Source organism: Lates calcarifer, linkage group LG11 (assembly GCF_001640805.2).
Source record: "Lates calcarifer isolate ASB-BC8 linkage group LG11, TLL_Latcal_v3, whole genome shotgun sequence".
Lineage (NCBI taxonomy): Eukaryota > Metazoa > Chordata > Actinopteri > Centropomidae > Lates > Lates calcarifer.
The window spans coordinates 22,064,904-22,136,992 of record NC_066843.1 but is presented as its reverse complement, the minus strand read 5'-3'; the positions used below and the strand labels follow the sequence as shown (position 1 = coordinate 22,136,992).

At 39.4% G+C, this 72,089-nt stretch overlaps 1 protein-coding gene across 1 annotated transcript; it reads left to right on the top strand.

Moving 5' to 3' along the window:
- Positions 1-12,959: 12,959 nt before the first annotated feature.
- igf2bp1 (insulin-like growth factor 2 mRNA binding protein 1) lies at positions 12,960-70,467 on the top strand. The gene is made up of 15 exons (XM_018698446.2): positions 12,960-13,810; positions 15,024-15,084; positions 48,191-48,239; positions 52,203-52,254; positions 54,936-54,999; positions 55,919-56,212; positions 56,530-56,664; positions 56,794-56,916; positions 57,075-57,210; positions 58,845-58,967; positions 59,458-59,574; positions 60,731-60,805; positions 60,927-61,058; positions 61,273-61,386; positions 63,204-70,467. The coding sequence occupies exons 1-15, from the start codon at positions 13,636-13,638 to the stop codon at positions 63,357-63,359; spliced, it is 1,806 nt and encodes a 601-aa protein (XP_018553962.1). The 5' UTR covers positions 12,960-13,635; the 3' UTR covers positions 63,360-70,467.
- The last annotated feature ends 1,622 nt before the right edge of the window (positions 70,468-72,089 follow it).

Sequence of the window (72,089 nt, the reverse complement as noted above, 5' to 3'; positions counted from 1 at the left end):
AACCAGGTTAAACAGACTTTACCCTGCCAGATACCGAGTATAAAGTCTGTGTATGTAACACACTGGACCATGACTGGCAACATGCTGATGGTCCCTCCAGATGTGACAGATTTAAGGTGAGCACAAAGAAACTTTCCCTCAGAAGATGAATGTCAACGTGCACACACATCGTTCTGTACTGTGAGGCTCAAACATCACAGAGACATTTTGAACGGCTCTACAGGAAGCGTCCCTCAGACTTTTCACCTTATTCACAGCAGTCTCTGCCGGGGACTCTGTTTCTTTGCATATATGAATGAGCTGCAATCACCTCTTCCATACACTTAAATACTTCTTATAGAAAAGGTAAATCTTCCAGGTACTTCCTGAGAAAAGCAACAATTAAAGAGAACTTAGAAAAAAGACTTTGTTTTGTGATGTTCTCTGTCATGCTCATCGTCTGGTAACTCTGAAGGTTATTTTTCTGACCTCTTCCAGGGATACTGTCCAAACTGGCAGATAGTTCCCTACATGAAGATCAACTGTTGTGCAGCTCCACAGACTAAAGCATGACGTGTCAGACAAGGCTGGATTACCAACTTAGTGAAACAGACAGCTGTCCTGGGGGACCAGACCTTCAGGGGGTCCCAAAAGCCCCAGGTTATAGCGCCTCAGTTGGTTAGAGATAACTGAATTTATTGTTGTAACTGAATTTATTCATGCTTATTCAGTGCATATTCCTAAACAAAGGTGTTCTTGATCAAATTACCATGATCTTCCAGCATGGGGTGCTAGCTGTGTGGGTCTCTGGGTATATAGTGCTGATAATGTGCAGTCTGCTCGGTGCACTGGACTTAATGGGAGCTGGAAGATGACAGGTGAGGGGGTAAAGGTAAAGGGCCCGGCAACACTTTAGCCCCTCTGAACAAGTTAAGCCATGTTGTCAGAGGGAGCAGTCCTCCTCAGTCTGGGCACCAGGACTGGCTGAGGACAGTCCTGTTAGGAACTGCTGACAGTTCTCATACAAATACATACAAATAATACAAAGTGCTCAGTGTGGGGCTGTATCTGTACAGAGAAGTGAATTCTAAAACTCTCCTTTAAAACCCAGACAGATGCAAAATCTCACCGCGATTTATTTTCATTCTTATTCTGATGAAATGATTTTTTTGTTGCTTCCTGTGTGCCGCCCGACGGTCAACAGGTGTTTTCTGTTTAATGCAACTCCTATCACTATATTCCCTCAAACCGCGTGCATCCGGCGGGAACGCGCATTATAATTGAACAAACAAATGAATTGACCGAATCGCGCGCTTTTGTCGGACAAATTAATGGCTTTGAAATTTCCCACCGCGCGAGACTCCGGTGCGGACTACAGTGAATTAAAATCCACTTATCGGTGCTCGGAGTGTTTGTTCTGTACCGACTCTGGTTACTGAAAAAAAATCATTTGCCTTTTCGATGGCCAGGCTCAATTTTGGTTTTTGTGGGCCTCGGCGAATCCTGCTCCGGTATCAGAGCGGCTCAGAGACGGCTGCACTCACAGCCCGACCACAGTGTTCTAAATGATTTCTGACGGCTAATAATCCACACACAGGACAGCCTACGTTAATTAGTAACAGCTGTGTCACCGAATATGTCAACCGGAAATGTCATTTCTATCAAACCGAGAAAACGCTTCGCTTCTCAATAGACCCCATGAATTAAATCGATGGATAATTATCGACGTAAATCGTGTTTTGTTTCTGTCTCATTCATTTTAATAAAATAATAACGAGGGAAAATGAAAGCGGGAGATAAAGGTTTAAAAACTGAAATATTCTGCCATGAGAAGGTTTCATACGTTAACACATAAATATTAATTATTTTTCTAATAATTTATTTGAAACTCTAAGTTGGTGTTTTGTTACGGCAGGATAATAATGATTCTCCTGCCCGCTCGTTTCAGACTGTTGCGCCTCAGCAGGCCGCCCGGTTGAAGGCCTCGCGTCGCAGCGCAGGCCCGAGTGTAGTGCTCCGTGTCAGCCGCATGGTGGCGGTACTGAACCAGAGAGGAGGAGGGAAGGAGCGCCTCGTTTTATTTACTGTAGCCTACTTCACTAACTTCACCCTCAGCCAGGACACACAGCCTCAGTCATTTTAACCACTAACATGAGCTGAGAGCAGTTTAGATAGAAGCCCCCTGCGATCAAACATTCAACTAACACAGGTTAACACAAGCTACTGATGGAAACTACGCATTAAACGTTCAGAAGTATCAAACTCATTTGTCAAAAGTAACTGCAAGGATAGGTGGTGGATGGGCTGACTGTTTATCGTGGCTTTCAGGGCAACATTTCTTCCTCTTCCATCCATACTCTCTCCTCCTCAGTGAAGCGCTCATCTTCTCCTCTCTTCTTTCTTTTTTGAGATTGGATGCCAAATGCAGTCGATCGTCCATCCCATGAAAAAATTTCAACAATTTCTGGAAGCTCGAGAGAGAAGGAAACATTTAGGCTTTGTAACCAAGGAGGCCTACATTTATTTACTGATGAAATCTGTTGTTGTCAGGATTTAAAAAAAAAAACAATCACTTCTGGTGTCGAGCTCCCTTCTGCCTGTTCCTGCACATGTGCACATCGTCTCAGTAAAAGAAATAATTCTACAGTTTGTTTTTGTGTTTCTCCAAATCAGCGGGTCCTCTGAGAGGAAACCTCCTACCCCGCCCCGCTCTCCATTTTGTGAGCTTTGTGAAAGCAGCACAAGTCCTCTCATTGTCCGCCACATGAGGGATATTGGACGACTATTCTGATGGAGTTCGTGGTCGGTGAGTCCGATTCACAAATGGTTAAACTCCCTGAAATGCTGTTTTTTTTTTTTATTCGTTCATCCAATCCCAACCCGCCGTAAGAAAAACCTGCTGTTTTTAATTCAGGCTGCACGAGGGACTCGGAATCTTTGCTGGATTCCAAACGTGAAACGAACATTAGAAATGGATCCTGACACAGAAACAAACACAGTATCATGCGAGCAGGTGTCCTCACTTCTTGTAGAAGATATTTTATATTTTACTGAACCGAACCAATCCATTTCATTTTGCTCCTCACTTCGTAAATCGACAATTTATTCGTTCTAAAATGTCAGATGATTCTTTTTTCTCTTTCAGTTTGCTTGTTTTGTCAAAGTTTTTCATTTAAAAAAAAGATTTACCTGTAGCTCCAGGTCTAACACACTGCTGGTTTGTCCTGTAGCTCTGTGGAAAACATTTCGATAAAATGTCCTCACTGGAAAAGTCATATTTACTCATGAATTAATTTGGCTTTTCAGTTCATTTTCATTTTGTCCATGTGGGCTAATTGTGGTTACACAATGGTAACAAAATTCTCCTTCTTCTTTTCTCGATCACAGTTACTCTGGCTCACTGTTGTTTCAGGACTTCACTGAAAAAGGCCTGACTGAACTCAAGATGAAAACTCCACTCTGGAAACTTTCTCACCGATCAAACCTCTGCTCTGCAGTCATCCACGAAAACATGAATGACATGTTGTTCACATTCTCCTTCACATACACTCCTTTATCCGTTAAGTGAGGCTGCTGCACTCTCAGTTACGGAGAGCACATCCTGTTTCTGTGATGTCAGCACAGGAAGTGAAATGTACTTACAGTGAGGTATTCATTTTGTTTTAGAATTCAAAGTGTAATTGCAAGTCAACATTTTAACTCAAGGACTCAGGTTGGAATGATTTGAAACCTTCACTGCAAGCAGGTGATAACATGTGCACTGAAATGTTTCCTGAATTCACCCTGCAGTTCTCTGTAGCACTTTCTACATTTTATTACGTGCTGTTTGATCAGATGGAAATATTGCTGTGGTTCAGCTGACATGTTTGGTAAGTATGGAGTTTAATCCAAACTGAACTGCAACTAAATACTGTATTTGTGATGATGCAGCCAGTGTTCTGAATCTTCTGAATGGGGAGTAGTTGGAATAGTTGCTTTTGAGTCCACAGTAATGATTTCAAATCCCAGAGGAAAAAGTGGCTGTCAAATTTGTATATGTGCTTATTCAGGGGGACTAAAGGCGACAAAAGAGGCCTGTTAAGTCAAATTGTGAGGAATAAAATAAATGTTCAGAGTTTGTCATTTTCTCTGAGTCAATTTCAATTCATGTTCATCACAGTTCAGAAGAGTGAGTCCAGTAAATCCAGATGAAATGTGAACGCCTCCTTTTCTTAACATGAATATGAATTTCTGTGTGGATCAGGATGAGGGTTAGCCTTTACTGTCTCCTTTAGGAGAAATTTGTCTCAGTGTGTGTGTGAAAGAGAGAGAGAGAGAGAGAGAGAGTGTGTTATGTCACTAGTTTGACAGAATTTATCCCAACTGAATGCTCACTTAGTAGCTTTTTATGGAGCTTTTAACCACATCAAGTGGAAGCTCTAGGTGGACCTTGAGCTAGGGTTGTTCTGTAGAATTTTTTTGTCTGTTTTTTGGATTTAGTTTCATGATTTTACTCTTCTATCTGTACAACACCCAAGTTGAGCTCACACTATCTACATTTTTTGTGCATATGTAAACGTATATGTACAGTTTCTGATTAGATCAGGCTGTACAACATTTAAAACTGTCCATATTTACAAAGTGTGTTTTCACATTCATCTGAAGGGGGTACAGCTCATCTTTAATCTCTGGTGTATGTTTCTGAACAAAATCATTTTGTGACATCACAACAAGTCACTGGAAGCCAATCATGGTCGAGTATCCAACTGACAAAGTCTGCTGAGGAAACCTGAACCTTACAGATCACTTATCAGAACTGACTTATAGCTCTAATAATTTAGAGAATAAATTAGAGAAATAACGTAATGATAAACAAAAATATAAAATAAGCAATGTGAAAAAGGTTTGTTAACCTGACTCCAGAATTCTCAAGTAGTATCATGTGTATTTAGCCAACAGTTCAATAACATAGGAAAAACTATATAAAAATATAATATATATATATAAAAATATAATATATATATATAAATATATATATAAAAAAAACATTTTCATTTGTATCCAAAAGGTTAGATGGTGTGATAAAATGAACACAGCTATAGACCATGTAACTTAACCTTCAAGGTTTCATAGGTTTGTTATGTTTGCTGTCATCCTGTTTGAATGTTGTTTTGGTATCATATACTGAAACTGAATGAATCGAATGAATTTAACAGATGACTTTCCAATTTTATCCCAGTATAAGAGAATGAGGAAGAGACTCAGAGGTGGGCATTATTATTTGGTGTTTTTACCTTCTTGAAAAGAATCGAATTTGAGCATGAGGCAATGAGTTAAAGCTTCTTTTTAATATAACTATTTCACACATTTCTCCTTCAACAGAACTTACAGTGAAGAGAAGGTCAACTATTAATGAATTGCACTGAGAAATAATTTCCTTAGAAATCATGGCATTGTTTCAGTTGTTATCCTTTACATTCTTTCTGATTTTAAATACTGAAAATAATGAATCTGGATATATTACTATGAATATATTTTTTGGTGGTTAAGATGGAAAAAGTGACTGAATAGTTTTTGACTTAAGAAAATGTGAAACCTAAATACCAACATTTTACCAGTCTGCTCCATTACAGTTGATTTCAGGGTTAACTTGGCAGTGTAGATTGATGCTGACCTACACATTTGGGAATAACAAAGATGAATTTGGCTTGACATTACCATCTATGAATATCAGCTCCACTGCTCAGGTTTGACAAGACAAACAAACAAACAACAACAACAACAAAAAAAAAGAGATCAACTCAACTCAAATTCCACTCATGAACTTTTGAGCACATTGCATTGTGGTGTGTTTTAACAAACAGCTGAGATGTGTTTAAAAGCAGTGGGAAAAGCAAGTAAAAATTGAGGTAATTATTTCAGTTGAGTCAGACAAAACAATCTCACCTCAAAGTCTGTGTAGTAGCCATTCTGGAGCTTTTGATCACATCAGGTGAGTTGTGATTACAATGTTTCAGAGCACTTTATTATTTCTCACTTTCTCACATTTGTTGATGAAGATCACATCATGTGATCCAAAGCTCCAGAACAGGAGCTTAATGGAGCCTGAGGAAGGATTAGCATATATAGACGGTAAAAAATGACCTTAATTTATAGATAATGAAGTAAAATGTATTGTCAAACTTTATTTTTAATGAAACAGATTTCAACATAAGTGTTTATTAAAGATACAGATTCTGGTGGATGCAGCAGGTGACAAGTGCACACGTGTGAATCTGTCCTCACAGATTCCTGTTGGCTTATACCTTTCACTTCAAGAAAGAAATCCATCATAACTGTGTTTTGTTTTTTCAACAAGCATGTGCACCAGACATTTGCACCTCCGCTATGTACACACACTAACTACTGCATGTACACTTTCTACATTTACATTTTCTAACTTCTTCTGACTCTTGGTTGACCAACAGGTCAAACAACTTCATTTTCTAGATGAAACATTAAGAAAACAAAAACAGAAGCCAGAGGTCAAAGCAGCTGGAAAGCATGACTGAGGTCATATTAAAGAGGAATGCCAGGTGGGAGAAATAATAGTGAGAAAAAGTAAAATGGACTGGAATAACATTCAGGCACTACCAGTCTGTCTTTGCACACTGATGGCGGATCTCATTAGTCCAGCAGCAGACATCCTGTTCCTGCTCTTGTTGCAGCAAATAAGCATGGAAAGCATTTGAATGCACACTATCAACACAATTGAACTGCAGAGGCAGGCAGAGGATTCACATATGACTGGCATGCACATTGCTCTCGTAGCATTTGACACAGCATTAAAAGAAAATCTCAGGGTTATAAACAGTTCAGAAAAGGTAAGAAATGGTTGGTTTGGGGAGAAAATAAATAAATGTGTTTTGAGCCTGGATGTATAAATGAAACTTGTTATCAGCTTCATTCACATTACACTTCATTACCATATAGAGTTCACAAATGTCTGAAATCTATATTTCAGACATTTGTTCTGCATGCTAAATATCACAGATGCCAAGGTAAAAGCAGATCTTTGCAATTTGTTGAGCTGTGAACCCCAACATAAATGATGTATAGGTAGTGTATAAATATTTTCTTGTTGAGTTATGAACCGATGATGCCAGGATCTCATTATTTGGTTTTGAACAAGGGCTTTTCTTTCTGACTAAGTGACTTTTTCAGCCTGAGCAGCCTCATCATTACAGTACAGGCCGCCTAATGAGGACTTGCTCTAGGTCTGTTTGTTTCTGTAGAAAGGAATTGACATTACACAAGATGTTGTTGTAGATTCTGGAAGAGGAACACTGTGCCCAGAAATTAGGGAAAAACTGGGATAAAGCTCTAAAAAGTCATTGTGTACTTTCTAGATGACAGAGCCTCTTATCCCTCCTCCAGTCAGGCGTCTTAAAATTAAAGGATAAGGCACATGTTATTCTATGATTTTCTTATTGTCAACAAATCCCATATGAAGACCAAAAACAACAATGTGTCTAGTCTAGTCTTCTTGATTTCACTAAAATGTCTGTGGCTCTAAGCTCCAAATCCACTGATATCGAAGACTGAAGAAAAATCTTAAAACAGCTCAAGAATTTATAGCTTCACATTTTTTAAAAGGTTCAGTAATTTTCTAAAAACAACCAGTCCCTTGTTGAGTAAAAGCCTAAAACAGTTTGTCAGTGTAGTTTTCTACAAACAAACAACAGCAAATGGTGCATTTGTTGGGGACTATTTGCAGCAGTGGATTAATCTGATATGTGTGTTCACGTTAATGAAGGAACATATCGCCTGGTGTAACAATGTGACTCATTGATGTTTTTACCAGTTTCTGGACAACACTGAAGCTCTTTAGCACAAGGCAATAAGCGGTATCCATATTTGACACAGTTGTTGTTAGTAGGATACATTCATTCCTGGTTTGGGTCTTCTCATGGGATTTGATAACAAGAAAAATACTGAATATTACCAGACTTTTACTTTGAAGCTTACATGTAAAAGTAAATGGTCAGATTACTGCCATGCTCACCACTGAGCTCAGAGACAGGTACAACTCTTCTTTAGGTTTTCATGATAAAATTGGAATGCTCTAATGTTTCAGTTGTGAGCTGCACATAACTGGAATGCTTTGAATGTCTTTTGAGCTTACACTACATTTCCCTGAGGGCACAGCACTGTGAGAAATGAACATGTGATTTGATTATGCTGTTAAACATGCAGTGAAGAGAATACAGTAAGGATGGGGAATGACCATCAGCAATCTGTGACAGGTAAACAGTGATTAGCTGGAGTAGCAGTCACTATCCCCTCACTCATTGTTTTTTTCAGCTCGTCTCTTTTGCAAAGAGGTTGTTCACCGACAGACACTAGCCACTGTCTGTGCATGACCTCTCCTCTGCACTATAACATTAGAAGTGGTAGTATAATATATTTTGTTGAGGCAATTCTGTTACTTTGCAGCTTCACATGAAGTTAGAGTAAATACTTTACGTTTGAGACTGTCCTCCCCTAAAACAACCCTATAGGTTATTAGATTGTTTGCATTTGTGCAAGCAATTTACCCACAGTTAACCCAGGGTAACCCATAATCCACTGTTACTTTTTATTATTAAGCAACATCTGGAGTTGAGAGTGACCTCATCAGTGTTTTCAGCAAACGCCCCAAAACAACATCTTTACTTTGAAGTGACCATTTTAATTATGATGAGAGCAAAGGAGGAACCCAGGTGACATTATTATATAACAACAAAGTTTATGTAGAGAAGAGGTCGGGTGGATGGATGTGTTTATTTTTATATGAGTTTAGTCTTTTTCCTAAACCTAACAAAGTTATTTGTGTGTGTAAACCAAACTGTTGCCATAGTATTGTCACGTCATAGAGGGGTTAGTTATTTTATTTTTCAACAGTGATTTTTATCTGTGACATATCTCCTGCTGCTGTGGGCTGCTCTACAGGTGATGCCCCTGAAGGCTGTATAAGAGGATAAACAACCTATATTGTTGTTTAGTTTGGAGGACTTGTGTGTACATTTTTACTTCATTACATTTATCTGAAAAATGTAGTTACTAGATTCAGATTATTGATACCAAATATGAGCAAACAAAGAAAATGATGATGTCTTACTAGAGGTTAGCTGAAATAAGACTTCGCTGATCTGGGGGAACACTCAATCAACCCCGCAGTATATAAAGTAATTCAATTTACACCCACCTTTAAAACTATTAATACATCAATAAGAATCCAGTATTTATTTATTTATTTTATTCAGAAATTGGCAATTCAGCATTGCCAGCACTTTAACTTTTGGTTCTGAATATATATTTAAATGTATGTGGAGATATATTTTGATGCAAATACTTGTGTAGTTTTACTTTAAAACGCAGAATGCAGGACTCTCACCTGTAACAGAGTATATTCACACTGTGGTATTGTTACTGAAAAGCATCATTTTTTTCAACCAGTCTTACAAAGGTATTGTGTCTTATTCACACATTTCAAGGAGACAACAGAATGATATCAAGAAATATGATACAGCATGAAATGCAGTGATCTGCCATAACAAGTGAGGAAGAGGAAGGACAAAAGAAAAAAAAGACAAAGCAGGAAAAAAGTTGAACATTACCCCTTTTGCATTTCCGGAGGCAGTTTGTCTCCTCCTTCTGCATTCCCGCCCAATTCACCCTGTTTCTCCACAGCCTTTGACCTCTGTCTATCCACCCCTCCCCCCAACACACACACACACACACACACACACACACACACACACGGGAAGGCTGTTGACAGGGTCTCGTGATGCCATTGATGGCAGTGTTTAGGAAGTGCACGAGAAGAAAAAGTAGAGGAGGACTTTATGAGCGGTGGTGGAATGTAACTAAGTACATCTATTCAAGTACTGTGCTCAAGTCGAACTTTGAGATACTTTTTTTTTTAAACTTGAGTATTTCTATTTCATGCTACTTTACACTTACATTTATTCTACATTTATTTGGCAACTTAAGACTGTTAGTTAGACAAAACATGAGACATCAGATGACATCACCTTGGGCTCTAGGGGATAGTGATATTTTTCATATGGTTTAGAGAATAAATGATTGGTAGATTAAGCAATTATGACAATAATGTTTAATTGCAACCCTAAAAATCAGCTCCACCTCAACCTGGTACAATGTTCACACTAAGTTACACTCCAGCATACATTCATGAAGCCAAAAATGGAAAACTTAACATTAGTTGATTACTTAACACTGAGCCATGAAATTCTGCCTGGTGCACCTGTTACAGTTTGGATTTGCTGACTTTTATGTCAAACCACACCAGCTGAGAGAGACAGATTATAAATGATTGGTATTTTGGAGACGCCAGGTTTTCCCTGGATCCAGATGGAAGATCATATTAAACAGACAAATAAGAGGAAACATAGGAAAAAATGATAGCAGGATGAAAAAAAAACAGGAGTGCCATAAGCTTGACTTATGACCTAGAAGATAAGACTTATTCAAATCTTACTGACCCTGAAAAATGATGTTCATTGGTGTCATAGGACAGAAGCAGTCTCTGAATTCACATTCAAACTGATTAGATGTTTGGTACAGTGTATTGGCAACTGTATTTATTTGAAGTAAATGGTGCAGGTGTGATATGGATACTGACAGTATTTGCAGAAGTTGTGAAAGTCATTCTCAGTATCATAGTGTATATAAACTTTTTTTTGGATCTAAACAAATATATGCATACAGACAATTTCAACATTATGCATGTATCATAGGCTGTAAAAACACTGTGAATATATTAGCCTTAGACAAACAGCTAGCTATAGAATTCTTCTTTTTAGTTTGTAGTTATAATCTCAGTCAAAGTTTTAATAGAACTGATGTCATCTTTTTTCTTTGCTACCACACTGGAGAAAGCTCACTCACACGCCTTTCAATCAAAACCCTCAGAGTGTGTTGCATCCTATGTAGTTATTTGACCCCTGGGAACCCTAGCCCGTGACCTCATCAGCTCCCTGATGACCAGTCTGTGTGTGTTTCAAAAATAAAAAATAAAAAAAGGGGGGGGTGAAAAAAAGTAAAAGCTTCACTTGTATGTTCTCAAAGAGCCGAGGTAGAAGAGACAGGAAAAAAGGTGGAAAAGGTAAACTGAGTGTAGAGTGGCTTCAGAGCAGTGAACAGAAAATCATGCTGGTCTAAAAGGGAGTTTTTAGTTGATGTATGACAGAAATGCATTAAGCCACCATACTATATTAATATTAACTGCTCTTATTGTTCTTATTCTTCTACTTCAAACAGTATTTCAGGCTGTTTAATCTATGATGTATTATGTTTCATGATTTTTACGTTGGATAGGATAATCTGAGTAATTTAAGAATAATATGTGGCACGGTTAATTGTTTACGCTCTCCCTTTAATTTATTCTACTAATATAATAAAACCAATACATGGGATAAAACAGATAAATTTAATCATACCTCAAAATGATCATGAAAAAACATAGGTACTTAAACAAAAGGTCACTTTGCTGAGATACTGGCTAAATAAACAGAGAATATGAATAATATAATGCACTCATGGACTTAACAGTGGCGTTTTTCCCCAGTATGCTACTGATAATTGTAATATTTAATGTAATAAAATGTCCTCGTTTCTAACTGTCAGCCACGTTGAGGCAACAGTTACTGTACAACCATATCAAGAGTTTGGATCCATTTTGTGTGCAGGAGCCATTTTCTAACAAAGCGAGCGCACACGTTGCCTTCACGCTTGTACAATAAGCCTGCAAAGTCCAACTTCCCTCTTACGTAGAGGAAAGAGCGTTCAAAAACCCAGGCCAGCGAAATATATACCAAAGCAGGCGAGTGTGAGATATGCACACACCAGGCGCATAGGGCGCCAGTGTGAACCACAGCCAAAGTCCGTGAATGTGTGGGGGGAGAGGCAGGCCTGCGTACCACTCACTGCCTCCATTTTGAAAATCCTTCATCTACGCACAGGGGCGCGCTGTGTGTGTGGTGCTGTAACCCGGCGACTGCGCCTGACTGTAACTTCCTATGCGCCACACACAGATAAATATGATAGAATGTAATAGACAGAATATAACGCGCCTGCTTGGACACAGTGCTTGAGTTGTATTTCAGCTGTGTGTATCACTTGTTGGGAGCCATGACCAGTAGAAAGCGAGAACTACCACAGTAATATTACTAAGTGTCTCAAAAGCAGAGGGGTGGTGCAGTTTTACGCCAAGTAGGAGCTACAAAGACTCCCGTCCGCTTTGCCCAGACTGTGTACCGTAGTTACATTGTATCGCCGCAATATCTGATAAATTATTTCACTTAACGGTGCTCTGGGCATTGACAACAATATATCAAAGTTGGTGGAGGGTTTTGTCTCATTAGCGACACTCTTGCTGTTGATGAGGCAAAATGGGGCTCTGTTTCTTTTGTTCTGCTGTCTCAAACAGCCTGAGGTTCACCATAGGTCACATATGTAACAACAGGACGACTAACTTCTCCACCACTTATCATATTCATCCAGAGGGCGGGAACAACAGAGAGCTTTGGGTGCTAGGAAACAGAATTACCAGGCGGTGCCTTGTTATTTAAATGTGAAGCGTTTCTGGTCACCTAGGCCTTCAGCAATACAGGGTGGTGTAAGGCGAAGTGAGTTGAGGCAATCAAAACATTTCGACGCCCAGAGGCTGTCCGGTCTCAGCTTTTAGCTTAGCCTACATTGCTGTGTAGTAAAGGAAGTCTTGTCTCTCCATATAGCCTAATCTCGGCCAGCACGAGCAGAAGCGTATTAAGCGCATGTGTGGTACGTCATGTTGCATAAAAGCCCCAGTACAGCACATAAACTGCACCGTGCACAAGTATAGTACGGAGTGGGGCGAGCACAGCACTGAATTGGGGGTTTCGGCTTGTGTGCCCACGCACGCGCACATGTACACACGCGCTCATATGGTGAATACCCTAGGATAAGATGGGGAGGCCCCCTCCCCTTCCTCCTCTCTCCAACCTACTCTAAATAGACCACGTGGTTTCCTCTTTGAAAAAAAAAACACAAAAAAGAAAAGAAAAAAACATGAATTGGAGTCGGTGGAGGGGCGGCGTCACCCCTCCGCTGGCAGCAGGCGGATCGCTGAAAGAGGGAAGGGTAGAGAGCTAGAGAGAGAGGCGGAGAGAGAGGAAAACATTTCTCCCGACTTGATCCCGCCATAGTTTTCCCACTCTTCCACCATAGACCCATCGTCAAACCCAGCCAGTACAACCCACCTCCTCCACAGTGCGGTAGTGAGGCTATAGGCTGCTGTTTATTCGTCTGTTGGGGCCGGCTTCAAGTCAGGGGATTTCATTTCTTCTCCTGCTCCACTTATTCAACTGGATTTACAGCTAAATTCAATGCCATCTGTTTTTACACTTTTGAAATCTCATTTTTAGTTAACTGTCGACAATTAATATTTGTCCCGTTTTGTATTCCCTTTTAAGTCTTTTTTTCTTTTTAGACAGTGTTTCGATTTAACGTGATTTCCACTTTCAGTGGGGCAAGTGTGACAAAATCTTGTTGCGCTATTAGCGAATTCGGCAGAGAAACTTTTTTGCTGGCTTCAATTATAGTTATTCCGGGGTTGTCTTTTTCGGTCTTGGACTTGGAAAAACAATTTCCACCATGCACAAGCTATACATTGGGAATCTAGGCGACAGCGTGACTGCCGAAGACTTAGGAAAAACCTTTGACGACCACAAGATCCCATACTCCGGACAGTTTCTAATGAAAACCGGCTATGCGTTTGTGGATTGTCCGGACGATCACTGGGCCATGAAGGCAATCGAGACGTTTTCTGGTGAGTTATGGTGGACTTCTGACCACCAAAGACCCCCCTCCACCTTTATTTTCATTCATTCTACAGTGTAGCGATAGACGCCGGTGTACAGCCCCGGCTGCAAGCCCACCTTCAGCGGTGTGCCCCAGTTCCACTCTCCCTCCTCCTCCGAGGCTGCTACATGAACGTGCCGGATAAAAATAAATTCACACAATTATTTTATTGATGCTTGATTAATGAATCATAGTGTGTCGAGAGCTACATACCCAGAGGGGCCATTCAACTTTCGCAAGGGGGAGGGACACACGTAGTGTAAACGTAAAGCTATATAGTAAAACCAAGCCCGCTTCGAACGTTAAGCTTTACTTCACATGACTGCAATTTAACGAATGAGATATTATTTACCTTATATATTTATCAATTACACTGCGATAATGCAGAGTCGTGTGTTTTTTGTTGTTGTGCTAAATGTGCATGTGAGTGGCATTTTGATGTGTTGCACGCCTTGCACAGGGTTGAGTACTCTCCTGTGATATAGAATGAAGCCTTGCTGGCTCTCCTCCCCCTTTAAGCCGACAGTTCACTATGACAAAGATAGAGAAATATCTTACCCTGTGCACTTATCGAAACAGGCCGCACACCATCACGAATCAGAACGATCGACGAGTAGCACCATTATTGTTAAATTTTGATTTAGCCCGTGGCGTCAGTGCTTTTAGCTTATTTCTCACGATTTCCTACATATGAGCCGTGAGGAAGCAAGGTCGCCATGCTTCCTCTGCTTCTTCTACATGAAACCTCACCAACATGGACACCCAAACTCCCAGAGTAGCCCTTTTGAACAGCTTGAGGAGTTTAATTCTTGTAAATGACACGCCGCCAGTCATGGGGCAAAATGAAGATTTCAGATGTTGTTAAACAGTATCTCCGAGGGTTCATATAGCACAGTTTGGGGCACAAAGTGACGTGCTTAGACCACTCACTTGTACTATGATTCTTAAGTGATGTCTGGGGCCCTTTGAACCTGTCCGCCTTTACTCTTATTCTCAGCTATGGTTTGCGTTCTTCATTGTGCTTTAATGGAGCGCAGGCTTTTAAAAAGTTAGCTGTAAGTAGCCCTTCACTTTAGCTGTATACCCTGAATGCATCACATTCCCACCACAGGCCTGAAATAGCTAGTAGTTAGCATGTAGCCACAATGTATTCTGAACCCGTTGTTTTTTTTTTTTTTCAGGTAAAGTGGAACTTCAGGGGAAACGCATTGAGGTCGAGCACTCCGTCCCCAAGAAGCAAAGGTACTAAACAGTACTCAGCACTATATCACCCCTCCCCCCTTCTCTTCAAACCCCTTTCATGTGTTGCATCACTTTATCCGGGCCTTTATTTCATGGAGTATCATTGAGAGATTTCACTGATTAAATTGCAAGTGTTCCGGCGAAACGTGCTCTTGTGTCTTCCTATTGTTACAAACCAGTTGAGGGCTGTGTTCGGCGCTGTAGTATCTAGTTTGGTTGTGTTTGTTACTGTGACTGTGTGGAGCCTCAACTTTGTCGGCCATTGCTGAGACTCAACTGTGACAGCTTTTGCTAGCAGCCTGCCGTGTTGTGTTGTATAGATGGGGGTTTCTCTTCATTTGAAAATGCTGGTTGTGGTTGAGTGGCGTAAACTGAAGTCAGAAAGAATTTAGAGATAATATTCTTTGTAAACTCATCAGATTCGTCTATAATCACGTACTATAGCCTTGCAGGCTGCAGGTCCGCCCCTTTCATTTAGCTACACTATTGACAAGATCTTAAACTGGGAAATATACATTTACTAAATGTATGTGTTCCGTAGCTGTTTGGAATTCATAGACCATCAATTTAGTAGGCCCATACGAATTTATTTAGTGTATGCCCATGTACCTGTTAAGATTACATTAATCTGTAGCTGCATCTTTATTTAAAAATCCATACAATTCATTATGACGGATTCACGTTAAATTCAGGTTGATAACCATTTTTTAAAATTTTGTTTAGGAATATAATTCCAGCTAGAGGTTTTGGAATTTACTGGAGCCTTAAGTATTTCAAAATGTTGGATAATTTTAGCATAAATCTCCATTTTAATCTGATTAATTTCTTCTAAAAACAATAATTGTAATATTTCTTTTTATTATTTTAACATCTTTTGTAGCCTGCTGTGGAATTTAAGTAGAATAGTGGTGTAAATATTTTGCCACTATATCATTGTGATTGATGTTGTAATGGTTTTAATGGAAATAATATACCTGTAGCTTAGACTTGTTTTTTAAATGATCCATCCATCTAAAATGGTCCATTTTAGATCAGTCCTGTATTAAGAGCCTGACTTGACCTGTTTTAAACAGTGCCATGGAATTTGCCTATAGACCATCTTTCATGCCTGTAACCTTTGGCACAGATACGAGGTGAGCAGTGTGCACAGTTCTCCATGTTCCACTATATGGACACGTGAGCTTATGTGTGTTTCCCATTACCAAAATGGCTAGTGGATGTAGATTTCATCCTACTGGTTCATTGTTTACTTGAAATATTTTTTAACATTATGTGTGATCAGCAGTCATGTGAGTTTGTGTGAATATTGCTAAATATCTAATTTGAGCATGTTTTAGGTCCCTGCTCTGCACCAGAAATGTTGCAACATGGCTGTGGTGCAAAAATACCAGCAGTGTAGTCTTTCTGTAGGCAGTGAGGCTGAATCTTACAATTTTTGTTTAGCTGCAGAAACAGGTCACTCGTCATGCTAAGGGAACCAACATGGCAGCAGACTGTAATTTCTTATAATCTCTCAGCGGGTCAGTAAATTATTCTAATGGTGCTGTGTGTTATGCACACTGTGTGTTGTGAGTCCCAGACCTTTCATGTGATAACCTTGAAGAGCCATAATGATAAAGGTGATTTGTGAGATGGGGGCCACCATGGGCAAGCCAAGGCCTTTCAGTGGTTCTACAACACGTGGTGCCTCCACGCAAAGAGGAGTCACTCCACGTCAGGCAGTGAGGGTAAAATGGCGAAGCTCTCAGTGAAGCAGGAACACTGCACAGGCTGCTGTTTTTTTTTCACTGTGTCGTTCTGGGTCCTCTTCGTGTCTAGCTCACCCTGTAGTAGCACTGCTAGGATAGTTCAATTGTTAATGTTAAAAGAGTTTCAGTTTTCTTCAGAGAGCATTGATACTATGCAAAATAATTTTTGGAAGCTCCATTTTGAAATGTAATTCATGTACACAGCTCATGAGAGCCAAAGTATCCAAATTAATGTCCCATAATTATTGTTTATATATTTATGTCAAACATCTACACAACTATTGTACCCATACACATCTGTTTGATGTTTGAGTGAACACAAATATACAGAGGGTTTTTTTGTTTTTCAAAAGGTGTGTTTTTTGACAAAGTAAATCAGCAAAAAATGATCAGTAATGATTTTTTAGAACTAACCAGTGGCACCTGTTTCATATAATTTTGATGTTTTCCTTTTAATCTGACATAATTCTTGTCAAATTATGAAAGTTTGTTCAAGTTAGAAGGTCTGTGTGTAGTGGGTGGTGTATGCAGTTTATTCTGTCATAGAATCCCACTGGAGGTGTGTGTTTGTATGGGAGGGGCGGGCATTCACATGAAACTTAACCCTTTATTTGAGGGACTGGATTGGGGGAGGGGGTAGTCTTGTAACTAGAAGTTCTAGGCTTCCACTCCTTCTCTCTTGTCTATAAGCGTCAGTGTTGAACCCCTTATAGGCTGCAGGGGGTGCTGTCTGTGGCTACTCCCTGACCCCTGACCACGCTATGGGTGTGCTTCTGTATGTACCAAAACTGAGTGCTGTAAGATGGAGATGGAGGGGTTTTAAATTTCAGAGACAGTCATAATATTCATCATCACGCTGACAGAAATGTGTGTCAGGCTGCAGAGGTTTGTGGGAGGTCAGCAAGAGTGGTAGAGGAACAGAAGGAACGGTGGGGAGGGGTGCAAGAGTGGGGGGCTAAATTTTGTGTGTCTCTGTGTGTGTGTGTGTGTGTATGTATATATATACATGTGCTCAGAGGGAACAAGCTATCGTGTCTGGAGAAGAAAAATGTACAGAATGCTAATAGCGAGACATGGTGAATGTGAAGCTAATCTACAACAGCAGCAACACAAACCAAAAACCATTTTAGCATTATAAGAAAATATTTTCACAAAAATATTTGTGTTAAAATCTTGCAGATCCAGTTCGCAAAAGTGCAGTTTATTGGTGCAACCAAACACCTCAAAGTGTGTGTGTGTGTGTGTGTGTGTGTGTGTGTGTATGTGTGTATATATGTATGTATGTATATATATATATTAGCAGTGTTGGTATCCCAATAATTGCATTTAAAAAATTCAATGAATCAACACACAACAACACACAAGACACATTTACAGAAAGTTATATACTTATTAACATTCCAATTTTCTAAAAACATAAATGTTTTACACCAATTTAACATCAGATTGAATGTCATTGAAATGAAATTTGGCTTTAGTTCATTAAGAAAGTCTACTTGTTATTTTTAGAATTTTTATGTGACTTAGAAAGAAATCTATCGTAAATCCACGGTTTGGTTAATAGAACATTATCTCTGTACTCATGTTCTCTATTTTTTGGCTGTACATATCAACATACCAGCTTCAGTGGCAAATTCTCCTTTCACCCTTATGTATTTGCAGTAAGTTTTTGTGTGGCTAGTTCATTTAGATTATTTTCTTAATCACAACTCTGCCTTTTTGGTGCAGAAAGATAGATGTCTTGTCGCCGTGAGATGCTCTAGCAGTAGGAGCCAACTACAGCTCTATGACTTAATTTATTCAAAAAAGTATCTGGTTTTCAGCAAAGTGTCTACAATCTAAATATGTAGAGTTTTTGTTGTAGAGCCTGACAAGAAATACTCATTTAAAAAAAACAAAAACAAATATGCTGTTGGCTTTTTCTAATCACAGAACTAGAAAAAAAAATGCATTGGTGTCTAATATTTTTAGTTGCCCTATGCAACTATTTCTCCTGTGTTAATCCTCATGTGTGCTAGGTATCACTTCCACTACCTTCAGACAAAACCCTTTTCATTTAAGAAAATAAAAAGTAAATCCAAGGTGCCTGAGCATGCATTGCTGAGCAATCCTAAAGCTACATGAATACCACTACAGAATCCCATCACTGTGTATGTGTGTGTGTGTGTGAGAGAGAGAGAGAGAATTAAAAAGACAGAATCAGATCCCGTCCTTCTCATCCCATTTTTGCTCTGTGTATTCCCTTGTGATGTATGGATAAAAGGACAGTTATTTTCTTGTGAAGTCCCATCTCACCTACCAGCTTCCATCAATCAATCAAAGATCATCATGAGCCAAAGCAACACCACTTGGTTTTGTGAGTCATTCCTGCTGTTCCTCCACCATCTCCATATTAGTCTGATATATTCTGTCACATTTGTGCTGACAAAATTTTCAAATAATCTTAGTTTGGTCACTGTTATTTAAAGTGGATAATTTTAGTTGTGAAATGAAGTTGAAAGATATTTTTGTAATTTTGTGAATAGAATGATCTCTGCAGCTTCTAGTAATTGGTAAAATATTTTGGTATGGCATGGTGCATTGACTCTAAAACCAGTGTGTTTGTTGCTCCTTTGGAGCTTTGTATTGTACACCAGTGGAGCTTTGAATGAGGGACATGTCAACACGTGGACTGTCATCACTTCACTGTCTGATATTTATTCTCGTGTCTTTTATAATGAGCGGGATTTGATAACACAGCCTATGTTTGGTCTGAATAGTAGAGGAAACATGGATGACAGATGAAGATCCCAGTTTTTCTGCCATGCGGTGACAGACTTTGATATCACGTTGAAATCTTACAATGTATAATGTTATTACATATCTTGTATCTACTTACTCTAGTAATAGAGTGAAACTACTGTGTATCTACACAGAATGAAACATTCATACTCCAGATGTCATTAAAAAACATTTTGTGTTTATCTCGGCTTTTCCATCACAACATGTTGGGCATTATTTTAAACTAATTATCCACCACCACAGTTTGATATTCCTGCAATTAGTAGAAACTGCAAAACCTCCTCTACAATTTCAAAAAGTTGATAAAAATAGAATAGAGCTCAACTGTGTTTCATATATTTGTAATGATGAAAATGCTTCTCTGGTTTGACAAAAACTGTTAACACAGGGTTCACCAAATTTTTTTCCAGAGCTTTCAATTGCATCTCACAGTCTACTCCAGTGGATTGAGTTTACTCAGATGTGGACCTTGAGTTTCTGTCAAACCACTGTCTCAAGGCCAAGAATGAACTTTCTCACTCTGCTTTTCTGCAGTTATGTGCATGAGAAGTTTGTTCTTTTCAAAGCTAGCTTATATGATCTATAGCAAGAGCAGTTAAGTTAATGATAAAGACAAGCCAACACACGATGGTTCCCTGTCCTTCTGCTTTACAGTCTCTCTAAAATAGAGTAATTGGAGCCCTCCCCATAGGACTTAGTGTAAACCTGAATTGTGAGAACTTCAACAAAAGAAGAGGTAAGAGGGGAAAAATCAGAAACTAGAGAAAAGTCAGAGAAATCTATTTAAAACAGTATAAGAATATGTCTTGTTCCTTGGGGAGACATTAAAAGGTGACCCTCCACAACCATTACACTACACTGTGCACATCTATTTTAAAATACCATTTATAACATTATATGTCCAGAAAAAATGTCTCTGTAGCTAAGGTCAGCTGTAATCTGATTGGACCATGCTTTGATAGCTTAGGACAGATCTGCTAGGACTGGGATAGCTACAGGCGATAAGTAGTTGCTCAAAATGGTGCAGAGTGATTCTGTTGGTGATCATATCAACCTCCATATGCTTACTTTAGAGTGGAGGAATACTTTGGGTTTGTTGTGACACATCCCCTGCAGTTAGTCCTTTTGTGGTGGAGAAATATATTTGCCCAAGAAACCTCATTTGTCATGAATGCACACAAAAGATTGTTAAGAGTAGTTGTGCACTGCATGTTAAGCCTTGTGTGTTGTTCACAGGTGTTATGTTTACTTCATGGTATCAGGTATTGAAGCCTTGTGACACAGCTTGGCAGTTGACAGGAAATGATGAGCTGAAGTTAAGACCCGCCTTTATTTTTTTAATGACGCAGTATGCATATAGTATTTTACACACCTACTTTTTACAGCCCACATATTCTAGGCATTCAACTGCACAGTGAGTCAAATCGATATCAAGAAATGCCCTAAAATATTTTTTTATGATCCCATTTAAAAATTGTAGGAAATGTTTCTGTGTATCTAACACAGCAGTGGCTAACCTGCAACCTTAATTTAACCTTAACAAGCTCATTTTGTCCATTCTGTTCACCGTCACTGACTCTCATTCAGTCCTTAGGTGTGAAGCAGACTGCTGCTCCTGTGTTGTTTCAAGCAGGATGGCCACCACTGAACCTGGTTGGGATGCAATGTGTTGCTCAAGGGCATTTCAGCAAGGTGGATACTTATAATGCCATACAGTCCTATAGAATCTGTTGAAATGCTACTGAAGCATGTGAGTCAAACCTCAATAGCTCTGAAGGGTTTAATAGTTGTTATTAGAGACAGCGTTGAAATTGAAAATATGAATATAACACCCAGATGATATCCAGAATTGTTCATAGCTGCCATCTGCATGGTTTTGTAACATCATTATATGTGTTCAAACATTTGATTTTGACTGCACATTCTGGAACATTGTGAAGATTCCGCTCTGTATTTGGGTCCAACTCTCTCGCGTCACCATTGTTGCAGGAAGCACTTGTTGAAGCGTCAGTCTTTAGCAATAGAAAAATTCATTTTTTATGCATAAATCAGCAGTTCAGAAAAATAAAGGTCTTTTAACGGAACTGGTCAGCAGGGATGTTGTAAGAATCACTTTTAAAAATTCTAGAATTCCTCTTTCCAGTTTCTGTCCTCTTATTTTGCAGGTCTTATATTTTTGTGTTATCTATTTTCTTCCTCATAGTTCAGTCTGTATTGTATGTAGGTTTTGGAACAAGGGCTTGAAACACTCTGGTATTTAATGCTATCTGCTTATCACAACCTTCTATTCTATTCTATTCTATTCTATTCTATTCTATTCTATTCTATTCTATTCTGTAACTTCAAGAGCTCCAGTGGTGTCACTTACTTCCTTTTCAGCACGTTATGTAACTTGTTGCAACTTTAAATGCACTCAGAAAAAATCATGCATGTGAGGAAGTGTGTGTGTGTGTGTGTGTGTTGTTGGTGTTTTCACACAGCACACAGAGAGAGAGGCTTTAAAGAAGTAGAAGCACACCCTGGTTTGTCTTCCTCTCCTCTCGTGGCTAGGAGGAGAAGGAAGAGGGGGAGGGGACGGTGGGCGGAGAGAGAAAGGGGGGTGCGACCAATCATCTGGCAGCAGCACCTGCAAGCAGCAAAAAAGTCAATAGGTCCTCCCTCCCTCCCTCCCTGCTTCCCCTCAAGCGCATGCCCAGACTATCCTTCTCTCTCTTTCTCTCTGTTCATGCCTTCACTGTTTCTCTTGCTTTCTTCTCTCCCTCTCTTTGGTACAGTATGTTCATTTCTCTCTCTCCCCCTCTTGTTTTTTTCTTTCATTCTCTCTCTCCCTTGGCGCATTGCCATTTTCTCTGCACCATTCCAGCCTTTTCACGAGAGACAAGAACGAGCAGTAGAATTAAAGGCAGACAGACACATGAAGGGATCCAGTGAGAGTGACTGGAAGATAGATGCATGTGTTTTAAATTTGACTTAAGCTGAACTGAATTTCTAGAGCGTCTTGGACAAAACATCTTGGACATAGCTGAGGTGTAATTTGATTAGGCAGTCTACTGCTTTCTAGAGCATCTTGGACAGAAAAATTTGGTTTGGTTTTGGTTTTTAACTGTAAGCTGGGACTTTTATCACATCTCAGGAAAACTAGGATGGAATTCCATACCTGAAAAGATAATAACTTTGGGAGACAAAGCCAAATATTCCCCAGGTTCGAACTTCTCAAAGTGAGGATTTGATGGTTTTCTTTGACTTTAATAACAGTTATCTGAGTATGTATAGGTTTTAGACTGCTGGTCGAATAAAATTGACTTTGCCTGTGAGAAATCATGACAGGCATTTTTCACTGTTTTCTAAAGATTAGTCAGTTGATTGAGAAAATTGATAAATCAGTTATGAAAATAATAGTTGGCAGCAGCCCTGTTGGCATCGACCAGTGATAGAAAGTTGTTATTTACTTAAAACTTTTAAGTAAAAAGTACTTGTACTTTCCTTGAGTATTACTGTTCTGTGCTATTTTACCCTTGTACTCATTTCAGAATATTTTCACTCCAATACATGTATCTGACAGCCATAGTTACTAGCTACTTTACAGATTAAATATTTGATACAAACATATGTTCACCTTGTAAATTTCCAGCATTGTACACCCCAGCTACAGCATTAACATGCAACTTGTGTTAATACATCATCAATATTAATATTAGAATTTAGTATTTCTAATAATATAAACCTCTGAAAGAGGTTATTAAATATAGCATTTATGGACTTATGTCTGGCTTTTATGTCTTACAGTGTAGCCATGTAAAGATGGGACTGCCTCATAGCCAATAATCCTCTAAAAGTACATATTAGCATGTGAGTAGTATGTGAGTAAAATTGACTTCTGAACCTATTCCTTCAATGGCTTGTTGCATATCTATTGTTTTAAATTTTTACCATTTCAGTTCACGTGTGTTTTATTGGTCTTGTTTTTAGACAAGACCTCACTGGAGTAGATCAACCAGTGAAGAATAGATATTGGGTGATGAATGGTAGTGAACATGCAGATATGTATAAGCTGATAAAACCGATCCATTTATATTTCTTTTTTTTAGATTAACCTGTAAATGAAGAACCAGTGGTTGGCATGAACAGTGATGGCCAAAAAGAAAAAGAGCACAAAATCATTTTAAACAGAAAATCTTGAAGGAAGAATGTGATGACAAAGGTCTTATCTTATAGAGCTACATAGCAGCCTTATGTAGGTGAAGGGGTAAATGAGTCCTGTCTCTTTAAGAACCCCCCACCCCCCCACCCCCCTCCTCCGCCCCATCTTTCTGATTGTTTCTTCTCTCTGGTTCAAACCATCTGTCCCCTCTCTCTCTCTCCATCTCTGACTCTGTGTCTCTTGCTCTTTTTTCCTCCTTCATTCTGACCGTCTCTTGTGCTTTCACTCACTAAAAATACATTGGGCACATACACAAACATGTACACATTTGGGTACATGCATACCACACCGGCACATACATGAGGAGCGATGACTGGGAGGAGGGGAGCTCAAGAAATAAAAATAGAAAGAAAGGAGTGGGGGGAAGGGAGGGATGTTTGGGGGGTGGGGAGGTGTTTGGGGCCCACGGCCCACCGGTTGGGTCTACTGGGGCCTCTTGTGCATATATGTGTGTGTTGTAGAGAGATTGTATGCGTGTGCATGAGAAAGAACCTCCCCACAGCCCTGCCCTGGTCATCCTCCACAGTCATGTCATCGAATGTGAGCCACTCTGACGTGTATGTGTGGGTTTTTTTTTCATGCCTTGAAGCTTCTTATTTAGTTGACCCTGAATTTCAACGATCTCCTACTCTTCAAAATGTGTTTGTACCACACTTTGGTTGTATAAGAGCAGGAGTTATATGATTGAGATACAAACTCTTTAGGAGTTCATCTGCTTGCAAATCATGGAAGATTAGCTCTCTTAAATCATTTGTATTTTTGCACAGGATTTTGGTGATTTGAAGTGAAACAATTTCAGCATTACATGAACATTACATGACCATACCACATCTACAGTATTAACAGAACTCTCTGTAAAGTTGTATCATTTTGTCCACCAAATCCTAAAATAACAAAAAACATTTTTGTCCATGTGAGTCAAATTCAACTTTGTCTTTCTTCCATTATTACTTTATGTGTGAAATCTTTTAACTCTTGCACTTTTTTTTCTTGGATCAGTGACACAGTTGTGAGATTTTTCTCTGCTGTACTAATTATGTCACAAGGACTTATGCCATTATTTATTGTTCTAACTGTTACTGCACCCACATACCTGGCCTCTTCTACTTAATTGTACAGAACATGTTTTAATTTGGTAGGAGTATATATATGGTAGACTGAGTGGGATTCAACTCGACTGTTTTATATTAGATTAAACAAAGATATAATCTATTTAAATGATAATGATAAAATCTAAATGTAATCTCAAACAAGTCAGAGCTGAAACTGATATCAGGAAACAATTAAACAATGTCATTAAATAGACTTTTGTGCAGGTTTTCTAAAAAAACATCAGTCACTTTTGCATATGATCTTGTGAAAGAAGAGACAAAATTATGTATTATGGTTCCCAGGCTGGTTGCACAAAAACTGTGACGACATCCTGTAGGGAAAGGACCTCCAGTATCTTGGAGGAGGATTCTAACTGACTGACACTTAATGTTTAATAACACCACTCACTCTGCTTCAGTCCAAAATTAACATCACAATAACATGTATTTATCGTGGTCATGCACAAGCACTGAAGTGAAAAAAGCAAAAAGCAATTTTTTCTTTCTATTATTTAAAAAAAACTCTTAGAGCTGAACCTGATTTAAAAAAAAAAGGGACGAGCAACGTTTTCTCTTCATGATCTCGTTAAATCACTGTGCATCACCAACATTCAGTAACAGCTTTATAAGGTACCTCTGCACAGTCTAGTGCAAACCAAAACAAATATTCTGCCATCAAGTCTACTTTTATTATTTCTGCAATGCTCATGTTTGACATTGTCATAGAGGTGTTAATTCAATGTGTATGTTCAGCGTTCAGGTCAGAGTTAGTAGTGTGTTGTACTGAGATGTTCTAATATTCTGCCCCCTTTGTACATGTAAAAGGGAAGGACAAATACATAGTATTACATAGTCCAATGCAGATAGATTAGATGTTGTAATGGTAGAATTTATGGCAGAGCTGCTGTATTGCATTTTATCAGATTGTACAGATATACCAGATAAAGTAGCCAGTATCTATCTGAAAAATTCTATATGTTAAAGTATTTTTTCTTCAGTTTGTTCTGGGACTGTGGTTAGATTTAGGCAAATAACTAAATAACAGCAGTCACTAGTGCTGCAACAAGGACATCCTTTGACGTGATCCCATTGGATTGTGTATAAATAGCACACCATTTTCACGACATTTTGCTGTCATGTCTATGCATTTTAAGCTTTTTTGTGTGTCATTGTACCTACGTGTCGTTTAAAAGTGTTTTGGTTATGGATGGGGGCAGGGTTAGAGGTTAGTAAGTTGAGACGTTTTCTAAGTGTGAAATGACCTGGCAAAGGAAAAAATGCTGGTGTTATGTCACATGTGACAACATATAACTTAACAGTTGTTGATAACAAGCTGGATCCCTCACCAGCTTCCCACTCATGAGCAAAAATTTATGCAGAAAAAAAAACAGTAATAAAGGTTAGTGAAATTTTTCTCCAAAGGTTTTCAGAAAATGCGATGCTAATTGCTATGTGATAGAAGTAGAGGAGTAGGAACATGAGAAGAACATGACCCCCACCTGTGGACATGTTGAAGTTTTTAAATATCTAGAAACTGTAATGAAAATCTTGCGGTTTGCAGTGAATTTCAGCCACAAAAATATCTGCATCTACAAATACTTCTCTGTACTCTAAGAACGGCATAATATATATATATATATATATTTTTTTTTTTAACTAAATGAATGTAAATTGTCACTTTGCATAATTATAATCAGGACAAAGGGTTGGGGTAAGAAATGAGCCAGTATACAGAGTATATCAGGGAGAAGAAGCTGTTTAACTGAATGGGTGGAGGGAAGGGAAGGGTGGTATGGTCTCAAGATGTGGGTACAGCATGGTGAAAGAAGTAATCTTTTTAATTGTTATTTTTTTAGGTTTAACTGTCTAAATAAGCATGGGAAATGTCCCAACAAAATAAATAGATGTAGATGTTGATTTCATGGCAGCTGTCAGACTCAGATTCCAGTCAGGGAGAAGTGGAACCGCTCATTTCGCTTGATGCTTTTCTTGTCTTTGTTGGAACATGTTTCAGCTAAAGATGAAGATCTCAAGTCTTTTTTTCATTTTGTTTAAACCAGTGCTGTTTAGAAAAAGGCTAATTTTAGTTCAGCAGCTACACATACATGATTCAAATCAATTAGCAGCACAACAGACACAATTAATTCAAGTTTAAAAAAAAAAACAAAACAAAAATAGCAACGTGTAGAAACATGGGGAGAAGGAGATAGTTTTGTTTTTTATTCTGATGGCAGGAAGAAGCTCGTGACTCGAAGCTGTTAACTGGTTAACACATAATTCCATGTTGAATTTAATCTGAAGAAGTAAACTTTAATAACTTGTAACTGCTAAAACCAACACAGTTGGTTATGGGGCAGTTTCATCAATGGATGAATTTTAAGGTAGAATTAGAATTTATGCATGTAAACTGAAACAAATGCCTTGATTCCATTAGATTATCTCTTAATTTGAAAGGACAGGAAATATGAAACACACTCCTGTGAAACACACAGGAGTGTGTTTCATATTTCTCTGCCGTGTAAAAACATAATTTTAGAGCATTCAGGCATTTAAATAAACAATTTCAGCATGAATATTTCCTCCTTCAAAGTAGGTATACAGAGTTTATTCTTTACTCTTTATTTACAACTCACAGACAAACATCTCAGAAATTGAAGTGATTCTTTCTCTTGATCAAAGTAAAACTAAACTCCTTCAGCTCCTCCACGTCTGCTTCTTTTTTCGAGGAACAACAGGCTTTTTGTATGAAGTGTTAGACCTTCTATTTGGTTTTGTCTTCCTAACAGTTTTCCCTCCTTTGTTTTTTGTTGTTCGGTCTTTCCTTTGTATACTTACTTTTTTAAAAGACCTCTCACCCTTTACCTCTCCCTCAAGCAAACCACCACTACACCTCCCATGGGCCTACGAGGGATAGACGTGTGTGTGTGTGTGTGTGTGTGTGTGTGTGTGTGTGTGTGAGAGTGAGAGAGGGTGGGGGGGACCTAAATTCTTAACATTTTTTCATCAGTAATGAGAAAGAAACTGGAGATTAAGGAGCCTATAGGGCATCCACCTTGTGATTGACTACAAGGCATTACACGGTGGACTCTGATTGGCTGAGAGGAAGAGTTTCTATAGTTGCTCTTTCGCATATAGAATTTCCTGTGCTGTGCTCTTCCTGGTTCCTCTGCTTGTGTGTGTGTGTATGTGTGTGCTTGCATGTGTTTAAACTGTCAACCAGTTTGTCTGTTTGACCCAGATTATCTTTGTTTATTTTTCCACTTGTGATCTCGATCTCTCTCGTTTCCTCAAGACATTACTTTGCTCCTTCATAACTGATGACATCAGCCAAATAAAACCTTAAAAATAACAAAACATGCTGTCCTTTAGTTTACAAAAAAATATATGTTTAAAATATACCAAAACAAACAAAAAAATCCATCCATTTGAACAAGGAGAGAAGTGAATTTTTTTTTTTTAGTCAGGTTAGCCTCTGCTTAGCCTGAGAGGCAAAAGTAAGGGCAAACAAGTCTAATAATCACTCACCATTTAGTAGGTTTAATATTGGCACAGAGTACAGTAATTGGTTAAGGCACCTAGATGAACAGCAGCAGGACAGTAAAGGACTTAGTTTAGGGAGACTGTCTCGATTTAAAGGATGCAAATTTAAAAGATACTGTTGTCAAAAATAGAATTTTCAAAAATGAGGGAGCACACTTGGTTATTATGAGCTGAACAAAGTCATCTTATCTTACAAATAAACAAAGAAAGGGAATGAAAAAAGTCACATGTCAAAAGAAGTCAACATAAAGAGAAACATATATTCTCTAGTCAACAGGCATTTCCATCCTGCCCTGTCTGCAGGAGCTGTCAGCCTGTGAAATGCAGTCTATTTTGTAGCTTTGAAGCCTGAAAAATCCATTTTGAATGATTACTGTGATTACAGAGCTCCTGCAGGACATAAAGACATCTATTCATATTTATTAAAGATATGCAGTTTCTCATGTTCCCCTCCATTTTTTCTGTGTCACATGTTGTAGTGAACTCCTGCCTGATGGCTAAAATACTCCAAATGATGACTTTGTTCAGATCACACTGCAGAATGATATGTGTTAAAAATACATTTACTAATAATATTTTTGCCATATTTTTATAATGTGGTACCCTGCTGAGAGTATTACAGCAAACAGCCTCCAAAATGCACCAAAATTATTTGTTTTTATTATAATTTTTTATGTCAAAACCCTGTCTTAACAACTGAGAGTGTCATCTTCTAAAACGTTCCAGCTGTTCCCTTGTTGCATTATATCCACCTCAGCTCCAAAAAGTGATGTGTCAGAAACAACATACTTCATCATGACTTTAAGTACTGTTTTTATGAAGATTAGCAAGCGATTTCAGTCTGTTGAGTCAGTGCAGGAGAATAGATCAGTAAGCTCTATTTCATTTGAGAAGGTGAGATCTGGAATACCTTAACAGGAACTCACAGGAGACAAATTGAAAAATGTAAAAAAATCATGTATCCTGACTTTTAGTCCCTTGTATGTTTCAAGCTTCAAAACACAATATCCTATATTTCCCATAATGCTACTCGGTTACATCTGATGACATTATTGGGGTTATTTTTGAAAACTTTGGGAAGATCTCTTCAGAGCTGGAGAAGACAGTATACATAAGTAAACAGACCTTAATGTGAAAAATCAATGGAGTGCCATTTAAATCTAGCTGTGTCACTAACAGACATTATTATTATATTCTGCTTACCAGTGATTCTTAACTTAAATGTTGTTTGTCTTTTAGATTTAGCATTTATATGGAGGTTAGTTCCTCTCTGTGAAAGGGTCGTGGCCTTTAGTTTATTAACTTAGTTTGACCAGTTTTCTTGGTTTACTTCATTTGTATATGTTGTCTGATGTAAATGTTCCAAACTGAAAAGCAAAAGTATTTATATATGTTCTGATTCACATTTTTGACAGGCGTTAGTCTCAGTGTAGCATTCAGTTGTACACCACACACACATACACACACATATATATATAAGTTACAGAAATATTTGGGCATGGCACCCTAACTCTGCTGGTGGAAAGCTTTCAGACATTCAGACAATCACTTCCTCCCAAACATATGTCTTGTTTTTAGGTGGATTTATTATTTCTTTTTCGGGTTTCGTATGTAACGACACAAAGAAAAACGCAATCAGCTGCCCCACATTTAAACAACATGTAGCTGGTTATTTTTTCAGGCTGGTGCGTGAGGTTGTCCATTAGTTGGAGGGTTTATGGTTGGATCCCAGTCCACATGTTAAATTGATCTTATGTAAGACACCCCAAGTTGCTCTCAATGTGTGTACATGGGAAAAGAAAATGTAAGTCTCTTTTGACACATGCATCTGCCAAATGAATGCTTTGACAGACTGGGTGTTCTATATTTAAACACAGAATAAGGTGTCTTAATTTAAAATGGAGTAGTGGTGTAGCATTTTGGGTTCCAGCATGGAGGGCAGTGCTTTCAGATGACTCAGTGAGTTTGTCTGCTCCAACATGTCTGTCTGTCTGTCTGTCTGCTCATCTCAAGCATGTTTCCACTGCTGAGAGTCTGCATGAGCACAAGGTTTATCAGCTTTAGATTTACAAGAAGGAAGAGGAGAGCAAAATCTGCTATCTGCTAATTATCTGCTAACTAATTTTATTTTGTTGTTTTTTGCTGCAAATTAAATCAGTAAAGCCTGAGAAAAACATAGTTTACATGTATATTAACTGAGTTTATACCTGACTATCTTCCTACTGTACACAAGGACACATAATGTTTGCATAGAATTAAGATGTGTAAAAAAAATCCATTTTAAAACACTTTGAATATGTGGAGTTAGTCATTTGTGGAGTTACGGTGTCAAACTCTGTAATCAAAGAGACACCATTTCGAAACATGATTCAACAGACAAAGGAAGAACAGAGCAGGAGGGATTGGACCAAATGGTCACAAAATCAACTTAAATAAAAGTTAAATGTTTCCTTTAGTGATTTAGTGCAGGAAAATCTGTGAAGTGTAGGATACATTAGGAGTCTAAGTCAAAGCCACAGAGACTGAGATAGTCTGAGTTTATGTTTGTAGTACGGGTCATCATTTCATTGCCCCACCTTATTAGGTTTTCTGTTTAAATTATTGAATTCTCAAGCCCAAGGTGAGATAGCATTGATGACATCATCAGATATCAACCCTGAAAATATCACAGACACAGTCTTACATTAATAGAGCAGTTTGAACCCTGCTTGCTTTCACATGCACATTTCACCAGTGGCTGTGTAAAACAGGTGTGGTTAAAGTTAAAAAAAAAAATGGTTGCATACTGCCATACTGAGAGACACTGTTTGAGGAATGCTGAGATCTTTAAGTGGATTTACATTCTTTTTGCTTCAAGCTCCACAAACACCTGTGCACGCCCATAAACCTCCATAGTTACATGACTGCAAATAGTCCACAGACCCAGGGCATGCCTCTTAACATTTGAAACATCAAGTGTTGTGGCCATGCTGACTGCATGCGGCTTGTTGATGATTGGCTTATTGGTCAGCCACTTCCCATCCTGCCTCCTTCCAAAACACTGATGATCAGATAACCAATGTATATAAAGAGACCAGAAGAACATATAATGGCACACATGGTGACTCCCATTAACTGTACGTTTTGCCTAATAATCCATCGTGTTCCCATTTTCCTGCTTTCTTCTACAGCAGCTGCCATATGTGGTTACTGTAGACTGTAGCACTCTCTATAGTGTTGGAGAGCAACAACTTGGACAAGTATGTAAATAAGTATTCACATGAATGATTGTTGGAGACAGTGCAAACACACAGAGGGGTGTGTGAGTCGCTGCATGTAGCATGATGAAGCTCTTTGTGTAGAGGTGGTCAAAAAAGGAAGGTGTTTTTTGTAAATGGTAGACTTCAGCAGCCATATTTTTTAACAGTGTGTATAGTTGCTTTAATGGTGAATCAGCTGCTCACAAGACAAACCATAAAACAAAGTGTCGGCCACTTTAGTCTTTAGATTATTTTTTACTGTCAGCTTTCCTCCCATGATTCTCTTCTCTCTCCTCTTCCTACACTGGGATTCTCAAAGAGTTAAAATGGAGGCTGTGTCTGCTGGTCACATGTCTGAAACACTGGCATGTGCTACGGCACATGCACACACACATTTACACACACACACAGATATGCAGGCATATATGAGCTGCAGAGGGAGGAAGCAAAGGGATAGAGAGCGAAGAGGATGAAGGGGCGAGAGACTGAGAGAAAGAGAGGAGTCTCCTCCCCCAGCGCAGTAATGCCCCTCCTTACCCGAAGTGGGTGTGTGCAAGCTGTGGGTGTGCCGTATCACATCCACTGCACTTGCTCACGTGGTCTAGGAGGTAAGAATGTGTGCGTGTGTGTCTGTGAAGGGAGGTGTCACAGTAGCTGTACATTGTGATGTTGGGTGGGAGCCATGGAGAAAATGCTCTATGGCAGTTTGATGGGTTAACTTAGGACTCATGAAAATGAAAGGACTGGTTCTAACAGTAGAATTCATTGTTAGGGAAAGAAGCAAACGGCACCAACTTTGACAAGAAGCTTGACCGCTACCTCAACTGTATTTAACTTAACTGCTAAGTCTCTGACTGACTGTCCCTTACTTATTTTATTTGTTACAGTTTAACATTTTTTTTTCAAGCTAAATTTAAGATCTTTGCTGGTCCCTCATGTTCCTTTACTCACTAGTTTTTCACATGGTCTTCACCAGGTTTTTCTTGGCAGAAATAAGTAAAGAAAAAAAAAACAAACCCTGTCTCGTGCACAGTTGAACCTTTAGTCAGTGTTAGAAATAAATCTGATAAATCTTTGTAAGCTGATACAAAGACAACAATTATCTCTGACACTTGAATGCAAAATCAGATTTATGCATAGAATGTAGTATATAGAAACAACTTTAAATTCAATTCAAACTTGCTTATTGTCCCTTTGTTTGGGCGTTTGAGCTTCACTGTACAGAATGACGTCTGTGCAGTTTGTTTTCACACTCATTTCCTGAAGGGGAAAACTTCCTGTGCTCACCTTAAATTTCATTTTAACACATAGATGTACAAGCACAATTTTTTTTTTGACAAAACAACTAATTTAGAAGCCAGTCATCCAGTTTGCAACTTACACAGCTGTGATATGGAAAGTTGAGATCTCCATTTTACATCTGCTAGCCCTGTCTCCCAGAAATTATGTTTATTAATGGACTAAACTATAACAGCAAATATATTTTATATGGAATATAATTGCAACTGGGCTAAGGAATCTATTCATGTAATGAGATTATGGTGTTAATTTACATATGTGGTGAGTTGAAACTGAGAATCAGAAAAATGATCACAGAAAACATATTTGTTTTCTGACAAAATATGTCTACAGCATTATTAAAGTTTTTACAAACATGTTTACAGGCTCACAGCACTTGGTTATGGTTAGGGAAAGACTGAGGTCTGGTTTCACACAGAAACAATTCACGGTGATTCAGACACAACATGTTTATTTACATTTGACAAAAACCACAATCCTTTCCTAACTATAATTAAACTTCTTTTGCCTCCTAAACCTAACCACAGATGGAGCTGTGCATGCAAACCCTGGTCTGTAGTGTGATAGTTTTGTGCTCTGTATGCCTGCTATTTACACCAACCACCTCCTGGTGCGTTCACTGTCGGCAGTAAATGTAGCACTTCATTCTTATTTTAAAAAATACACAATATAACTGACACAATACAACTAGCCATTACACTTTCAACAAAAGTTATTAGTTGTTGCAGTTTATTTGTAGATGAATGTAATTTCAGGGGGACAGGGTTAACTGAGAATAGACTTTTCTGTGAAGTAGAAAGACATCTTGTGTCTAATAGTAGAACTAATGACAGTTTGTTTAGTTTTGGTTGTGTTTTTCAGGAAGAGGGAGCGAATTCAATTTTAAGTAGTGATGTTTTAAGTAATTACGTAATATGGAAAAAGGCAGATAACTGCATATTGCAGTGTTTGAATTTACCAGGAAAGTCACAGACATGCAGACATGGGGACAGAACAGGACAAATAAGTGGTGTTAGGATTAGGGTTGCTAACAGAAAAGACTTAAACAGATGGTAAACAAATGCCAATCACAACGTAACACAGAGATCTCAGCAATCAAATTAATTAGTAGTTTCCCATAGATGTTTGATGTTGTGTGATCAAATAAATAAATGGCCACGCAATGCATTTACAGGGACACTGGGAAGGGAGACCACTCAAGTCTGCCTAGGTAAATGGACTGGCAGTCTTCCTCTGAATTAAAACGTCTATTATCCACCCCCCCACCCCAAATCAGCATTTCCTCAGTAACACTGCAATAACTTGGTTTGCTGAAGTTAATAGAGTAGAGCAAACTGGAGAGAGAAAGAGCGACTCAGTTGGCCCTCTGCTGTTCAAAGCTGCAAACAAGGAAATGAAATCCAAGGAGGCGCGGCCGGAGTGTGTATGTGTGGTGTAGACAGACTGTGTTCATGCTGCTTCTCTATAGGCTGCTGGTGGTCCCGCCCTCTTCTGTGCTGATTCAAATCAAAGTGAAGGCTGACATCACTTACACACACGCACACATGCACACACGCTCACACACACACACTCACTCACACTCACGTCATTTAGACAAAGCAGGAACTCCTCCTTCCTCCTTCCCTCCTGTCTTCCTCCTCTCTCCCCCATTTTGTTTTTGAAAATGGGAGCATGGAGGCTGGGCCCCTGTTCACTTTACATTCACTCAGTCTGAGAAGTGAACCTTAAGAAATATTTTTTATTCATTTATTAAGATTTTTGGACACCAGCAGCTTTTCTGGTCTATGAAGGAATGACTTGTTGCCATTAATGACTGAATGGCAGGAGTGCGTGTTTACGTTTTATCTTCTGTGATCAGTGATCAGACTTTGAAAAATCAATCAGAAAATCCAGTAGAATTTAGCCTCTAATAATTTTCATCCCATTCATAGACCGACTGGCCACACACTGATTAAACCACGGTAAAACAATGTAAATTCATGAGTGAGTTACTTGGAAAATTAAACCTCCAAACTGTATATACAAATACCTAAATGAGTGGGCCTGTGTTTGACCTATATTGAATATAAAAATTATGCTTGCTACTCATACCAAAATACAGAATATTTTTCTTGCCCATTTGCTAAAATTAAATTCTACCAAAAGTCTCAATTTAGTGCGTGACAGTCTAAGTAAAATTCTTTTCTTTCTTTCTTTCTTTTCTTTTTTTTCTTATACCATTTTCCTTAGTTTCCTGCAGTCTTAAAATGTCAAAAATGATAAATGGGATTGAATTTGTGAAACTGATTTGAGCTTTTCAACAGATACATTATGGAGTAACAATCAAAATATTTAGTTTTAGAAATATTGATATATATCCATGAAAAACAGTCAGGTACTTTATTATATCAAAACACACATAATTGTATTGTTTCAAAAGTCAAAACACTAGTTTTGTTATTCCTACAAATCGTCATATGAACATTAATATATTTATGGAAAAAACATAATTGTAAATGCTGCATTTTCAGTTTTACAAACTGCTTATAAATGCCCAAAAATAACGTTTTACTTACATGTGAAAGGAAATCTAGCAGAAATGACAAAGTCATCCCTCACATTTGAAAAGTTAAGTTGAAATAAATAATCTAAACAACAAAATACGTTTTTAATACCTCAGCAGCTGATTGAAGTTAATTTCCTTTCAGTCCTCTATAATAATAAAATAATTTGATTAAACATTTCTGTTATTATTTTATAGTGGTGAGGTCAAACCATCAGAAGTGATTAGAAATACTTTCTGAATTAAGTTTGAAACAAGTTTTTAATATCTTGACTTCAAAGGGCAGTCCAATATGTGGAGTAATTTGGTTATAAAGATTCACCAAATGTATCTTTTTTTTGGTATTTACTATTTTTTTCTTATTATTCTGTTTACTGTCTTCTGAGAGATGTCTTCATGATCCCCTCCTTGACAGTCTTGTCTTTAGCTGAGCTTTGGTTTTACCTTTCCAGACTGTACTAACTCTCATCTCTTTTTGGAAAAAAGAAAAAAAAAGTTACCACTGCAAGACAACAGAAATGTTCATTTTTTCTGTATCAAATAAGACAAGCCCAGGACAAGTAATAATAACTGGAAATGTATGACAGGTTAAATGTAAAATGCTGTTTATGGTTTTTGGAAACATTCCTCAAGAGTAAAGCTATCTTCTCCTTCTAAAATGTTTTAACCACACGGTTAAGATCTTATTTGGGGTTTCATTTAGATGTTAACATTTTCTTTGATTCTGTCTTTGTTAGAGCAGGGAGTGGTCTGTCTGAACAGACGTAAGGACATACTGTTCATCTTGTTGTTTGTTGTTGAATTAAGACAGTAGCTTTGATTTAATTAAAGGTTCGAGGAAGTAATAAGCTATAATATCTAATATTGTTATTAAGTTATGACCATGGAATACGGACGGCTGAGACTATATTGGTCAAAACCAGTTTCACCTCAGCCACCACACTGTGGTTACGTCCTCGTGTCGGTTAATTTAGTTTTTATATATTTTTATCTGGTTGTTTGTTTGTTTTTTTTGTTTTTTTACAGCCGACGTTAAGCAATGTCACGTTTATTTGCCTTCAAATTTGACCTCAGATCGTGACATAATGAATCCATATTCGCCACATCATAACAGAAACAAATGTCGCCTTTTCCATGAACGGCTTCGGGTTTTATTGAGTGGCTCGTTGTTTTCGAAGTTAAACGTTTAGTGTTCATATGTAAACGTTTTTTCTCATTATTAATGCCACAGCCTTCACCTGCCTGTGACGGAATGCGCGCGGGGACTGAACGGAAAATCTGACACTCTTCTCTCAGAGAGAAAACCTTGTTTTTCTTCTCTCTTCGCTGCCATACTACAATCCCGAAACCCCCATGATGTATTTCAGGCGTAAGCCCTCATGGCACACATTCTATAGTATAATCCCCTCCTCCTCTTTCTCTGTCCCTCTCCCTCGCCTTGGGCTGTGCGCTGTGGCCAGCCCCTCCCTCCCCTCGCGCCGCTGTAGTAACTCCCGAGTAGTTTTTACGTCCTTCATGAATGGAGGGACGCGCGCGTGCTCCGCCACTCTCCTACTCAACACAGGCAGCGCGCGGAAAGAGAAGCAGAGGGTGCGCGCATATGCGATCGGAAGGTGTTCCTGTCAAGATAATTGGGGGGACTTTTTTAAAGTTCCACTACAGCCTATCACTGGCATTTATGTTTAACTCACAGTATGCCACGCGAACAGTCTGATAGTGGAGTATCTCAGGTGTATTTGTTGACTAAAAATAACGCGCGGTTCTCTGAGCGCTCACGGAGGGAGGTGTGTCTCTGCTTCTACAGGCGTGCATTTTGCACCGGAGTTAATACAGTAGACTACAGCTCTGTGTTAGTTGTACATCAGTTGTATAACCTATAGTGACAACTGGGCTATCTATCAATTGCTTAGCAGATACGGTGGCAGATGTGAGATAAGACATATGGTTTCGATTAAGGCACAATAGTGCTGTTGCACTTGCTGAGGCGACCCACTGCCCCAACGTACCGCCAACACAACCCCGTTGTTCATGTAATGGCGCATGAGGACTGGTCACCCTCCTCATCCTATGAGCTGCATGTGCTGGTGAATTTTCCGCTGTCATGTGATTGCACATTGTAGTAAATGGGCGTTGCCTGGTCAAGATGGCCGCGTGCTGGCTCTCACATGTATCTATGTATCTGTGTGTGCGTAAGCGGGAGGAGGAGAGGGAGGAAGGTGGTGTTTTATTCAACCAGAAAATATGGCTTCCTGAGACGTGTTTTGTTTACCATCCTCAGTCCGACGGTTAACCTCCATCTGAAACATGACTTGAAACCGTCTCTTCCTCCGCCTCCTGCATTGAGGTTTATCAGCGAACACTTTGTTCCAGTCACCTCTAAGAGAATATGAATCATGAAGACGTACAAACCACTTCAGACAAAGAAAGCTTCCAAAGTAACTGACGGCCTTTGCCACTACCCTGTGCTGAGCGGATTCAACAGCCTCCATTCACCTTGAATCTCTGGTTTCTTACTTTTTTTTAATCACACGCCATTAATTGTTTATGTTAAACTTCGTGTTGCAACACTGTTGAAAATGAGAGCCTACATTTTGTCTTTGACTGCGCATCTACATTTCCTCTCATATTCCTACCACTCTTCACCATTTAAGTACGATGTTCTAATGCAGTCACATAAAATCTAAGCAACTATAATAAGATAAGATCTAATAAGTTAAGATCTAAGCTCACGTTAGAGCCAAACGTGGTAATGGTATAGCTTTATTTTATGAGTGAATGTTTGCTAAAAAGCTGTCAAACAGACGGCTGTATAGCGCGGACAGAACATTTAACTCCCACTTTCTTTAAGTTCCGCTTAGATATGAGAACCATATATTCATTACACTGCATTCCTGTGGGTTTGCAGTTCCCCCGCCCCGCAGTGTGTCCATAACATGAAGTGGCTATAGGCATCACAAAATGGTGAACAGAGACGGAAGAGAGGGGGCGGAGGGACGAGCTGGTGAATGTGTTGAGCATCTCATCAACAGCTCCTCTCAGTGAATACGCCTCAGCTGAAGCAGCCTTTCCACAAATGAAACAAGCTATAATTTGATAGGTTCTTTTGAGTTCAGTATCAGCACTGGCCTATAAATTGCACCCGATAAACAAGGTATCAATTGACAGAGTTGGTCTTCTCCTAAATTACACCAGCGTGTGTCCTTTCTCCTGATAATGAAGTCAGAAATGATTCACGACGTATATGCTGTGTGTATTTCAGTTTTTGGAAATAGAAAAAGTCGCTGTAATTACATAACGGCCGGTTGAGTCAGTTCCACCTTCTCAAAATGGAGACCCTCGCCTCTCCAAAATGGAGGGCTATCGCACCACGGCAGGCGGGGTCAGAGTGGAGAATAGAGACTGAACTTTGACCCATACTGTTGCACCCCCTCCTCTCTTTTCCCTAAATGAATTCCAGAACTGAGGCCTCCCTCGCTCTCCGACATGTCGCCCACCCGATGTTAAATTTTAACTTCCCTGGTACCGCCTTTTCTTTCGAAAGGTACACTAGTAGGCGACGTATGTTCTTTTCATAAAGTCGCACCAATTTGCGGTATTATACTATACTTACACGCGTACGCATTCTCAGTTCTATTCTGTGTTAACACACGTGTATACGTCGCATCCAAGTCATTCATATGATGTGTGCGTTCGCAAGGAGCAGTATCTTTTCTCCTAAAAGGCCGTGGCACGTTCTCAGCTTATTCTCCAGATGTGACCGTGGTGGGAGCATCAATAATAATAATCAAAATTATAAAATCATATCGAAAATGATAAATAGAAAAAAAAAAGATAAGTAAAATGACATACAGTGTGTTTTCAGGGAAATATTTTTCTGCATTATCCCACCATAGTGAGTAATTGCAACTTTTCTTTTTCTCTTACCTTTGTGCTTTTTCTTTTTGTACAAGGCATAAGTAATTAACAATCAAAAATGAAATACAAATTTATATTTGAGTGCATTTGTAGTATCCAAGCTATCAGCCCCACTCTACAATGCTCATAGTTTCATCATTATTGTTTTGAATGGACAAGAATAACCCTGAAGAAGGGTTTAGTGCAGGGGCATTGTAGTGGAAGAAAGAGAGAAAACTATCTGTGGAAAGATAGCTAACATGTAGTTCTTGTTAATATGGCTTTGTAGCAGTGTGTCAGACTGGTTTAATATTTGTATGTAACATGGTGAATTCATATTATTATAGGAGAGTGATAGAGATCTTCAGTTTAATACTTGTGCTCTTTACTGTATTTCATATGTATATGGATTGTGTTAGGTTTCTCAAGTTGTATTATGTTATGCTGTGTTGCAGCAGATTTGGCTGGCCCTACTTGGAGTCTAATTCACCATAATTCTTCAAATAAAACAGATTCCAGTGAGATTAATTAATTTAGTTTTTAAAAATGAATCCTTTCTGAGTGTAGGGGCCAGAGTGACAGGGCTCTCTGCCGCCCCTCATGCACAGGCTATAATGTTTATAATGTTTTGTAATATTGTCAAAATTCACAGTGAAAGCTGAGAAAAAAGGCAGTCTTTAGACTGCTCAAACTTTCTTAAATTTGTTTAAAACACTTTATTATTGATACCCATGATGACTACTACAAATGCATAGGCTTACACTTGTTGATTCAGTTATTCACAGAGGCGTGGCAATGGATTATTTAAGGGCAAAGGGGGCCCACTGGAACTGCATATATATGGGGTTCAGATTTTTGTGCTCTGCCCGTTTCAGTGGAGCAGTGGGTTAGTGTCAAGTTATGAGGTGATTTTTCTCCTATTAATCTGGGTTATTCAGGGGCTAATGACAGCTTTGATAGGGCAGTGCTCTCTGTGTTTGGAAAAAAAACACGTCCCAAATGGAAGGAAGTGGTTCCACCCATAAGGGTTGCACCGAGGAACAAAATGAGCACCCCTTGCTCATTTACTCAATAAAAACACACTTGCTCTTTTCCATCACAGTTCTTTCTCACACTTGTGCGTTTACATTTACAGCTGGCAGCTGCCACACTCTCCTCCACCGACTCATGTGCTCTGCTCAGGTTAACCAGCAGTGAGTCTCTCTTCCAGCACCATTACCTCCTCCTTCCTTACACTTCCTCTTCTTCCTTACCAAGGGTAACCACCTCACCACCTCATCTGACCTGTTTTCCTCTCTCCAGCCTCCTCCTGCCTGTGTTTATTTAAAACTCTCATGCTGTGATACTGCCACCAGAGCTTTGATTAATTTGTAGTGCTTATCTTGATACTGACGCAGGCAAATAGGCTCATTCACAGGTGACAAAAGTACAGGGTCACTGATGAGGAAATAATAGCCTGTATGTAAATAAAAAGAATGACTTAGTTAATCATGCATAAATAATTATTTAAAATTAAACTTATAAAGGAGCCTCTGATCAAAATTTTTTGTGGATTTCCAAAATTGTAACACAATCAAGAAAAGTGGCACAACAAGCCTCTCATTTTACAATCAATCCCCTCCTCATCATATCACCTGCAGCTGGCTCTAGGAAACCATGTGTGCACCCCATCTGAAGAAAGCATGAGGTGCACTTATTCTCACTGCTCATCCCTCTTTTATAAATACAATTTTAAGTGCAGAAAATGGCATATGTGTGTTTGTTGTTCATATGCATTGTGGCCCCAGGAGAGGGGACTGAAGGGGAGGGGAGGGGAAGAAGGAATGGCAGAAAAGAAAAAGGAGAGGTGTAAAGAAGACAGACAATGGGAGGAGGCAATAGAGAAAGAGAATTGAAGTCACAAAGAGGAGAGAGATGAGACAGATGTGGACTCAGTTTGCTCCCTGGACATGAGGAAAATAAGCTTTTGACGGCGCAGCAGTTCACAAACGTTGCAGCTATTTGTCGAGCAACTAGGATGGTCACTTTTATTTTATGTTGTTATCAAGATGTGGCACAAACTTCAAGCAAAAGAAAATACAAATAACTTTGTGGTTCCTTGTAAGTACTATTAGTACTCAGGAGGGGGCACAAGAAGATCACCTACTAAAAAGAGCATTAATAACCGTCCTCTTTGCACTGGACTGTAGAGTTTCATTGCTGTTTCCTGGGTAAATGCATCCAGGTTTTGACTGAATAGATGAATCAGAAAGTGACTTAGTAAATATGTGTTTTTGATGATTTTTGTATCACCTGTAGTAAAATCAAACAAGACTTTTTCTTTTCCTCACTCAACCACAACTCCTCTTTGCACCAATATTTGTTCATGCAGAATCTAATTTATCCACTGAAGTGACCAGGTTAGCAGTCCAGAAACAGTGATAATGGTGTTAGTGGAAGGTGTCTAAGAGTGGAATGATGAAGGTATTTAGTTGACGAGAAGACATGTGGATGGGGTTAGATGATAGGATTTTGGCTGGTAACAAGGTTAATATAAATGCTGAATGGTGGATGTTTGGTTGCTCTTCTCCATTAGAGATAAAAAATTCATCTGAGATTTTATGCTGGCCAGAATGCTCTTATAAAATATTAACCCCCTGCACTTCTGTGCTCCTCTAGCTTGCAGCCAGTATTTGCTTCATACTGGGGACATTTGAAAGCAAGCTGCATAGTAAGGTTTTTGTAAGGGTAGCAGGTAATGGAAATGCAGGACACCACAGTCTCTCAATGTGTTTCATGTGCCTTGGTAAACAGTAGTTACAGATGGGACTAGAGCAGCACCTGTAAAGACAGCTAATTAATATGACATCTCTTTTTTTTTAATTCATACAAAAACCAAAAAAGTATGCCAAATAGAAAAAAAACTGCAAAATGATTTGACTTTTTATTTTTATTTTTTAACAAACAAGATATAACATGTTAATATGAGAACTTTAGAGGTGTTGGGAGGTTGGTTTTGTTACCTTTGGACAGAGACAGTCTTTGCTAAGCTAAGCTAGCTAGCTGTTAGCATAAGCTATATATGATGGACAGGCGTGAGGGTGGTAATAATCTTCACATTTTTTCATTTTGTTTATTGAGTTTATTAAGTGCTGTGGATTCCCACAATGACTGTTGGTGAAGTCACTTGAGACCCCTGCAGACAGCTGCTAATGCTCAGTGCAGTGAAACTCTGGATAAAAGGCTTTGCAATATATTGACAAGCACTTGTGTAACAATCAGCTGGAACCATTTGTGTGAACTTTTCTTTACTCCTGTCTGTCCCAGTGTCAGAGAGTCCAGTTTAGCTGACTTGAAAACTTAGTGTGGGTCCCTGTTGCCCTCCCTATGTTTGATTTGAGTTAGCACTTTCCTGAAACTTTATTCAACTGAATTATGGATGAATAAAGTATCTCTGAAAGTAAAGTGAAACAGTACTTTGTATAAACACAGATACATTGTAGAAATCTTCCCCACTATATCTTAATCACACTTGTTCTTTTCTTTTACACTAAAGGCTCTCCAAATACTTGTCTCATCAATGTGAATGCATATTTTCCTGATTTAGCACGTGACAGTGGTAGTCATCACCTGCCATCTGGGTTGCATACGATCCTCTGAAAAAGATGTCAGTCAAACCCATCAAACATGCCTCTTCCTGGCACTGAAAATTCCCACTAGGAGCAATAAAGTACTGCCAACAAATACTTAAATACATTATCCCTTGATTTCACAGTCTTAATTCATCTAAGACTTTAGATGACTGTGTGGCCGAGTGGCATCATGCCCATGTTCACGTGTGGGTTATTGTATGAATGTGCATCTGTGTGTATTACTGGGAACTATGTTCATTGATTTTTCAGATCTTTCTGATCTTTCTGTCTGACTCTCAGATTAAATAATCTTTAAGAAGCACAGTTGCTAACCAAACTCTAATACACACATGGTTTCAGAGGAACTTTCCTCTTATCGAGCTGCACAACACCAAGTGGGTGAATGCAAATGTTTAAAGGAAAGCCAGTAAAAGACAACAAGCCTTAGTGTACATTCATAGCCAGCAACATGATCAATAATGTCACCAGAGGTCCATTCATGGCCTACAGTGTTGAGCGAACAGAAATAGTCAATATTTCATTGTCAGTAATCATTGCAACTTTAAAGTTCCTGAAGAGTTTTGGAGGCTTGTTGTAGCCTAAAATGACTCATTCAACAGCAGCCTCTGCAAAAAATGCAATGCATGCCATGGCAGGAGCAAGTGTAAATTGCAAAAATAGTTGTGATTTTTTTTTTTTTTTTTTTTTACTTCTGTTGTGTAATTCATTTGAAAACCAAAGGCACTGTGTACCAGAGAAAATAAGGGCATGTGTCCCTATAACATTTTTCTCTGGCAGAAAAGTGCTGGCAGCGCTGGGGAGCACTGCATCCCAGCCCTTCATCAAAAAAGCGCTATGCGTGGGTTTTGTTTCTATGACAACAATATCTTGAAAACACCAACAACCATCGCCGTCGTATGACAGACTAGTATTGGCCCTTTCAACAGTAAGTGCTTGGAGCGGCCGCACAAAAAAGGCGGAATGCTCTGTAGAAGGACACTGGGTTTCCTGAGGTGGCCACATACACCCTCCCCTCGTTTAGAACAATGGAAAAAAAGACAGTGGTGCTCCAAAGATAACACTATATTTACTCTCCCTAAAACTGCACTGTTTTGAGTGTACTTTATCACGTCACTTTGTTTATACTAACCTAACCTTATGATTGACTTTGCATATTCAGTCTAACTCATCTTGATTCTTTCAAAACTTGCAATAGATCTAGATGCTACAGCCTCTGTCATGGTCATTTGTTATGTCTGTTGTCCATGTGTTTGAGCCATTCTCCAGGAGTGTTTTGTGGAAGAAAAGTTTGTATCAATGGACGTCCGTGTCAGTCAATAAGTGATAACTGGTGAAATCTGCAGAAAAGTTGCAATTGTTGGACAAAATTGCAAGATGACACAGAATTCACAGGGATTGCTTGGGTTTGCATTCATTTTTGTGATCGTGACATCCTGTGACATCACGTGAACTGGTGTTTCAAATGTGCAGTTGATGTTTTTATTGTGTTTTCTTAGTTGTTCACATATTCATATTATATTGTGTGTAAGAGGTTTTCCACGTGAGATTAACATGTAAAATGTGCTCCACTTGTAAAATTACCAAAAGAAGCTGATGTATATTTTGTAAGGGAAAGTCAGAAAATGTTTACACCAGGTATTTGTGACCACAGCCTTTTTCTGCATCTCTTTGCTTGTATTTGGGAGTCTTAATAGTCTCAGTATCCTACCAAACTAACCAGGTTGTGCAACGTGTCCACCTACCACCAGCATACAAAATTGTTGAATCGTGTCGACCTTGGTCCTATATTAAAAAGGTACAAATTTAGGGGGTTTCACATACTGTTTGACTTTATGAGATCACCAAGACTGCATGAATGCATCTCTAGCAAAAAACAACAATATTACCTGCAGCATATCAAATGAGGTCAGAGGGGAAGTTTTTCTTGGGTGAGTGTCACTGTGCAACAGTCCACGTCTTGTTTCAATTGTTGTTACAATGAATTGTGAAGTAACATGTAATCTGGAAGTGTAATGAGCAAGTGGCTTCATATCGATGTGTCATTGTAGTAACAAACATGTATCACTCTGTAGCTCATTAGGTAACACACTGAAACATAAGGAAAGGAAAGCAATGTTGATGTTGATTTTATTCCTAAAAGATCATACTGATCATACTGAGGGTAGTGCAACACTCTCATACCCACATTGTGGCCCCTGGGGCCACCTCAGTCTGGTATGAAGAGTTCTGACCCTTGGCCTTTGACCCCTCCTAGAAGCCTTTTTCTTCTCTAGCTCCTCTCCTCCACCTCCTCCTTGAGGACCACACTCTTGTCATTCTCTTGGCTTCTTTTTTTCCTTTTCTCTCAAGCCCTTTGTTCTGCTGGAGGCTGGAGCTGAGCATGGATTTAATGCCTTCACAGCTGAGGGAACCTCAACAGTTTAACCTCAGACCATATTCAAGCTTCACTGACAATGTATTTTTCAACTTTGCATATCAACACTGAGGTCTCAGCAAAATCCTTTTTTTATTTCAGTGGTGCGAATAAATTATTTTATTTGTCATTTTTCAGGTACATATATAATTAGCCAAAAACTCAAATGCATGTTATTAATAGAAACTGTTTCAAGAAGGCTTTATATATTATTAATACACCCTGTACTAATATTGTGGTAAGCAATGAATGGTAATGCAGTGCTATGTAGTTTTTGACTTCAGATATTTTCATGTCACAGCCTTTGGAAACAAAAAGTACAGAATTGTAATTTTAAGGGTTTATTTGGCGTTCAGCTCAGGCTGAAGAAGGATGGGAGACCTAAGAAATGTAGGCCACACCCATGTAGGTAAAAGTCAAAGATATTTCAAATGATAGGAGATAAAAGATGAGTGAATGAACGCTCAAGTAAATGTGAAGCATGTTGTTTTGTTGTCCATCCACCCATCCACCTTCTTTCTCCACCCATTCCTAACCTGTTGCCATGGTTTCAGCCAATGGGGCAGTCTGTGGGTTGGCAGGCGGCGATGGTAGGGGTCAAACAAGTTCACCGATGTTGGCTTGGTGGGGGTTGGGATGTGTGTGGTGTGATGGTTTGGAATGGTGTTGGAGAGGATAATGGGGAGTTGATATGTTGATTAGGTAGAACTTTGTGTGTGTGTGTGTGTAGTGGGGTCATGGAGGTTTTTTGGTGTGTATGGTGGGAGGTATGCATGTGGAGGTGTGGGGAAAGAGGCTGTTTTTATGTGTACTTGGCAGGTTGGGGGTAGAGTTATGATGTAGCTGAGCATTGATTGAGGATCAAAGGGCTTTTCCATTTTTTTGGATGGGGGTTGTCAGGTATTCTGGATGCACAAAAGACTATTCATCTGTGCTGGAGCCTCCTGGGGGTTTGGTCAGGGAATTGCAGATGGGGGGTTGGTTGTTGTTAGGGTTAAGGGCCAATGATGCTCATTTGGGTGGGGTGTGGGGTTGGATAAGGAGTGGTAAAGAAGGTAATGGGTGAAAAAGATGGGACACTGCACTGTTTCATATTACTACATTTAAGTTATCTAGAGTGATTTTAGTAAGGCCCACAGCAGAATATTTCACTTCTCTTCAATACAAGCAGCTTCAGTAAGTAGGTCAAGGGTCAAAGATGAAGCATTAATCCAACAGATGCAAAAACAGTCCTGTGTTTCAAAGCCGAGTCATTTAGTTGTAACTCTGTTCAAGCACCAAGACACACCTTTTAAAAAGTTTTCTATTTTATGTGGGACTTGAGTCCATTGTAGCCCTCTCAATCAGGCAGCTTAGTTTTCTGCTACAGTGAATCAGGATGGTCCTTACTGAGGGTGTTTATATGCAACAGTGAGAAAACATATACAAATAGACAGTTACAATGATGACAGCAAGAGTACATTACCAAACCTGCACACACACAAACGCAGAAACTGATACAAATATATTTATTAGCAAAACTAGAGAATTAAAACATAGTTGCACACATACACCCCTTTTATCCATATTCCTCTGCTGGCTGGTTGGACAGGACAACATCCCACTATTTGCTTTTGATTCAGTGTTTTTTCTCAAACAACTGGAATTCAAGCCCCATAATAGCAGACTAAAGCAGCTGGGCTGGGACGGAGGATGAGGGGTATGTAGACATAGTGTTGGAAATGATGTGGCCCTGCTGGTCCCCACCTACCTGCAAAGATGTTTCAGTGGTCATGTCAGAATCAAAACCCTTAAAGCAGCCAAGAACAAGATGTTTCTAACAATCGATCAGGGCTTAAAGAAACAGTGATACAGATGGTGTATGGATATCAGCAGGACCTCATGGGTGATATGTTAGGATGATACAAAATGTGTCTCCATACCTTCAATAGGGGTTGAATGTATGGTAGTTGGGCGGTGATGCAAGCCACTGTCAATGCGTGTTGCCCTTAAGACAAATGTGATAGAAATAAGAGTTGAAATAAAAAGTGTCTATTTATGTTAATCTGAGTTTTATTTTATTTCTGTTGGAGTAACAGTGCTAGTATATTTGATCAGAAGTGCTTGGTGAATGCTTGGCCCTGACATATATCTGACTTTGGAACTATCCAATAAATTTAATGCTGGCATTATAAAGAAAAGTTAGGATTATGGTAACTGTTAATTACCTCAACACACAATTAACCATGTTTGACACAGCAGATGTTTTAGTACAATATGGTGCTGTTGTTGAGCTGTGATGTATATAGCGTTGTGGTTGTAGACTGAATAGTGATAGTCAGGTCAGATATAGTTGGACCCATGCTCATTGTCCTGTGTGATACACAGGGCTCATGTCGCTGCTGGATGCACACCATTTTGCGTTTCTTATTTGTATCAGTGGAAGTTACTTCAGACAGACTCCTCCCACCTGTTTGTGTCTCTGTCTTTCAAGACATGTTCAGGTTTCCCCTCTTTTCACTCTGTCATCCCCAAACCCGTGGCCTTAAACAGTTGTGACAGTGTTCTACCTGTCATCAGTGTCCAGATTCAACACACTCTCACACACAATATGTCTCATGTACTGAACTGATGAAGTTTGTTGTGTTTCTTGATTGTTTATATCACAAGACTTGTTTCTTTCAAGTCTAAAAAAAAAATAATGTGATTTTAATCTTGCTAATATCATCTTTGTTTTCTCTCCACAGGACCAGGAAACTGCAGATCAGAAACATTCCACCTCACCTACAATGGGAGGTTAGTTCCTAATTATTTTTCACATTAATTATACTGTCTGTTACTGTGCCAGGCTTCCAATGAGGAAACCAAGTTTGTTTTTTGTCTAAGAGTTTTTTTAACAGGTCAATTGGGGATACCTCCTTGCATAAGTAGTTTTTCTTTCACTGATTGTCTTGAGTGAACTGAGGCGTCTTTGGTGTCTGTGTAGACAAAACCTTATAACAAAACCTTGTGTTTCAAAGTTGACCAAACACAAGTACAGGCAGATGTTTATACCACCTGTAAATACTATTAGGTAACCCCCCCCCCGTGATAGAGTCACAGTGCCTCCCAGGAGAGACAAGATCCATGGTTGTATTCACAGTTCAAGAACAACTACCAAGAACAGTAAGCAGTTAGTGGGTATGTTATTTTCAGACTACTTTACAAAGTTCTAGCACAAGCGTCAAGGAAAGAGTTATTGTAGAATCCGCAAACTTTTGGAAGTATAGATCTTTCTGGTATTGCTGCATGACAAAGCACTGAAGTGAACAAACCTGAGCAGCAAACTCTGAGTTTAAGGAGAGCCTTAGTGTGGTAAAATACAGTGAAAATTCATTCTCAAGATGGCCAGCAAAAACACAATTTGTACAACCAATGAACTCAGACAACAGAAGTCTAGGTCATGTCTTTGAACTGCAGAGTTCTGCCAATACAAGCCTTATCAGCTCCAATGTGCAGCATAAAGCAGGTGTTATGACAGCATCATTGTCAGAATTATGGCCAAAAAAATCTGAACTGTACATGAGTGCTCTGAACTGGCTCAGATAGATGTAATAGCTGCCTAGGTACCTTCAGACAACAAGCTGTTGCCGTTACAGACTGCTGCTTCCTCTGGTCCTGGAAAATAAGGTTCTGTAGAGGTTCCTTCTCTGCAGTTTTTGTAGTTGCCATGGTCACACTGCAATGGCAGCAAGTTGACAAAGCTGAACCATCTTGATCTCCAAGAACAGTTGATCAAGAGAACATTAGCTGCTCTTCCTATGTGTTGCCATGTTTACAATGAAAACAATGCAGGTAGTGGCACCAACCACTGGCTGTCTGAAAGCACCTTAAGAATTCACTCCAGTGTCCCCTGGTACTGGGAGGTTTGAACCTGACCTCATTGCAAATATTTGCACACCTTGAGGCATGTGTTCATGTGTGTGTGGTGTTTGTGGGTCATATTTGACTTCAGCTCAGTGGGATGACCATGAATCATGGGTTAGGAAACACAAACCTTGCTGAGTATATATTTAAAGGCTCACTTTAAAGACCACTCTGAGCTTTATGTGGAAATGAGTGCCATTTATTTGAAGATGCAGGTTACAGCACAGCTGAAAGATGATTCTGCAGTGATTGGAATCAAACTACCAATACCAGTAGTCATCTATTGGTCAACACATAGGGCTGACTGTTATAAGCCCTCACCAGTTGATTGTTGGTGGCTAATTGCTGCAGTGATGTCTCCAGCTGGATATCTACCAACTGTGGTAACATTTAACAACTGCACAAAACTGACTGTGTATCCTAAGGAAAACAGAGAGTCCAGGGGGGTGATGAAGGCCCTGATCATTGATATGTGCTTGCATCATCCACTCTAAAACACAGCTGTTTACTTTGGAGAACACAAGTTCAGACAAATGCAATTTGAAACTCAAATGCACTAATGAAACAAAAGAGATATGAATATTATAAACACACACTGTGGACATACTATACAGTTCTGTGCAGCAGCATTATGCACAGCCAAAACAACACTGTTGATATGAAAGTGAAGAAAGACCAGAAGGATTTGAGTCACACAAAGTCAGGAGGATACAATGAAGTTGATGTTATTCTTTTCATATTTATAGATTGTTGACAAAAAAAAAAAAAAAAAAAATTTAAGAATGAGGGGAGGGGAAGTAGGGATGGGGGACAATTATACTTTTCAACCCAAAGAAAAAAATGAAATGAAAATAAATTATTCTTTTTAATTGAGCGGGAACAGAAGGTAAGTCAAACCACATAAATTCAGATAGATAACATTTTCAAAGTAAATATTCCAATTCCCAGTTCAGTGATAATTATGTTTTAGTATTAATGATCATTTTTCACAATTAAGCAGTCAGTTGCTTTAGATTCAAAGAATTAAGACCTCTCTTTGCTTCCATGTATACACCTTATGAAGCATTATGCCCGTCAGTATTGCTGGTTAGAACACTGACAACATGTTTTAGTCTGGTAGAGCTACAAGAAAGACTGGACTGTTGGATAAAGTCACTGCACTGGGAAAGAACTGCAATAAAGCCACTTTTAAAACATTCCCTTTAACTTTTCACTTTTGTCACTCCCTGACTCACGCATTAGCAACCTTTTGCACACACTTTGCTACAGCTTTAGAGGAAGGAAACAGTTTATTAAGTGTTTGACTCACAGTGTGTTTTCGTCAGTTTAAACATACCAAAATTAAATAAAACCCAAGCTGGTCCAGACAGTTTTTGTGTTTATGTGGCAGCCACAGGCTATTGTACTGTTATAAGAGAATATAATAATGGAGAACATGGTTTTTCCACAGGGTCGGAGGACCAAGTAGACTGCTGACAAAACACAAAAAACATAAAAACAACAACAACCAAAAATACTATGTATTGGAAAAAATACCTCTTGTCCAGCTCTGCTTTAATTTAATCTGTTGATTCATCAAACAACATTGAATGCAAGAGATGGGAATGCTGAGGGATCAATGGGCTCCACGTGGTGTGTTTTTTGTGCATTGCTGTGTGTGTAGTGTTATTGTTCCTGTGAGGATGTGGCACATTGCCTGCAGGAGTTTCTCTCTCTCTCTCTCTTTATCTGTGTATGTTTCCATCTGAATGTGAAGGATCCTCTCCTTTTCTTTTTCCATATCTCCGCTGCGCTGATCCTGTCAACTGTGTCCACATGAGGGCGACATCTCACCACAGAGCTGACTGAAATGTGTCATTTGCATGCTTCTGAGCCTTAATGAATACGATGTCAGGCCATCCCAAAAATACCTGAATAATTAAGTCAGAAAATGACTCTGAAAAGAAAAGTGTAATTTTAAAATGTAGATGTTATATGTATAATTAGGCACAACATATTTGACAACACAAACTGTGTATGTGTGTATTGTGCCTGTACAGTATTTGTATATTGCACACATTGCCTTGTTACACAAAATGTTTGTGGTAATAACAGCTCTAATCTATCTCAGCACTTATTGTGCTGACATTTGACACAATAGGTGTCCTTCCAAACTGGAGCTGTTGAGTGCTTCAGTGCTTTTAAGTCATCAACCTTTAACAGTTTTTAATTATAACTTCTAGTGTGGACCATGATTTTACACAAGCAACAATACATTTTAGCCTAGAATTAGCATTTCAGAAAACAGCCTGTTAGCTTAGGCTTGTATCTATCAAACTGCTAAAAGAGACATTTTGGACTAGACTGAGATAGAGACAAACAATGATTCACACCTTGACTGTAGGAGGAAGCTGAGGAAACCACACACGAGGAAATGTAAACCCACACAGAAAAGCTCTGGACAAACCACAGTTTGGAGTTAGAACCTTCTTGCTGTGAGGCAACCAGTGCTAACCACTGTTGTGGTGTTAGCATCATTTGTCAAATTAGTTTCCAACTAATTGATCTTCTAAGTATATGTGCATTTATTTCTTACAATGGATATAATTTTTTAGATTTTTTGTTTGTTTGCTCCCTGTAAGGTTGATGGACCAAACTGCAAGATCAAATCAAGACTCATGTCTTGCAAGACCTTATTTGAATGTATTTACCTGGCTCAGAATAGAGGATGATCAACTAAACTCTTCTCTTCATGCTCAGTTGCATTTTCTTTTTGTTTATTCTACTTGTTTTTGTTTGCCTTTTCCACATGAATGAGACTGTTTTGCTTTTCTCTCTTGCTTCCTCTATTTTCTTCCTTTCTCTCTGTGCCAGGTGCTGGACGGTCTGCTGGCCCAGTGTGGAACTGTAGAGAACTGTGAACAAGGTAAGACTTCTGAGTGTCACACTCACAGAACTTCCAGCTTGCATCCAAACCTCCTGATCTTTGCTGTGATTCGTGTACACCAGTGACTTCTCCCATATATACACCCCATTACATGCCTACACTGCAAAGAGGAGTAGTACAAACATGTAAGGAGCTTAAGCATTTCCCTTTGTGCAATACTGTGACTAAACAGGGCACTTTGCTGTCCCCAAGTGGCAGCAGGGTGGTAACTGCTGTGTTCATTCTCACATTTTCCCAGACTTTTAATACACAAAGGTCATGCAAAGGGGTGTCATTAGGCTTACTAACTAACAGTCTAATCTCAAGGCACTTTGCTGTGTATGGTCAAAACCTTGTGATATTGTAGAGAGAAACCCAACAGTTCCCTCCATGAGCAAGCACTTGGTGACAGTGGAGAGGAAGAAACCTCATTCTGGAGTCAATGCAGAGACATTTTCTTTTTCTGACTTGATTATTTATTCATTAATTTATATAACCTGTATTTTGTGAGCAGCATAAGGGGGGGGGAAATCTGTAATTCTGTTAGACATTAAATTAAATTAAAATTAGTAGAGGAATCAAAAGGGGGCAACATTATCTGGAATAAAATAAAAATGTGTAATTTTAAAATGTAGATCTTAAATGTATAATTATACTACATTGCATAATGATAATTAAACTGAATCTTGAATATTGAAACAAATACAGGGGAAATATGTCTCTTTCTAGTTACTGTCAGCGCTGGAGGCTTTTCACAGAGTTATTGGGTCATTCTGATAATAATGAATTATAAAAAAAAAATCTATAATTAGTAAAAGTGAGCTGGTACAGCAAGTTTAATACTCTCTAGGCTTAGACAGATAATACAGGACTGATAATAACTGTGACTGTGCAGATGTTTGGGACAGAGTTTCCTGAATGAACCAGGGTGAACTTGGAACAAAAAATAAAAAGAGCAGGGCTGCAACTAATGAATATTTTCATTATTAGTTAATCTGCTGATTGTCTTAAGATAAGCCCAAAATGATGTCATCAAATGCATTTTGTTCAACCAGCAGTCTTCAATGTATTCACCTAAGGAGACAGACACAAGAAAAGCAGCCAATCATTATGATCTTTTTGTCAGTTGACTAAAGAAAAGCTTTTTTGGTGATTAAGGAAAAGTAATTTTTTTTATATTTTATTCATAAAATATGAATTGGACAGCCATCTAAGAAATGTATTTTATGACTAACATACTTGGAAAAGAGCCTAAGTTGGTGTTGTTATTCCACCATTCCATCAATATAGTATGCTCTATTGCAATTATGCATTACATACGTTAGTGTCCTGTCAGATCAGAGAAATCATTAAACTGTTTCAAATAAAGTAGGTATTGTTAGCATGTAAAAGGGATACACCCATGCTTCCTCTGGATGCCTCCTCTTTCCTCCCTCCTCGTCTCCTTCAAAACACATTTCAGGGATGACCTTCAGTGATAGTGGACCTTGGTCAGTTTCCAGGTCACAGGCTGGTGGATGGAGGCGTGGGGAAGGGAGGAAGAATTAGCTGGAAGGAAAGCAGCCAGTTGAGGTGGTTTGAATGTTTTATCAGAAAACCTCCCTAATGCCTACATGTGGAAGTGCTCCAGACAAATCCAACTCAGTGGATACCCTGGTGTAGAACCAGAACATGTTATTGAGACTACATATCCCATTTGTTCAAGGATTGTCCTCACAACACAATACTATTACTACTACTGTATATTATTATTCAATCTCCTCCATCAGGCAGATTAATCACATGAACCTATAATGCAAGAATCTGTGGACTGGTACAAGATACTTTTTTAGTTTTCAATACCTTTTGTCAAGAGGACAAGGATGGATTGCAAGGTATTGTTACCCTCAACCCTAAGATGTTTGGAAAAACACCAAGATCCCTTGCACAGCCTCATACTTAACCTTAATCAGCAAGGATATCAGTGACCAGCTGAAACTAATACCATCAGCAGTGTGTGGTGTCTTGCCTGATAAAACAAATAAAACTTGGTTTTATTCCAGAAGCCATTAGAGTTATGAAATTTAGGGACAAATTAAGTATTTTCAGTCGAATTGATTTTAAGATGCAAGGAGGCCAAAAAAAAAAAAAAAAAAAAAAATCAAACATGGAGAGAACAAAGGCCCTGCTCCTGGTTGAATGATAAAGCCAGGCTTTTGGCCTCTAGACCTACATCAAGGCAGATATCTCTACTTGCATTGATCCAGGACTATGTAATCAATCATATGTGGCCACAGGCAATATCACAACTAGTATTTAATTTGATACAGTGAAATGAACTATGGTTGAAAAAAAGTATTAGAAGTAAGGTCTGTTTTTTATTTGCTGGCTGCTTTTGTAGTCAAGTCAAGAGCTGAAGAAGAGTATGTGTATTTGTTTGATCCATTAAAATGTCTGCCAGTGACCGTTGAGTTTAAATCAGCATCTCAGTCAGAGTGGGGATGAACCGTCTTTCCACAGCAGTCAATTATCTGATTTAGCAATAATAACTGGATCATGAAATCATTGCAAAATGCCAGTGATTTTACCATAGCTGTGGTTACCCAGTGAACCCAGATCAACTTTCAGATAACCTTTTTTTAAAACCCATAATTAAACAAACATATGTGTTAAGAAGTCTCTGTCTCTTGTCTTTCTCTCAGTGAACACAGACAGTGAGACTGCAGTGGTTAATGTCACATATGCATCCCGGGAGCATGCAAGGCAGTAAGTTCCTCTGTCCTTCCTCAATATCCTGTTGACACTCTCTGTCTCTTCCACTAAATCTCTTACGTTCACTGTGTTATATCTTAAAGCCAAACTCCTCATTTGATATTTTACACAATATGAAAAAGTGTGTTCGAGCTGGATCTGCATATTCATACCTTTTACAATATATACAGTCTCATGTATATTTGTATATATGTATAGACATTTTAAAGAATAACAATAATAATTAATAAATAAGTTCAAAATGCAGTCTATGTTCTGCGCTCCACTTGTGACATCTAGTGGTCATTTAAAGTAACTGCAATGTATACCATGAGCTGTGCTTGTGAGTCTCATCTCATGTCATTGCAATGGTGAAGTATTACAACATTTGACTTACATTAAAATAAATTCTATTCTATACTGTAAAAAAAAAAAAACAGATCCATTGCAAGAAAAAGTTTTGCATATAAAATTTCATATATAGCAAGGAATGTTTTGAAAGTACTGGTGATCTGTCCTGGGTGTACCCCGCCTCTCCTCCAGTGTCAGCTGGGATTGGCTCCAGCCCCCCTGTGACCCGTATGGATAAGCAGTATAGAATGGATGGATGTTTTGAAAGTGTAAAAGTGCCTATTAGGCAGTTAGGGAACATCCAGTCCATATCAGAGTGTTATATTCTATTAGTGGATTATATACAACAACTAGTAACAACTTACACAAAATAAGGCTGTTCAAAATAATAACTATAGCTGTCAGATAAATACAGTGAAATAAAAAAGTACATGATGTACACTTGCCTTTAAAGTGTCATTCAGTAGAAATATGAAGTAGCAAACTCAAAAAAGTGCAGCATAAATATATTCTATATAAAATTTAAAATATAAAACTTTCATGCTGTACATGACCCTGTGCTCACATGCTTTGTCCCTCTCAGAGCCATCCAGAAGCTGAATGGATACCAGTTTGAGAACAATGCCCTGCGCGTCTCCTACATCCCCGATGACATCTCTGAGCTGGAGGGAGGCCAGCGGGGTCCTGACAATGGCCGGCGCCCTGGTTATGGGCCTCGTGGTGGGCCCCGTGGTGGGTCCCCGAGCTCAGGGATGCCTGCCAAACCTCCACATGCTGACATCCCTCTGAGACTGCTGGTACCCACACAGTATGTTGGAGCAATCATCGGCAAAGAGGGAGCAACCATTCGCAACATCACCAAGCAGACACAGAGCAAGTGAGTGCAGAGTTTATCTCTGCGTGTTACTGTTTATATCCGACAGTAATGCAGCAGACTCCGCAGTATATATATATTCCTGTTGTTGTACTTGAGTCACTTATCTTCAAAAACAGATATTCCTACAGGGAAGTTAGAGTCACCAATTGACCTGCATGTCTTTGGACTGTGGGAGGAAGCTGGAGTACCCAAAGAGAAAGTTACATGCACAAGCTAACATGTTGGCTTGTTAATTTGCCTCAGAAAAGCTAAGGTGCCATCGGGCTGGTGAAGAAGGTGACTTAATAAATCGGTCATAATCTTTCCCATCACTGCAGGATCGATGTACACCGCAAAGAGAATGCAGGTGCTGCTGAGAAGCCAATCAGCATCCACTCCACCCCTGAGGGCTGCTCAGCTGCTTGCCGCATGATCCTGGACATCATGCACCAGGAGGCTAAAGACACCAAGACGTAAGTTAAAAACTTTATCACCAAGCATAACATGATGCTGGACACAGTTTTTACTTTTTTTGGTTGTCAGTTACCTTAATAAAGTGTCATCTTCCAGTGAAATCTAGGAACATTTTGTTTGATTTGCAGTGCTGAAGAAGTTCCTCTGAAGATTCTAGCTCACAACAACTTTGTTGGGCGCCTGATTGGGAAGGAGGGACGCAACCTGAAAAAAGTCGAGCAGGACACGGACACCAAGATCACCATCTCCCCGTAAGACACACTCACATATGCTCTCCGACTCTCTGACTGTCACTTTCAAAGACTACGTCCAACCATGTGAATTAGTTTTGGTTGACAGGTGATTTATGAGATAAGATAGAAAAAGATCTACACTTTATAATGCCCCCCCCCCCCAATGATTTGTACAGTCTCCAGGACCTGACGCTATACAATCCAGAGAGAACCATCACAGTTAAAGGCTCTATTGAAGCCTGCTGTCAGGCTGAAGTGGAGATCATGAAGAAGGTCAGAGAGGCCTATGAGAATGACATTGCTGCTATGAATGTGAGTCTACACACACACACACACACACACACACACACACACACACACACACACACACACACACACACACATATCCTTGTACATCTATCTTTGTGGCTTTGTGGGATCCTGTCATTGACATAATGCGTTCCCTAACCTTAAAGCATCACAACTGAATGCCTAACCCTAACCTAAACCCTCACCCTAAAAACAAGTCTTAACCTTGGTAGATACAAATATGCAACCACATGTTTAAAATGGAATTATAATCCTATGTGGGTGAAGAAGCGCCTCCAATTGCATTGCATTTTTCCAGTGTCACTGAAACAAAAATGTTTCTTGATTCTTTTAACACAAATTTGCAATGAAAAAGCAGAGAGAACATGATCCAGTTGAAATGCATTCTAAGGAGGCACATAGGCAGTTTGTTAAAAGCTGAGCCTTTGGAATAATTCCTTTAAATACCGATGATCAAAATAATCAAATCAGAATTTAAAAAAAAATGTTTCATGATCAAGGGGTTCTGGGTTCGAGCCCAGGGTTTTTCTGAGTTTGCATGTTCTCCCTGTTCCTCCCACAGTCTAAAGACATGGTTGGTATGGTGGCTAAACTGCCCATAGGTGTGGATGAGAGTGTGAATGGTTGTTTGTCTATATATGTTGACCCTGTGATGGACTGGCGATCTGTCCAGGGTGTACCCCGCCTCTCACCCAATGTCAGCTGGGATAGGCTCCAGCCCTGAACGAACAAGCAGTGTAGATAATGGATGGGTGGATGTTTCGTGATCAAGTTACCACTAAGCTTTATTTAAATCAGAATGCCACATACTTGTGTTTCTCTATGCACAAGAAACTGAGGTTTGCTCTTTTGCAGATGTTACAAACACCAGCCTAAAAGTTAGGAGCACTGCTTAAATCTACATTCAGTGCAAACACATTCATATTTTTCCATCTTAACTGTGTTACTTAACTGTGTTTAATTCACAGAAATAATAATGTGTTGTTTTGTTTTAAAGGAAAAAGTTTTATTAAAATCTACATGAATGATTTAAGTTGCACTTTAATATAGGAGAAAATAAAAAACCCTACACAGTAATCACACTGTGTGCCATTAAAAATAAAAATATCACTGGTTAAACAAGGCTTACAGTGAAGGCATTTGATCTGTGATTTGCTCGTCCTCCCAAAGTCAGAGCAATGCCACTACCCAGCTGCAGGGATTGGTATGACTAGGATTTTTCTTTATCTATCCATACCCTTATCAGTCATATAATTACTGGTATATTACTACTTTATTTCATTGCTTTTGCAACTGTGGCCCAGACAGAAAGGACAGAGCAGTGTGAACAGGAAATCAATATGTGCTGGTCAATGGGCCGCCACAAATAAAGTAATGTTAAGGAAACATTGGACCTGACCCTAGAACGGGGTTGGGGGCATATTTGCAAGTTGCAATGGTGCTCCTACTCGTAGAATTTAGTCACACTGTCTCTAAAAATTGGAGAACTGTCTGGAGCCCTGCTAAATCATCTTTACATCACTGATGACCTTTTTCCAAGCGTTCCTTAAGTCTTTAGATGGCATGAGAACTGAAACATATGATTTTCCCACACTTGTACACCTCCACATGGTTTCTAACCTGTGTCTTCTCCACAGCAACAGACCCACCTGATCCCTGGGCTCAACCTGGGTGCCCTGGGCCTCTTCCCCTCCTCTTCCAATATGCCCCCACCTCCACCTGGAAATGCTGTCAGTGGTGCCCCCTATGGCTGCTTTGGGGTAAGAATGCTTACGGAAATGTAATTTCCCTGAGACAGAAGTTACTTTAAACCACCAGAGGGCAACATCAGTCTCTCTCTATTTCTCTGGACAGTTCTGTGGATTTCTTAAGCTTCTCAAAGCCCCTCTGAAATACCCAAACATATGTGACCACCAAACTACATTTTTGGTTGTTCTTCTTTTAATGACACTGAGAGAGACATACGATTTTCAGCCTATAGCAGCATTGTGGTGCCCACTGTGTCCAGACATCAGGAAGTAAAACTACTGCAGTGTTTTATATGTCAGTCACCTGATCATTCTTCATACTCCGATTACCAGTTTAAGGAGTCAGTTGTCTACGTTTAATTTGTTGACTGTAGAGACCTAGAGCATAGATATACACCAGCTGCTTAGCAATATCACCACTCTTCAATCAGGACAAATTCTTTGTATTTTAAATACTGACTGGAAGTTCTATCATAACATTTTTTGCTTTGTGTGTCTTCAGGCTCCAGAGCAGGAGACAGTGCATGTATACATCCCAGCACAGGCAGTGGGAGCTATCATTGGAAAGAAGGGACAGCACATCAAACAGCTGAGCCGCTTCGCTGGGGCCTCCATCAAGGTCTGTACTTTACCAGTGAGACTGTCCTCCTTGAAAAACACAACCACATATGTACAGCAGCTTTTTACTGCCCACAGTTACGTCCTCTTGTGAAGCGACATCTAGTGGCCATAGTAATTTATGACATCTGTGGAGTAGATGGAGTATACAGAGCAAAAACCAAGCACAGAACCCTCATACAAGAGATGTTTGCAACTGATAGTTATCATTGTTTCTTTCACAAGCAATGTTAAACTTAACCTTGTCATTTTATGCCTAAACCTAACCAGGTACTCTGCTCTGCACACATTACTCTGGGCTGATTAAACTATACAGACCTGTAGTAATGCTAATTCCATATTAGGTATCAGTTGTAAGTCAAAAAATTCTCAGACCAGGACTTAGAGTGTTTTATAAAGAAGATTAATGTAACTTTGATCAAAGTGTAACTGCACTTGTTAGTTCTGACTGCAGTGACTCCTCAGTGTTGTAAAATAAAGACTACAATCATGTCACAATGTCCTCTCTCAGTTAGTGAATAGTCGGCCTCCGAAGATGTCACGTCAGAGCTGCATCACAGCTTCATATGCACCATGTCATGATTAAGACTGAACATGCTTCAAAACTGCACCAGCACAGCACTGGTTTGTGCTGGGTGTGGTTTCCTCTCTGTACAGAGTGGAAAACCAGCACTCTAAACCATTTCAGTTAATTAAAACATATCTCACATGATTTGATTTGGTTATTTGGATAAAATAAAAATACCGAAAAGGCACTGTCGTGTCTCGATCAACACTTAAAAGCTGTGAAAAGATGGAATGACGCTATAATACAGCATGTCTGCCACCTGCTGTTGTTGATTATTGGCTGATAGAGATTCTGCCTGCAATCTATTCATAAACATCTTAAATGTCTTTTATTAAATTAGCAAACCTAACTCTAACTGAGAGCTGAAACCAAGTCTTTACCCTTGATATTTAAGACCAAAATTTCAGTCTAAGTTGCTGTATACATACCTGCCCTGGTTTCTATCAGTCAAACAAAATGTGAGTTATAAATGGAAAGCACAGTGATATTTTTGAAGAACTCATAACTTACTTGTGTCGACCCTCTTCTGAAACCAAATCTACACCCTTTAAAGTCAGTGATGTATCTTCTCCTCTCTCCTCTTCTTTAGATCGCCCCAGCTGAAACTCCAGACTCTAAAATGAGGATGGTGATTGTGACAGGACCCCCTGAGGCTCAATTTAAGGTAAACACCAACAAGTATTGTTGTACACGTGTAAGTACATTGTAAACTGATTAATAACATAATATTTATTCTCAACTGAGACAATAATAAAATCAAAAACCTCTTTGTCTCCCTCCTACAGGCTCAGGGCAGAATCTACGGCAAACTGAAGGAGGAAAACTTCTTTGGGCCAAAGGAGGAGGTCAAACTTGAGACTCACATCAAAATGGCTGCAGCTGCTGCAGGAAGAGTCATTGGAAAAGGAGGCAAGACGGTACGTGACCCTAACACCTCAGTCTCCTCCTCTTGCATAGCATGCTTTCATTGCCGCAGTGAGAATTCTGTCCATGAAGCACGCTCACACACACATACACACACTATGCTCTCAACCCTGAGACTGACTCTCCACGTTTTTTCCATCAAACCCTACAACATTCCACTTCATGGTTGTTGCTGCTTCCTGTAGTAACCAAAATTTGTGTCTCCAGGTGAATGAGCTGCAAAACCTGACAGCAGCTGAGGTGGTGGTCCCCAGGGAACAGACACCTGATGAAAATGACCAGGTCATTGTCAAGATCAATGGACATTTCTACGCTAGCCAGGTACTCCTCCCACTCTCTCTTCTGATGAGGCCCTAAACAGAGAACTTTGGCAGTTTAGGAGCATGTAACTAAAGAGTCATAAGCAATGTTCCCTCTAAGCTGCGCACCTGTGCAATCGTGCACTGCTCCCGCTTTCTCTGCGCACAGCAAAACTATGTACCGCATAAAATTACAGTGTGCGACAGTGTGCATGTCTGATGGTGCTCCCAGTGGTCCAAGGAATTCTCAGGGAGTTTGTGTGAATGCTCAGACACATGAAAAATTAGGGGGAACATTGGTCATAAGTGATTTTATCAACAAAAGAACTGAAAATATATTCACATCCTGTGAAAGGTTACTGCCACATTTTAATGACAAACCTCAAAATGTATGTTCTAAGTGTATTGACATTGAGGTTTACATAGTCCACATTTTTCATATGTAGTGGTTGCGTTAAGTTATTTAGGTACAATTAAGTCACTTCCTGCATGGCATAGTAAATGTTTGTGGTCAACTGATGAGGTATGTCTTGTTTTTTGGGATGTCTTGAAACCATAAATTTGGTTATCAGTATCAATGCCATTGAAATTCCACAATTTTCTATACAAAATTCAATACCACAGTACACACACACACACACACACACACACACACACACACACACACACACACACACACACACACAGATCCAGATGCTTGTTTTTCAGGTGCTTAGATAAGTTTGAGGTGTTTCATTCATTGCTCTGTAACACCACCTGCATGCTGCCTTGTTTCTGATGATCTGCCTACAGAGTCAAAGCATTTCCAGTATTTATGGCAGCCATAGTATCTTTGGTAACAACAGAAAATTCCAATACTGGCATATTCCTCAGTTCTGGTGCATCCAACAGGCTATGGTTGGGTAATGCTTGGGCCTTAGAGGTTGTGACGATCATTGCCAATCTCATTTGCTTCACTCTTTTCCTTTAAATACAGGACTCAGTTTGGGAATCCTGTGAAGAGTTTTCTTAGAGGAAACTCTCTGTTCTCTGGGACTCAGGACCATAGGAATGTGATAATTTTGAAAATGAAACAGAAACCACCATACAAATGTCCACAATCTTGTATTGTTATTCAGGAAGACTAAGTAATTTTATTCTGTCTTTCTGGTAGTAATGTCATAATTTTTAAATAACTTTTTTGTCACATCAGCTGGTTGAAAATAGGAAAGATAAGAAAAACAAAAAGGAACAAAATGAGTAAAAGGGTTGTTTTATTTTATTGAATTAAGTGACCAACATTATGAAGTAGAAGTGCACTGAGCAGTTGACCTGCTCTGAGCTGATGGGTGGTTGACTGTGCAAAACATGATATTTCTTGGTTTTAAAGTTGCTGGATTTGCATCGCCACCCCCTCCTCACTGGCTCTCCTCTTACTGGGAGGCATGGTCATCAAGATACCAAACCAGTGCTGTTGAGGATATAACCTTAGTGCGCTGCAGGAAAATACCAGTGCACCTGTGCACCACTCTGCTTCCTGCTCTGTGATGGAACAAAAATAACGTCCATAATCATCTGAGTTAATAGAGTTACATGCAACATGTCAGAGCAGTGCTTATTTACACATCTAGCTGTCAGTAGGAATACCTAATGTTAATATCAGTAACATTAAGTTGTGTGTCTGTCTACCTGACAAACAGAAGTCCAACATTTATTCTGTTTGGTCTCTATTTTGCTCTCCACAAACTTTGTCTTCTGTTTGTTGCTGGTATAGATAAGTCATATTTTTACTGTGAAATCTCAAATAGTGCAGCTTTAATGTTTGCCACAAACCATTCTCATCTCTCCTCTGTCCTCCAGTTGGCTCAGAGGAAAATCCGGGACATCCTGACCCAGGTCAAACAACCACAGAAGGGTGGAACGGGCATGAGCCCTGGCCCTCATCCACAGGGCTTCACAGAGATGGGCAGTCCTACACAGGGTCTCACTCAGGACCACCAGCCACGCAGGAAGTGAGGGTCCCCACACCCTCGTGGGGCACCCCTGCCTGACGAACAGAGAGACAGACACATGCACGGACGGATAGACAGACGGACGGATACAGGAGAGCGACACACGGACCCAGCGATAGACAGGGAGAGATATAAAGAGGGAGGGACTATGCCCGATAGCCAGAGAAAGATAGGTGTTTAGAGAGGAGAGATGAATAAAATCAAAAGATGAAATGAATTAAAAAGAGGAATAAGATTAAAAGAAACTTGAGAACAGAGACCAGATGCCAGGCCAGAAGAGACACTGATTGAAGATGGAGGAAAGGAGGGATGGAGAGATGGAGGGGTGGTGTCCTTCTAGTGTGTCTTGGCAGGAGGTGCAGCCAGCTCCTCATCTGTTAAAACAGATCCCGCTTCAGATAGGTTTAAACAACATGGGCAATATTATTCACCATGTAGGGTGAGCCTTACTGCTGTTGTTTACATCTGTCCACAGATGGGTTCAGATCTGGTGTAGAGGGGTGAGGCTGGCTGGACTTATCTGTGTTTCTTGAGACACACTAGCAGGGGCCCATTTGCCCCTCTGGTGTCCCCTAGAGACCTCTCCAACCATCTGCAGTCAGTCCTATATTTTAAGGGTGGTTTTTTAAACACAGAGATATATGTATAGAAATGTTTTATTCAGAGCTATTATTGATAATATGCAGTGAGGCGGAGCTGGGAGAGGGAGCAGGGAAACTGCTGCAGTGGCACAGAGCGATAGGTCACAGGTCTGGCGCGAGCCTCACCCAGCCCTATCCCCTGTCCCAATGAGAGTCTGGAGGAGGGGCCGCAGATGTTAACACTGCTCTTTAAAGAGCTCTCTGAATAGCAGAGAGTAGAAAAAAAGAGAGAAAAAAGAAGAAAATATGAGGTTGTAAATATATAATCGTCATGTCAATGTTAAGAAATGCTGCGTCTGGCCGTCTTGCCTTTCTTGTTAAGGGGTCATCTGTATATTACCCAGTTCCTCGTCTGTGATAATATAGCATAATGTAGCCGACAACAAGGCCGGGGGCTGGGGAGGTACTGAGAATCCCCTTCCACATTTGGCTGTGTGACGGAAGGCGCAGCAAGAGACAGTAAGGGGAGCTGAGGTCGCAGCTGGTCCTGCAGTTCTATTGCAGCGGCTTAGCTCACACATGTAAAACCATTATAAAACAACTTTAAAAAAACAGCCAGCAGCTATGCTAGTTGGCTAGCGACCCACACCTTAAGTGGCATATTTTATATATATTATATATATATGATATGTGAGTTAGCCCGGCCCCTTGGGTGAATGTATTGAAGGCAGGGAGTCAGGTGTGAGGTTTCGCTACACCTGTATGAAACTCCTGCAGTGACAGACAGACAAGGTGTGTCTGAGACTTTCTGCTCATTGCCTTCTTCTAGTGCTGGGTACTCAAGGCCAGTCTTGGACAGGATGGCATTCTCAAAACAGCCGGGGTTCCTAAGACCCTCCCTGCATTAAAGTCAGCTTTGTTTCTGACAAACATGGCCTCTAATGCTTGTCATAGTAAAGAAAGTCTGAGGCTGGCCTTGGCCAAGCATGGGAACCAAAAAGCCGAAGTCTTCCAAAGCTCCTTGCCTTGAGCTCAGAGAAGGTAAAATCAGAATGAAGGGGAGCAGCTTCCTCGTTCTCTCTCCCAATCTGCCGAAGGCCTGTGGGCGGAGCCTCCAGACCCTGCCTGCGTATGATAATGAGGGGTGGGGTCTATGCCTGGACGCTCTCGCCAAGATTAGAACAGATTAGAGAAGAAATGAAAAAGAAAAAACCTACCTCAGGGTAAAGTTACCTCAGTATTCCTAACTTTTTCTTTGCTTGCTGGTGTTTTATATAAGAAGAAAAAAAGAAAAGAAAAGAAGAGCTCATAGTCCTGAATATTTTTATTTTTTTAAGAAAAAAAGTATTTTTTTTTAGGTATTGTCTTGTTGCTTTGGTAATTTTTTTCTGTTTTTTTTGGTGTGATGATGGTTGAATGAGCTCAGGATGACGAAGAGGCAGTGTTTTTTTTCATAGTGGGGGGAGATAAAATGCTGAGAAGAAATGGGTTGTGTGCCATTTTGCCTTTTTTAGGTGAGAAAACATGCTCTCTGTCTTCCTGAAGTGTGATTGGAGCAGCCGTTGACTGAAACGGAAAATTGGCCAATGGGGAGTGGTATTTACTCAAGAGTGGGTCCTAAAGTGCACATGGTGACTGAACATGCCACTGGGATATCTTTTTACTGGGCTCATGTCATCATTGGGGTGTAACTAATGATTATCATACAGAATGACGGGCACATTCAGACAAACTCATCCTCAGGTCGCATTCAGTCACTGCGAATCCCTTTTCTTGTGGCTACTGGCCCACCCTGAGGGACCCTCCTCTCCTGCCTTATTGTGATGACATCATCATGATGCGCCAAACATTACGAGAGGGCTTTAAGTGTTCAAAATAACGATAAAAGTTTTCTCACCCTTAAAGAGGACATGTGAAAGTAAGCTTTCAAGCCAAATTTCACCCAGTCTGTTTTACCTTTCTTACCTAGAGGTTGGGAACTTCAGATCAGAGTTGTGTTGAACGCTGCAGCAGTGGTCCATCTACAGCATAACTGTAAATGGACACAGGAGAGGGCATTCTACCTGCACACACATCTAGCTCTGACTTTCTGAATGTGAATATTTATTACCTGTGCACTGACCACGACACCTCAGATGCTCCCTGTTGGCTACATGTGTGCTTGGTGTGTGAGTGTGAGTGTGTGAATGTGAGTGTGATTGAGAGTGAAAGTGAAGGCAAGTGTGTGTGCGTGTTTGTGTTCACTGGTTTTAAATGTTCATTTTTGTCAGGGGATGTGGTTGGGTGAAACTTGTAAAAAAGCAGAAAAAAGTAGGACGAGAACCTATGGCCCTCTATCTGTGTTCCAACTGAGTGAGGAGGGAGAAATCCAAGATCCTTTTGAAAAAATGGGAGCAAAAAAAAGAAAAACAAGAGAGTTTAAAACAACCATAACTCAGCTGAATAATAGATTAAACCTGTACATAAAATGTTAAAAAAGGTGATCAAGATACTTTTGTATTTTTGGAGAAAAAAGCATAAAAAATCAGAGTGGGAAACGCCTTTGAGAGAAAAAAGATTATGCCAAGCCAAGTCACTGAAGGACACTGCCAGATAACTCAGTCTTTTTATTGTCTTACCTGCGCTCGGCAACATACACATTGCCAACCTTCATCGGCTATCCCACCAGCTCACCATCAGACAGGGAAAAGTCTATTCTATCTATGCTTCCATTTTTGTCCAGAGGTGGTAACTTCACAGCTTGACATGGGTGTCAGGTTCCCACCTCTTTCCAAACCATAGAGCTCTGTTCACAACCACCAAGACATTTAGGATTTGTTATTCAGCCTGCAACCATTTGAATTGGTTAGGATTCATGTGTTTTATTTTAATTTTTGGTTTTATTTAGTTTTGACAATACAGCAAGCTTTATTTGGATATGACATCTGGGGACGTATTGTTGCACTAATTGATGAAATATGTCGACAACGTCAAACTATCGAAACGACCGAGAATCTCCTGTAACACCTGATGCAGTTCTTAAAAGAAAAAGGTGGAAGCGACGGGAGGAGGAGGAGAAGGAAGCACAGGAGGAGGGGAGAAAGGAGGGGAGGTGGTCAAACTTTGGGGACGGGATGTAGTGAGACCTCTCCCTCCCATTCGATCAACAACTAAATTCCACCAACTTCTCTCCTGTTTCTTCTCTTCTCCTCTGTGCTCTAGGAGAAGAGTGAGATGCTTTTATTTACTTTTATTGAAAAGAAATCATTTCATTTTTGGAGCGGGCAGGAACGTCAGGGTCCCTCGCCCTCTCTTGCGCTGGTCTCCACCGTGTTTGTTTCGCTCACTTCTGTTCAAGACCTTTCTATTTCTTACTTAAACCAGCTTTTTTTTTTCTTACTATCATTCTGACTCTCTTTTTGGAAAAATGAAAATAGTTGAATTTGATAATGTTATGTTCTTTTGTTTTTGAATGCACAAATCTATTAACAAAACAGTTACTAAATATGCTGAACTACTAACAGGTAGGCCAGTTCATGACAGTAACTGTGCCAAACACACAGGAAGGGGCTCAGTCCAAAATGCAGCATAGAACCATTCTGAGCAAATAACTTGAAATACTCAACTTAAGGTCTTAAGATAACTTCAGTTGTATTTCAGAATGAAAGTTGCTATATTCACATGGTGGTATCTCATTTTGGAACTGAACTCTTCTCATCTTGTTTTTCTATTTACAGTAGAGACAGTAGAGAGAATACATTTTAAGGTTGTTGCGTCATGTCACAGCAAAAGAAACTGAGACACACACCATGCTATCTGTGACAGTAAGAGAAGCTCACGTAAATCTTTGCCTGCATCCTGACATGGACAGAAATGAGTAGATCTTTATGTTTCATCTGGTTTTCCTCTTTGCTGTGAGGTAACCGGATCTGGATCACTTCTGCACCCATAAGTAAACACTGTCCTTTTTATGCAAGTTGAGTGATATATTGATAAGTTGTATCAGCTAGTGGACAGAGTTTGACAGTGTGAGGTGCCACACAGTGTACAAAAAACAATATTGTTGCCACACACTAAAATTTAAGAATCAAACTTCGATGATTTTGTTGTATCAAGCTTATTCCAAGACTGTTTTATCCCATGTATTGTAATTTGCTGTTAAATATTTACTGCTGACCATTTTCTAAAACACATCATATATCATTTATGTTCTAAAACATACCATCAGATTTAGATTTGTGAGAGTTAATCTGTTGGTTTTCATTCATTTTACTACGTTATGAAAACCAGCTGAACTTGATTCTGGAGTTAGATCATGGATCACAGTGAACATGGCCAAAAAAAAAAAAAAAAAGTCATGTTGGGTCCCTAGTGAGCACTATTGCTATTCTCTGGTGACTATGGGTATATCATGATAAGTGACCCCTTTCACTTTCCCCATAATCATTTGATCCACAGTTAATATAAAAATATGAATGATTACAGCTTTAAGTGTCTGCAACATGACAGCCGTAGTGTTATGAAATGCATGGGAAGAAGTGGAAAAGCCCATAAATCTAAAATACTATGGCATGCTTTAGAACATGGTGAGCATCACTGTAAAGTATATCCTGTTAATGGGCAAAAAAAAAAAACTCACTGGTAAAGATTGGAATCTTGGAAATTCCGGCTTTAAACTATCTATTCACTCAGTTTCTTGATTTTGGCAGCAGAGCAGAACTTTGCTTTCTAGACCATACAGCAGGTAGTTCAGCCCCGACAGATGACAGACAGAAAACAGACAGGACAGTCTTCAAACTCTTGCAAGGACAGTTTGCTGTCAAACAGTGCAAACTCCTCCATGTCATGTATCCCCCCATCCCTCAGCAGCAATGGCTCAGAGTCTCAACATATTTGAAACTGAGCAGAGACCTGGCAGAGGGACCTGCTACCTAGACGAAACAAAAAAACCTCGACACATAACTAGGAACGCTACCTCAGAACATAAGCAAACTCAGCTAGAAGATTGTTTCTTTTATTTTCTTTTATTACAAACAGACAAGAGCAAACAGTCAGTCAGCAGGACAGACGTGCAGACAGAAAGGATGGACAGTCTATGTTACAGTCACAATTTTTTTTTTCTCTTTCCACTTTTTAATTTATTTCTTGGTATTTGATTTATAAATTTTACCTCTCCAGCTCACAGATGGGACTGTAAAAACGAGTAAATTTAATAAAAGGACAAAAAAAGAAAAAAAAAAAACCCCAATATGAATACATTGTGGTGCAGAGTGGTGAAGGCAGCTGGGAAGAGGATTTTCTTCATGTGGCGGGCAGGATTTTCAGTAACCTGATTGGTCCAGGGCCAATCATAACAGAGAGTTAACTGTTTATATTTTACAAATTTACTGTTAAAAGCTGATTCTAGTCAGTAAGCTCACTTTGTATCACAACTTAATGCCACAGTTTTTGACCTGCCTAGGACCACTAAAATTACCCATGATCCTCTTTGAGCTCTGTCCTGCAGCTCCCCTTCCTGTGAGTTCAACTTCTGAATCAAGGGGCCTGACACCTGTAACCATGTAATTGTTTTGTTGATCTACCTCTTAGAAAAAAAAATAGGTAAATGGTAATTTTTTTCAAAATGGACACAAAAATAATAAAAACCATTAAAAAAAAGTTGCTCGAAAGAAATATAGGTAAATGAATAACTGGGTAGCGGCATCTCCATATACTGTAGTGGATAGTCTATTAAAGGAAAAATCTTTTACTTCCAAAGATGATTTTGTTTTCTTTCTCCATTCTTAGTTGTTTTTGAAAGGATTATGAAATGGAATAATAAACTGACAGGGGGAGGCAAAAACATACCCTTTGTTCTTAATTTTCTTCTTTTAAAAACCCAACATAAATGAGATTTCTTTATCCAATTTGCATTTTCTTTTTTCTTCATTTCATTAAACTTACACATTTTTTAAAATTTCAAAATATTCCTCATGTTTTATTTTGGTTGACTTCTAATTTTTCTCTCTTTTTTTTTATGACAGCAGATTGTATCTCTTGTGTTTGGGTGCATTTAGCATTTTCTTTCTCTCTGTGAAAAGCCTACAGTTAGAGCGCCCTGTGAGGACCTGCTACACTGATCAATGATCTATTTTCACTTCTAATGAGTTGTTTGAAAAAGCAAAAGGACCTGTTGTTTTAGCTGACTGTGTTGCTGCATGTGGAAGGAGGGAGGCGCTGGATCATTTCTGTCCTCCTCATAGTGCCCTGAGCTGGATTCAGATAGATTCATCTGATCTGCACTCGACCCCAAAAGTGAAAATTAAGATCTCCATGTGCTCCAGCTTGAAGCCATACAGAGACTCTTAGCTAATGTCCCAGCAACTTAGATGCGATGTGAGAGGGGCTGACTCTCCCTCCTTCCACTAGATGGCGCCTTTGGTCTTCACTGTATATGGAATTTCACCCTCTGCCTGCCTGATTCCTTTAGTCCTCATCAACACTTGTTTTAAACTCCTTGTAAACAAAACAGAGCATAGATATGAATGTGTTATTAAAAGATGAGAAAATGGACCCTTCTGTCTCCGTCCTTTTGTCTTTGTGTGCAGAATCACGCTGGAATGCTCTTAAGTCTAAAGACTGGACTAATGAAAGAAAATGTACAGTGTGAAGAATAAGTTGAAAAAATATATATATTTTATTAATCCTTGATATTTCCAGTAGCACTTAACGTGACATTTAAACACTGCTTGTTGCAGGTACATCAGAGAAAACTGCTAATATTGACAATTATTTTCTAATCCTGACCCTTTATCTCTTTAGACCACTCTCTTGTCCATGTTCAGTGTGATACACACAGTGAGTTATTTTCTCCATTTCAGCTGGCTCAAGGATTATGAGATTAAAGACACCTGTGATGGTAATAAGATAAGATGAGTTAATCCTTTATTAGACCCACAGTGGGAAAATTCACAGTGCTGCAGCAGCAAACATAGAAAAAGGCAAGATATAAACTAGACAAGATATAAAACAAGATAATATATAACAAAAAAAATTATAAGCAATATGAACAATATAAAAGGACTGTGTACACAGTAAGAGACCGGATCGGAGTACTGATATTGCAATGTTATCTCTGAGTGCAATAGCATAACACAGTGAGTGATAGCAGCTGTTTCACTGATAGGGATTAAAGTGCAGTGTTAGTCAGAGTCTGTGTGAGTGTGAGGTCTACTGGGAGCAGAGCTGGTTAAAGAGTCTGACAGCGGCAGGAAGGAAGGACCTGTGATACCTCTCCTTCACACACTTTGGGTGAAGCTCAGTGCTGTCAGACTGTCCTGCATTGGGTGGGACTCCTCTCTCCCGCCACCTCCACTGGGTTGAGGGGGTGTCCCAGGACAGAGCTGGCCTTGATCAATTTATCAAGTCCCTTCCCGACCGACCACTCCATAGAAAATGGCTGATGCCATAACAGAGTCGTCAGATCATGATCAACTTATTTATCACCAGTTGTAAGGGGGTTCCAGTGATTCGGTCCATTCCATGTCTTTGTAGAATAAGCAGGAAATCAGCTCTTTTCACAGCTTCTTTGTTTTATTCTATGACAGACCAAATGCATGCAGACACTGGAAATAGCAATAATAATGTTAAGAGTAGAAACATGTGACTTCTGTAGGAAATTATAAAGGAGCTACCTTTCACATAACATGCCCACAACCAGAGTGCCCAGTCTTGTGTGTTGCAAATTTGAGGATTGTTAAGATATTTCTATTTGTCCCTTCAAAGTGTGTTTTCACCTGGGGGAATAGATTTGACTCACCTGTAGTCACAGTGCTATGAGTGAACAGGTGTTGGATGATAAGGTATCTGATTGTTACACAGTGTACGACAACAAATCAAACAGTTGGCATGGTACAATTCAACATCTTCACCTTTGCTCTCCAAAGTCAGACCCATGCATGGTTTCTGATACATCTGCATTTTGGATCCAAGTGAGAAAAATACCCAAATTTGTTCATGCCTGCAGCCAACAAATCCCTTGTCAGATCTTTCATTCATTGTCTCTGTTTAGCTAGTCTTTTTTGTCTTTCTCTCTGAAACTGCAGGCACCAGCAAAGAAGATTCATAAAATACTTACTGATGCTCAAAATCAAGTTATTTCAAAGAAGAATAAAAAATCACATGATGAAATTTGT

Coding starts and splice junctions, on each gene's coding strand:
- igf2bp1 (XM_018698446.2), top strand. CDS start 13,636: ATGCACAAGCTATACATTGGGAATCTAGGCGACAGCGTGACTGCCGAA. Junction 48,240..52,202: donor CACCTCACCTACAATGGGAG/GTTAGTTCCTAA, acceptor TCTCTGTGCCAG/GTGCTGGACGGTCTGCTGGC. Junction 56,917..57,074: donor ACCAAGATCACCATCTCCCC/GTAAGACACACT, acceptor TGATTTGTACAG/TCTCCAGGACCTGACGCTAT.